The sequence below is a fragment of the Homalodisca vitripennis genome, chromosome 5 (genome assembly GCF_021130785.1).
Source record: "Homalodisca vitripennis isolate AUS2020 chromosome 5, UT_GWSS_2.1, whole genome shotgun sequence".
NCBI lineage: Eukaryota > Metazoa > Arthropoda > Insecta > Hemiptera > Cicadellidae > Homalodisca > Homalodisca vitripennis.
Genome location: NC_060211.1, coordinates 157,219,672 through 157,291,760, shown reverse-complemented (window position 1 = coordinate 157,291,760; position 72,089 = coordinate 157,219,672). Strand labels below are relative to the sequence as shown.

At 30.9% G+C, this 72,089-nt stretch overlaps 7 non-coding genes across 7 annotated transcripts; all 7 read left to right on the top strand.

The window, feature by feature from the left end:
• Window positions 1-14,647: 14,647 nt before the first annotated feature.
• Trnay-gua lies at window positions 14,648-14,739 on the top strand. The gene is given in 2 exon segments: window positions 14,648-14,684; window positions 14,704-14,739. It is a non-coding gene; the product is annotated as a tRNA-Tyr (tRNA).
• Window positions 14,740-31,807: 17,068 nt separating this feature from the next.
• Trnay-gua lies at window positions 31,808-31,899 on the top strand. The gene is given in 2 exon segments: window positions 31,808-31,844; window positions 31,864-31,899. It is a non-coding gene; the product is annotated as a tRNA-Tyr (tRNA).
• Window positions 31,900-32,521: 622 nt separating this feature from the next.
• On the top strand, window positions 32,522-32,613 carry Trnay-gua. Its single transcript is given in 2 exon segments — window positions 32,522-32,558; window positions 32,578-32,613. It is a non-coding gene; the product is annotated as a tRNA-Tyr (tRNA).
• Window positions 32,614-33,183: 570 nt separating this feature from the next.
• On the top strand, window positions 33,184-33,275 carry Trnay-gua. The gene is given in 2 exon segments: window positions 33,184-33,220; window positions 33,240-33,275. It is a non-coding gene; the product is annotated as a tRNA-Tyr (tRNA).
• A 20,596-nt stretch (window positions 33,276-53,871) lies between these two features.
• On the top strand, window positions 53,872-53,963 carry Trnay-gua. The gene is given in 2 exon segments: window positions 53,872-53,908; window positions 53,928-53,963. It is a non-coding gene; the product is annotated as a tRNA-Tyr (tRNA).
• A 624-nt stretch (window positions 53,964-54,587) lies between these two features.
• Trnay-gua lies at window positions 54,588-54,679 on the top strand. Its single transcript is given in 2 exon segments — window positions 54,588-54,624; window positions 54,644-54,679. It is a non-coding gene; the product is annotated as a tRNA-Tyr (tRNA).
• A 567-nt stretch (window positions 54,680-55,246) lies between these two features.
• Window positions 55,247-55,338, top strand: Trnay-gua. Its single transcript is given in 2 exon segments — window positions 55,247-55,283; window positions 55,303-55,338. It is a non-coding gene; the product is annotated as a tRNA-Tyr (tRNA).
• Window positions 55,339-72,089: the final 16,751 nt, after the last annotated feature.

The following is a 72,089-nucleotide window of genomic DNA, read 5'->3' as shown; positions in this document are numbered from 1 at the left end:
TTGAGTAATTTTTAAGGAGACGAAATTGATTATTTATTTGTTAAATATTTGAAAATCAATAAATAATGTTATAATTAATTATTGTTAAATAAACATATTTAACTTTTAAATTGGTTTATATGTGAATGAAGCTTTTAAAGTACCTAAAATATGGATGTGCGATTTCACAATATATATGACATGATCGCATATTTATATTTATATGATTATTTTCCACTTCATGGATTTTACTAGAAAAACTGTTTCAACAACAAAAACGTTAAATTTAATTTAGTTTTAATTTTACAAACAACATTTACACTTTTCTGTAAAATATGAATTTCTGATAAAGAAGAAAAACGCATTATTTCTATAAGTATTCTTCGTCATTAACCGATACATAGACGAGTAGTAATCGTATTTGTTTAGTTAAAATAATTCGTAATAAAAGTTAGTTTGGACAAAACCTAATTGGTATTGATAGATTTTCGTATACATTTCTTTCCCTTAAAACTGTTTAAAGAAGTATGCGAAAGTAAGAAGCTGAGACTCAGTGTAGTGTTGTGTCAAGGCAAACACGACGTCATGTCGCTGACAGGACAAAATGTGGGGTCAAATGTCAGGACAAGCTGCAATATAAAACTAAGATAGACTAGAAATCCTGCTCAATATATCGCCGCGGTTTTATATTTTAACTTCCTTCCTCAGAAGCGCTTTATATCAGCTTCCAAAAGTATGTTACGAATCTAGATTTAATATGTCGGTCTAATATTATATAAGCGTTCGTATCTGATGTACTATTTGTTAGATTAGACAAATCGTTTGTGGTAAAATTATTAAGTAAGATTGCCAATCCAAGCCTAAATGATATTACATGGAATATCATTTAACGTAATAAATATTTATTAAACAACTAGCAATTACCCGCAACGCGGCTATGCACGCGATTTCTTATTTAATAACCGGAAAAATATTCATATCCTTTACTAAAACATAATAAACATTCAAGAAACTATTGATTGCCATTGGTCGATATTTAAATCTCCTGCTAAATTAAATACTATTTTTAAATTTTGGTTTAAAAAGCAATGTTCTGAGGCCCTGAAGTCGTAAATCTTTATAATTACCACAAAAGTGCAGAAGTTTCACTGCAAAATAAAGAAATATATGAATAATAGCCAACAATTTCAGTAACACTTGGCATATTTTAAGACTTATTTAAGGAATACTCGGAATCTTAGTTGAAGTACTTGTGAAGCTATATGATTAAGTCCTACATTAATTGCAAATCGGTATTAAACATATCTTTGGCACATATTATTTCAACGTTAGTTGCTGATATCCTAAAAAAAACTTTACCTCGACCACCTCATGTTTGAGGATTTAGGGGGTTTTTGGGTTCTAATGGCGTTATCGTATTGGTCCTGATCTACAAAATATATACGTGCATAGATAGAAACAATCTTTAGTAAAAAAGCGTATAGTTAGATTTATATAACCTTCTTCAGTTGTAATTTATTTATATTGCTATTGCAGTGTTTTATGGTCTAGGAAGTTGGCTAGGAATGTTCACTTATTTCAAAAAGTGACTGCTTTAGGCAAATTCAATCTACTTCCTGTTGAACGCATTTTAGGGTGTCGGTTGTCAGTCAAGGGCACTATACACATATGAGACGAATTTCATTACTCTAGGACAGCTGATGTTTAAAACCAAACATTTAGTTCTTTTCTGGGGGTTTCTTACGCGATTAAAAAACTCCCTCATACAATTTCAACTATTATTTTTCTGTTGAGACCATATTAAACGTGTTTGTCGAATTTTATCATTGTAGGACATCGGAGAGTTATATATTTATTCCTATAATATAGTTGTTTTAGAGTTTGTAACCCAATTTCAACCACCGTGTACAAACATACTTTTGTGAAATTAACTTTGATTTTATATGTAAGTCATGAGAAATGTGACTGTCAAATTTCATCTAATGTATTTAGGACACTGTTTCCTCAACGGGTTGAAACTGAAAACTCCTGGTTTAAACCCCTATATTAGATTGATTAACAATTAAAGTAATACAATATTTAGCTTTAATGTCTTTATACTATTCAAACTTGATAGTACAACCTAGGTCTAAAGATTTATCAATGTATCATTAAGAAACAAGGAATGCAGTTTAGTCTTATATAAGAATTAAAATTAGAGTTAGCAATAAATTAAAAAACTGTTAAACTCTTTCTACTTAACAATGTAGTACCAAACTATGCTGAATGGGTTCTGTAGGAGTTCCTAAGTAAAACCAGGTCACACAGAAGAAAGAGAACTTAAAGGAATACTATTTAAATGTTAATTAGCTGAAAAAAACAATCGGAAAAAACAAAGAGCTGTGATCAGTTATTGTAACAATCCTGGCCGAAATCTCTATACCGTGTGTCTCTCATCGACTGGGCCATTCCAGGGATCATGTCGATACTGCTGGCATTTTAAATTCATTTAGACCAAAATAATCGAGTAACCTAGTGGGGTCAGATTTTAGAAATTATTTTTATAACTCAACATATAAATACACAATTTTAAATGTTTTGGGACACTTCTTTAAATTTGTCCATTTAAGATTATTCACTGACTTGCCAATGGACATTACAACTTCCCGCATGTTTCATTACACCACAAAAAAGTCCAGAAGCTCGTTTTATAAAATTAAATTGCTGTATGTTCTCTAAAACTAAATTTTGCATGTGAAAGATTTTTAAATGTTACAAATATTTACTTTGTAATAATAAAAAAATTATATTAAGGTTATCTTTTCGAAAATGTAGAAAACTAGTCATATTTAACTTTGTTATGATGGACAATTGCAGAACAAATATAAAATATACTATACTGAGAAATTTAATATAAGAGAAAATGTACGGTAATTTTAAGAATATTGTAAATTAAGAATACAAAAATGTTCTACATATGTTAAAAAGTATATCTTTGAACACTAAAAAGTAATAAAGCTTGTCACTCAATGAATAAGTGTTCAAAAAATGTTATTTTTAGTGTCATATTAATTATTTAATAAATTTTTCCTTACTTATTACATTTAAGCGTATTTATTAAAATTAGGCCTACTCACGACCACACTTGACTTTTGAAACGACGTATCAAATAAATACTTTTATGACTGAGTTCCTCTTAATTATCTTTGACAATTTAATGCTTCAAAATTGACCTTCACCTAGATTTCTTCTCTTTAGATAAAGTGTAGTAAGAGTTTCAAAACTTACTTAGTACTAGCTACTTAACTTCACTAAGTTCTAAAGATTTTGAATTTGAGGGTATAAGTGAATGTTGCTTATCCACTAATGTTATAATCGTGAGAGATCTCTCATATTAAAGATCTTATTATTACTCATCCAAACGTTTTTAGATTGTATTTAAAGTTTACACTTTATGAATTTTCAAACCACGAAAAACGAATAAGATTTAGACGTTTTTATAAATAAATCCAACATTATAAAAAACTAAAAAGTGTTTGATTGCGATCGGTATTAAACGGCCAAAACATTTTAGTGTCTTCCATATCTTAAAACTGGGCTCTCTGATAATTCGACTATTAAAAATAAGTAGTTAAGGCTATATACTTTTAGAGTTTTTATTATAGGTTAAATGAAAATAGCTGCCAGTTTCTAACATCACTTAATACGTAAACAAACAAAATATTATGTAATGTACTATAGTAATACAGTTTATGAGAAATATAAATGGTTAAGCCAACTGATGTACACTTTTCTCAACTTCTTGTTTATATTTACATACTTATTATTACCTTTCAGTTTATCAGCCTGTGAAACACATACACGAACAATGACTTACTCGATTCCAGCTCCTTCGATAGCTCAGTTGGTAGAGCGCCAATTTTGAGTTTAACTTGGTGCCACGTTGATAATAAAAAAGTGTATATTTATGGCCGTTATAATTCATTTTGTGTTCAGTATTTCTTTTCATAGTTAGTTTTGCCTTGTTTCGTTTTTAAATACATAGTTTAAGTCAGGTAGTAATTTTGTTTTGTATCCAATACTTAATATTTGCTAAAAGTGTATAGTTAAAAGTACATTAAAATTTATAATATTTACGTGTTTATTTCTTTATAAACTCGTAAATCATTTTTATATTTTAAACACTTAGAGCTGGAATTAGTATTACTGAAGAACAAGTTCGAAAGCACAGACCAGCGAACTTATATCAGTACTACAGTGTTTATAATTCTTTATTATCTATTTTAACTATCCATAATAAGACATTTTATATTTTAAATGGCTACATGCATTTTAAGTAAATAAAAAATTATAAGCAGTCTAAAATATAGAAAAAATTATAATTTCCATCCGCAAAAATTATTTATCACTCCGATATACCGAACTATTGTAATTGCTCAGCTTTTAAGGACTATGAGTTGTTTCAGGGAACACATTTCTTGCTATAGTGTCTTTTCTTAAACTATATTCTCACATATCAAAGCAACTTAACTCACAATACACTTAACTTATAAAATGATTTGCCTCTACTATTTATAGATTATGTTACTTGCATCTCTCTGTTTTTGTCATCGTTGGACACTAAAAATGTATAGGCTTACTCTCGATCATACAGTTTTTAAATTTTTAAATAATAATGTATTCGACCTTACAGATCAATTTAATTTAATATGAATTCTTTGAAAAACTGGATATACTTAAATCTTATTGAGTTTTGGTTAGTATATCAAACCACAATACATTCACAATTTTGTGTTTTTTTAAATAGCCTTATTAAAAGTTATTGAGCTTGAGTTGTCGATGAAAATGCCTTAATATACTTTTGATACTCTTCTTAAAACTATTGTAGGAGCGGCATATCGCCAGGCACTTATACCTCAAGGACCTTGTGTGCACCACGAGAGTAAATCATGAAGCCAGCCAGTTCAAAATTTCAATAGTTCTAGAAAGTACGGAAACCGATCAGGTCCTAACTGAAGAAATTCACCACCTTATTCAGACTACCTAAAATAGTGTAGCGCTCATTTGCTATTCCAGGACCATCAAAGAGTAATTAGACCCACAACCTGAGAGGACGTCGATATAGGAGCGAAGATCAGTGGCCACTCAAAGGGAATGCGACTGCAGGAATTATCTACTGATCCTCAGACCAGGATGCAGTCAGCACCTTAGAGATAGCCTTAACATATTCACACCTAGAAATAATACAGAACAGTTAATGCCTCGTCATGTTTTATACTGAGCCCAAGTTAGCCAGGGAAACAACAGTCCAAACTTTCGTTCCTAGAGATTCCCTCATGACCAAGAACCCAAAAACAGTTACACTTTTGATTGTACCATTGGAAAAAACGACGTCAAAAAGGTTGGAGTTGAATACACGATTGTTTAACATAAAAATTCTGCCCGGCTATCTGTGAAAATAATCTTACTCCTATAACGCAGAAAAACATTCTATGGATCGAATTCTATAATCGCTATGACGTTTACCTAAAAAGATGTTGGACTAATAGGCAACACCAGTTCCCTGCATAGTTTAAACCCTACGATACAAACTCCTTTGCGAATTTTTTGTTTAGAGCCATCCGTAAACCATTAACGCTCCACCAGTGTAAGGGGGTTCTTTCATCTGACTAAGAATCCTTAGAAGGTGTCACAACCCTAAAGGGTTTATCGATGGAAAATAATTGAGTTATCTGCTCAAAGATCATGTGCAAAGCACCCTCCAGACCTATAGTGCTAATTTAGCAGTACTCTCTGTTGCAGGTTAAAGCTGATCAAAAACCCATGAGTTCAAGACAGTAGACATTCCTCCAGGCCGTAGCACGAATGAATATGTACAGGAGGACAAGGTTTAGACATGAGATTAGAGCTGATTCTGTTGCACTTGATATGTCCCAGTCATAGCTAGGCAAACCATCTTTTGGATACTATAAGCCAGTAGATTACGCCATCCTGAACTTCGATTTAGACCACGACATCCTCAGACATTAGTGCAGGTCTAACCATGGAAACATAAAGACAATACAGAAGCGTCGCACAAGCCCCTAAGACTCGCTTATCTCGCTACTTCATTCCACCAAGGACAATTTCCCTCTGGCAACAACTCTTTCCAGGTGGGTGGGGTTTCCCAATTCAGACCCATATCAAAGATGACGCCCACGTACCTTATTGTACATAGATAATCTAAAAGTACTTGTTTAAAACATATGATTGTATATTATTTTTAACTGCTATAACCCAAAGTGAATAGATAAAATTAAATTGCAGTGAATTTGGTGATAAAGTTAAGCCGGACCTTTTTATATACTGACAATAACTAGTGAACCATTGTTACGCTGTTCTGTTAGATAAACGTAAAAAAACGTAATAAAATATTCAATTTTACCTAAAGTGTATACGGTATATTATTTTATATTAAATTTTAAGTATAACAATTACATGTAAATAACACAGTATTATTTAATTGTAAAATTCATGTGACGGCATTATCGCAATATTATTTTACAATAAAAATTACAAAAAATAATAAAAAACATGAAAAAATATTTAATTATGTGATATAAATCATGATTAAAAATTTCAAATTTGTTGTAAAAGTAAAGATTTGAAATCTTTAGCATATTTTTAAATCCAAATGTAAACATTATAATCAATTTATTAACTTAAAGAGGTTAGACCATGTAGCTAACGGTATTTAACTTATGTGCTGCGTGAAATTAAAAAATCATAGGAAAGTTTCAACGGGTTGTTCGTATACCTAATTTGTAAGATTAGGAAGGCTTTTATCATCCTGATATTTGGCTCTCGCACAGTCCAACAAAACTTGGCTCATACTTGGTGTAAATATCGGGCAAAAAGTAACTGTTAGATCCGGTCAGAAGGACCAAAAGGTATGTTACGAGATCCGGCTTGGCGGACCGCAATTATATTCGAAGGACCAGTAAAATGTCTAATATTTAAAAACTCATACTTCGATAGCTGAGCAGGTGGAGCCCATACGTTGATTTTCTAAGAATAACTATTAGTCGAATGGGAAAAATAAAAATACGAAATGAGATCACAAAACATAGTATTAGAAAAAAGGCACACAATTAAAGCAAAAATGCAGGTGTTAAAATGATTTTCGTTTTCTATTAAAATGTTTAAAAATGTCCAAATTAGTTGAGGATTTTTAAATCTTGGTTGAGAAGAGAATTGTCTTTAGTTGCGAAGGACCATGATAAGAATGATGAAACACTGTTACCTTGCACCGTCCATTGTCTGACACCTCGACACACATGAATTTGGGTTGATTGTAGTTCGACCTGGGTTGCTTCCAAGGAAATTTGAGCAGGGGGAGTCCTTGTTGATGGATGAAGATTCCACCTTCACTTGACACTGTTTTCGGTTCACTCACGAACGTTGAGACAAAGTTACTTTTGGCTCGTTAACAAAATAATGTCCGGCAAGGGGACTGTTAATTGCCATAGAACGGCTTACGGTTCACAAGAAACAAGACAAGGGGGCACGGCCCGAACTTGGTTAAAGCTGGTGTTAACGTACAACCTAGCGATACGGAGTCTTTAGAAGAACTGGAGAGATGCCTTGGGGAGCTTTTCTTGTCCGGCGTCCTGGACGCCTGATTGGTCGACAGAAGTCACCTCATACCACGTGACAATCGGACCACTATAGATTTGGAATGTAGGTGTGTGTGTGTGTGTGTGTGTGTGTGTGTGTGTGTGTGTGTGTGTGTGTGTGTGTGTGTGTGTGTGTGTGTGTGTGTGTACAAAGATAAGTGGAAATAGATGGCTTATAATAAAAATGGTATCGAACAATGGTGGGCAAAGAGCAGTTCTAAATAACATACAATTCTGGTTATTAGTAAAAATATTATATTAATGCGTAAAATTTGATTAATTATTATAACTAAATATGAAAACCTAACAGTAACATTTCGTTCTGATTGTGAATACATTACAACATTAAGAAACTATCAATAGTTCAATCATGTCTGAGACTAGTCTTGAACAAAGCGAATGGGGAAAGTTTATAATTATAGCGAGAACTAAGGCAAGTCAAATAACTTAATGATATATATTTAAAATTAAAATATTAAAATAATATTTTTTAATTAGATATATTTGCTGTTAATACCGCGTGAATTTTAAGACAGTTTAAATGTTCAGGTAATTCAATCTCACTACAGAAAAGCCTGTCCAGAGATTTTAAATTGAAATATAATAGCAAGAAACTAAATACTAGTTTAATATCGACAGAAGATGGCTTTAAATTTATAGATCGCAGTATTTCAAGACTATAACTGTTCGATTGATGCGAACCAACAATTCTACCTATAGCACCTGTAATGTGCGCCTTAGAATTATAATAAAGAAACACAACTTATATATTATATTATGCGAGTTTTAAATTATTTAAACATTTACTCTGTAATAATGGAACTCTAAGAATCTTTTAAAGGTTTCTGAGAAAGTGTTGAATTGCATTAAGGTAAAGCACTTAAATTATTAAGGCAATAAATAAATATAAAAGCGTACATTAGAAATTATTTGAATAAAATTACACACATATATAATTTATCATGTTTTGAAAATAGCTTTGGACGAGGTGTTCATATTATATTTATTATACTAATATATCTAATATACAGATTATTATTATGTTATCTTCAAGGGTATTTCTCAGTACACTACCCAAAACAACAATTAATGAAATTGCAGGCAAAGACATATTGGTAGACTAAGGAACATCAGATCATTAAATTGGTTTAAATATCAAACATACATGCGTTATTTAGAACGTATAAAACCCAAGATTACAAAATAAAATTTTTCCCTTTACTTTTTTAAACTACTATACTACTATACAACGTGGTTTTAGTGATTTACAGAGAAATCTCATTTATTGGAATATATTTCATTTTACAACACCATTCTTGCTAAATCTCAAAAAAAGAAAACGAAAGTTAAATTTAATAATTTTCTAAGGTAGAAATAGCAATTCATATGTACGAGCTCTATACAAGAGTGCAAACAGATATTTGCCCAACAGAACATAATTTGTATGGATCACTAAAAAGCTGTTTGAAAAAAAAAGCCCTAGTAATTGTTCAGTTACAAAGAATGTGGGAATTCAATGGAAAGCTGGATAACATACTACCTAAACATTTATAAGAACGGAATATTGTTCCTAAGGGTGGAATTTGCTGAGCTCTGGTGGAACATAACAATAACTCAGACTCATCTCTCAAGTGTAGTTATGATGTGTGTTATTGACTTTCTGTAAAAATATCACGTCTCTAACTCCAAACCGTGTTCATGAGTGTACGATTTTTAAAACTAATCACACAAATGTATTAATGCCAATCTTTCGTTTATAGTTTTGCTTATCGACGGAATATTTTAAATTGAAATATAAAATGCTAGATTGGTTGTGAAGGAAAAATACAAATTCAAGAATCATCATCTCTAAAAATTACACAGATTGTAGGTAAAATACAAATATGAAGAACATATGATAGATTGTGAATAGGAACGCCTTCTTGTCTGAATTTCACACACCATTCAAGTTTTATTTGCACTTATTATATTGTTAGTGGATATTGAAAAACACAAGGTAATGAACTTCCAGTGTGACAAATATTGAGAGTGACGGTATAGGCTGTTGATTAATATTCAACAATGGTTGAGCTGAGCTTTATACAGAGCTCGTGATAATGACTGTTGGAATCTTTTTCATTGAAATTTTCAATTATACATTGTAGCTTACGTTGTGATAAATATTACTGTTTGTATGATAGTACACATACCATAAAATACGTACAATAATTTAGATTTTACTTTATTTATTTAAATAGAAACCCGATTTCTGGAAAAAGATACTTACAGAATGTTAGTAATTAAGAATGATCATTAAACTTTTAACACCTCAATGAATATAAAGGGTAAATAATATTGTATCTGTGTAATCTTTGATATCTCAAAAACGATTTCAGAAATTTTTAAAAGGGGGATTCGATCCTATTTTTAGGGACAGTAAAATAATTACGTGTATATAATATCAAAATCCGGCTGGCATTTTCTATAACTTTGAAATATGTTACGAAGTGTAAAGTAATGTTTTAGTAAATGTATTGTGGAGTTATTTAAATGTAGAAAAGATAGATTGAGGAAAAGGTTTGTTTCAACCTTATAGTTAGTTACATACAATTTTTGGATGTAAGAAATATTATAAACTACTATTTTGTGTAAATTGACCCCATTTGAGGCCATTTCTTCCTTCTAAAGCTTTGTTATGTAATACTTAATCCTTGTTCTGATGAAATTATTTATTCCTTGAGGGTACTTTAAAAATTACTGATTGCTAAAAATAATTTCTTAAACAAAATGTCGTTTGATTACTTTATGGTTTGAAAATCTATTTTGTTCTTGTAATAATATTGAAACGTATGTTTTAAGGACATGCTCCTGAAGACGAAACATTAATGAGTTTTAATGAATAGTAACTAATGTAGTTATTATCGAGTAAATCAAGTTTAGTTGTATATAAAGCTCTCATGGACTTATTTATTATCACTATATGTACGAGTAGAGATAGGGACATGAAATCGGACAAAAGTTTTAATAGTATTCCCTTAATATTTTGGATTTTTTCACAGTATATTATTTAGGACTATGATTTTATTAGGTACTCTTATTATTCAAAAAGAGAAATAGGTATAGGTAATGTACGTAACACACCAATGTGTCTAGTATAGCCCTTAGAGTAATAATCCTAATATACTGCGATCAATAACCATATCATTATCAGCTGCTTCTGGTCATGAGGTCACAATGGACCATTAACCATTGAAGTCTGACCTTAAGCTACAGGGAAGTCTGTATTTGCAAATATAACAGGCTAGGAAAATAAGTAGTTTATAACGTTAATGAATATATTCCAAAAATATATTTAAGATATACATTTCAATAAAGTTATTTTTGGAATACGGACACATTTTGGAATATCTAATACATTTATTCATAACACTACGAACATTTCATAGTTTAGTTCTTGAATATTGCATTTCATTTTAAAATAATTATGTTGAAAATAGATGCATTCTTAGGTTGCATTATTCTGAACATTACCATAAACCCTCTTTACAACAAATTATTCAGGCCTTATTTGTTTAGATAAATACTGCAATTAAATATTTTATATCGTAATATATTAAATTTCAACTGTTAACGAGTTTCCCACATTTTCTAGAGATTTTACAAAGAGGATTTTAAAATTTGCTATAAATTAAATATACGTTATATTAACAAAACATTTCTCAGGTAAAATCTAGTAGTTGGTAAGAAAACTTAACTATATTTAACATTATATAGAGAGCTTTTTAACGTTATTGTGATGTAAATAAATCTGCTGTGAACATGTTTTGTTCCCATTTGAAACTCAATAACTGTTCTTAAATATTCCAAATAAAAAACTAAACAATGAATTAAAAATTGCATGTTGTGTACATTTTTTTATAATAATAATTAAAAAAATCTCACCACATGGGGTTACTTGTTTATTTTTTTCTAAATGAATATGAACTGTCCGCGGTATCGGCAGGGTTTCTGGAATGAAATAGCCCAGTTGAGGCGAGACGCCTGCTATATAAACTTAGGCTTGAATTGTCAAAATAACTGACGACATATCTTCCTTTTATCCATATTTTCTTGCAGCTAAATAAAATTAAATGATATTTCTGTACGTTGAAAGTTTTTGAGTATCAATAGTTCAACAGTTATAATATAGTATAATATTTGTATTATAGTATAAGATTCGCAAATGAAATCAGGTACGAAGTCGGCTTAAGTGAAGTGTCTTTCAATAATCGAATGCTACTAAGGTGTCATATAAATAACCATTACAAGTTTAAGTTGTAATGGTATGCATTGAATATATTTTGTTTTATTTATTATTTCCTCCAACGCCAGTTAACATACAAATTCAATTAAGCATCAACCTGTACTGTATCAATACGGTAATTAACATAATTTAACACAGTGAAAAAGTATCCTATATATTTGGAGTATACTATAAAAATCATAAACCCACAAAAGTTGAAATAGGGGCGCAATTATTAGAACTACTGTATTTTTGTTTTTATAACTTCCCAATGTTTAAAATAATTGAAATTTGAAAGTCGCGTGCCTCATGATTTATGTAAAAATTCTAAATAAATTTCTTAAATACCAACCATTTACAGGGCTTAAAGTGGGGTTGCAATATAGACAAGACATATATTTAGTTTTTCATTTTCCCGATGTCCTAAAATGATGACATTTTATGAACGTTTCTTATACTCTCAAAAGACGAATAAGAGTTTTTCGTAAAGATCAACTACCCATCCCGGTTGAAATTAAATTGAAACCTCCATAAACACTACATTTTGTTTTTAAACATAATATATTTTGTATTTTAAACTGTACTCGAAGTATCAAATTTGAAGCACATGTGTATTATTCCCTCGACTAACAACCGATACCTTGAAATGTTTAAACAGAAGTAGATAAAAATGGCCGGAGTTAGAAGCATTGTGACAGATTTTGAGTTTTCAGACCAATTCTTTGACCAGACAACACTACTATAGCACCGAAAATACCTTAGACCAGAAAAAGATTTTTATAATTTTTAATTTACGGTTTTTGACCAAAGAATAAATTTTTACCTATGCATTTATATATTATCTTGATTGGGTCCAAAATGCTAACGCTGACACACTCCCAAAAACACCTTTGACCAGAGTTATGAAAATATGTTTTGACATGACATGTGTTATGATTAATATACCGTAAACGAGAAATCTTCTTCAATAGCTAAGTCTGAAACAAGAACCGGTGAAGATTGTATTCACCTTTTGAACTCCTCTACAATATAACCAGTAATAATACGTACTATGAACATGTCTACTTCCAATTCAAAATTAATATACCCAGATATTTTTTAATTTACAGTGAACTTTTTTGTTTTGTTGGTACTCATAAAGAGTTCTTCAATTTCCGAGTTCAGGACCTTAAAACATTGCTCTTTCAACAGAAATTGTAGATACTAATCAATTCAGCAAGAGATCAGAATATCTTCCAATGGTAATCAATAATTTTCAAGAGTGTTTATTTTGCTATTATAAAGGATATGCCTATGATTTTATCCAATAGAAAATCGCGTGCAAAGCTGTGAGTAGCTGCTATTTATTTTATATTATTTATTACGTAAAATTATATCACGACTAATTCCTATACTTTTATTGGCGATCCATGGTTAACCACAAACTGTTTATTTAATTTAACAAACATTAAAATATATACGATTGTATATATTAGACAAAACTTTTAACCCTAAATCCGTAACATACTCTTAGTACAAAATAAATTAATATAAAACGCTGTCAGAAGAAGGAAGTTAAAACATAAGATGGTAGCGAGGAGTTGAGGAGGATTTCCAGTCCATCTTGGTTTGATATTACGACTTGATACCGCACATTTTATCCTGTCAGCGACATGACGTTATATTTGCCTCGATACAACACTACAGTAGGTTTCAGAATTTTACTTTCTTATACTTCTTTACACAGTGCTAAAGAAAGAAAATTATATGAAAATATAAACATATTAAGTAGCTTTTGTCCAAACTAATCATTAATACGAAATATTTTAAGTATACAAATACAATTAATATTCATCTATGTATAAATTCATGACCACATCCACTTTTAGTGCGTCAATTTCTTTTTGCAATGGTTATAAGCTGTAATTGCATCATTTAGGAAGCTCGTTACGATACTTGATGTGGGCTAATTTTATCTTGTAATAAAACAGGATCTTGCTAGATTATTAACGTGATATATTTATATATGGATTTTAATGTTTGAGTCTGTCTTAATAGTCTTTAAAACTCTAAGGGTAGCAAAAGTAACTTTAACTTAACTTTCCATTTTTCAGATAAAATGCGTTAGAGCTTTTATAACTTACTTGGTAATAGCCACTTAACATAACTTTATGTAAAGTCGGCTTTTAGAATTTTAAAGGGCCTTTCTTTAAATTAGCGAGTTGCCTAATTTGAAATTAATAAGCAGCAGTTACTTAAGTTAGGCTTAGTATAAAATTTTGATTTGATTTTATAACGGTTTAAAGGGATATAATGATAGTATATTGCTAAAATACTTAGAAAGTTTTGAAAATTAAAAATATATGAAGTGTACTTTTAATATAAGAGCTAGTATAATATATATTTAAAGGATGAAGTAGAATAGATCTTCATTTAAAAAAATTAATAATCCCTAGTATATAAAAATAGCGCGTTTTGATGCGATGTGTAATACGGATCTAAACACTTATTAGTTTTTTTTGATATTTTAAAAATTGGCTCTTAAAATAATCTACGATTAAAAATAAGTGTTTAAGGCTATGAAAGTTTAGAAATTTTAATTAAAGTTTTGAAATATAACCTGCTTCCAGTAAAGTTGGCTTTTAATATTTGCGATTTCCGAGTCTATCTAAACGGGTGATCCTACTGATGTCCACTTTTCTCAACTCCTTGTGCATACTTACTCACTCATATTCCTTCAATTTATCAGTCTATGTAGCATACATAAGTACAATGATTTGCTCGACACCAAACTCCTTCGATAGCTCAGTTGGTAGAGCGGTGGACTGTAGAGTGAAAGATGAAGCTGAAATACATAGGTCGCTGGTTCAAATCCGGCTCGAAGGAAATACTTTTTAACAAACCTAATTAGAAAAGTTTTAGTTGGAAATAAGTGGTATATTAAGTCAATTAATGTACATCGATTATACCTCAATGGCTTTGACATTAAAAATTAATTTTGAAGTGTCTATTTGATTGGTTATACTAATATAGGGTGGTTTCCAAGTGTTATATTCATCAAATTCAATAACTAAAACAATTCTAGCTATGTTTATTTTGTTGGGTTTCAATGAATTTTAAAGGGAATTTCCTGAAATTAGAGGTTTTAAAGTTATAGGCAGCAGCCATTTAGTTATTTTAAGCTAATTAAAAAATGCAACTTTGTTTATTCACTTGATTTTATAATTATTTAAAAGTGTTATAATAATAATATATTTTTTGAATATAATATAAATGGTTGTAAATTTAAAAAGTAAAGAACCTATTTGTGACAGTAGATATAACATATTTGTTTTTATTTATTCTTAACTTTATAAGAAAATGTATATATATAGTAAGAATTGTTATCTAGTCAACTAGAACCATTCAACAGGTTAATTAAATTCCTTCCATTTATTGGCTTGTGAAGCATCTACTCGTATATGTACACTGTATCACTCGACACCAGCTCACTAGGCAGTTCTGTTGGATGAGTGGTGTTAAAACATGTAGGACATAACTGTAAATATATCTCTTAAAGTTATGAATTAAAATGTCTTAACATTATTTTTCGATGTTTAAAGTGTGTTCGAAAATTCAACTCTGATTTGCCTATATTTGTTTCTGCCCTCATAATCACCATTTAATACAGACCTATGGTCAGTTCATAGTGATTGGTCTTTGGAGACGACCTTTTGTGACCTTAATTATTTAATTCAGTTTCATTAATACAAGTGGTTTTTGCACCCCTGGTTTTTGAAATGCAATTATCAGACAGTGAGCATTGAGTTGACACATAGAATACTTGTTGTGATTACTGACTTCTGAGCGTTACAATGTTCTGGTATCATTAGTTTATTTTAACGTAGATTATAGTTATGAGTTTGTTAACCACCCAAGGAAGAGATCAGATTTGAGATCTCGAAACGTAGACTAGTTTTAATGATTTTTGGTATTACTGTAGAATGGCAAATGTCTGAAAAAAAACTCGTTTTCTTAAAACACATTAAGAATGAAATAGATGGTTTATTTGCTTGAAGTTTTATATAATATTGTATTGTCAGAATCATATACACTTATTATATCTTTATTTGCTGAATACTTTATAATGCATAGTTAAGAAAAAATAATAAAATTTGTTACAGTAGGCTAATCAATATTATTCCTGTGCCATAAAGAAACCCATTATATTAGAAAAGGTTATAATGAGACACAACTCTTGTTAATAAATATCAATCTATCAGCTAGTCTTAGCAAGTAAATTACAATTCGTTAATAGAAGTACAGTGATGTGCAAATATTTATTTACTGAAGAGAATACAAGTTAATAGTTCATACGCACAGATTATAGTGTAATATACCTTGTCTAAACCAAGCTAGTACTAAGATAGTTTAGAAACAAGTACTAAATTTTTATTACATCAGTTTGAATTCTAATAGGTGTACACCACACCACGTGTTGCTTAACAGGATTCGTTGAAGTTCAATTCGAAATTTTAGATCTTAGCTCATTCCATTAAGGACAGACAATATTGTGGCAAAAAATGTTATTAGAACTTAACATGTTTGCTACACCTCTACAACGCACTATATGTAAACTTGATTTATTATTTTTGATGTTAAGCAATGTTGCAAACCGTTATAATAATTGATCCGCAGAAAATAAATGAAAATAAAATATTAAGAAATCCCATAACACCTAACATAGTTTAGGCAAAGCGTCCACACAGGAGCTGCACGCACTCTAGAAGATGAAAGACTGAGGATAATGCATTTTGACTCCTTCTGTGATAAGTAATCTAAAAACGGCACACAACAACGAATGGTGAGGTAATGGTGGCGGGTAATGGGCATGTACCTTCCTACGTACTGTATAAAAAAGATTGTAATCCTACAAAATAACATATTCAACAAAACACAGCTAGTAATGATATACAGTTACCACTATAAAACCACTAGACAGTAAAACAATAGCAATAGCCAAGTCTTTACTGCTCCACGATAACAACGCCGTGAACATAACAACTCTTAGGGGTCCATTGACAGCTACTTAGTGTTTATTGGCCATCAACACTTCATCGTTCGGTTTGTACAATAATCTTCAGGATTTCCACTTATGATGAAGATTAATACATCTAAAAATAATAACTTAATAAAAAACTACCTGCTAAAATTCACTTTAGCCAAGATCCATTGGACATTTTTCATTATATCGGTGCAGGAGTGTTTGTAATTCATTACTGATTATTTTAAATATCCCTTTATAAAACGTTATGTATGTTGTCATGCATTTTAAGTATCTAAGAAAACAGAGACAGACAATACGCCAAAGCAAAAAGAAGCTAAAATTTAGGAATCTATTTATCTCCGAAATAGACAGGTATTTAAATTGCTCAGTACAAACTGTGATTTAGATGCATTCCTTATTAACAAATCATCCAATAATGATATCCAGCTACTCCAAGGGGTTACTAGAAGGTGTTTTCTCCACTGCCTAACCATAAGCATAATTACATCAAATTTCACTGCCTTTCCTCGGAATATATATATATATATATATATATATATATATATATGTATGTATATTTGGTATTTGGTCTTCCGATCATATGTTTGCTTATTTAAACGCATATGTGACAGATACGGCCAAATACAAAATAATTGAATCGGAAAAAGTAAGCGCTCTGTGGTGTAATGGTAGCACATTCACCCGGCAAGTGAGAGATCCGGGTTCGACTCCCGGCGGAGCAAGTACTTTTTGTGATTCAATGTTTATTGAAATTAAATAAGGCTATTGCCATTTATACAATTTAATGTCAATGAAAGTCGTTTGACAGGTATTTGGTCTTCCGATCATATGTTAGTTTGCTTATTTAAACGTATATGTGACAGATACGGCCAAATACAAAATAATTGAATCGGAAAAAGTAAGCGCTCTGTGGTGTAATGGTAGCACATTCACCCGGCAAGTGAGAGATCCGGGTTCGACTCCTGGCGGAGCAAGTAATTTTTGTGATTCAATGTTTATTGAAAATAAATAAGGCTATTGCCATTTATACAATTAATTTAATGTATTTAATGTATTAATGTATTGAGCTATAGAAATGTTTGCATGTTACGTAGTTTCTCCTTAGCAAAGTGTTTGATTATGTTTTTATGGCTGAGCCTTTACGTAAGCTAACAACCTGTAGGATATCTCGAAAATGCCTTCATCCTTACGCTTCTAACGTAATGTAGACTTAGAGAAGAATTAGTTCGACGTGGTTTATGATTTGAGCTTTATTGTCGCCCATCATTCAGATTTTCACTCGTGGGCTACAAACATTTCTGTTCTCTCTGATTAGCTGTTTGTGTGTCTTATATATAGTATATATATATATATATATATATTATATATATATATATATAGTTTGTACAGTACATTAAATGTGGGCACTGGGAATTTGATATAACAATTTCAAGCATTTCCGTATAATTTGTCTTTAACCCAATACTTTTATATTTGTATAATTAGCCTAAGTACATACAAATATGTGTATATTTGGTTAAAATGAAAGGGATAAATATAATAAACAATTTATAATGCACTTGGTTATAGGATATATTACGTAACATTGTAACAAATTTACATACAAGCTTATGTCCATGTAGACATCGATGCGTAGACTTGAGAAATCAAGGGATTAAAGGGATCAAGGGATTAAATTTCTAATTGATCCATAGACATTAATGCATACAAATGTCAACTAAATTATGTTTTGGTAAAATTTAATGAATGGGCTCGAGCAGTCTAGACTAACAGTATTATTATCATAAAATTTAACTATATTTATAACAGTATTAAGAATATTCCATTAAACATATATTTCGCATTAGGATGGGATGATAGTGAATAAGTCGATATATTGGCTGTTAACAGTGGAGAGAGTTAGTGGCTTTTTGTTTAGTAGTAAATTTGGGGATAACTTATATATGGTGTAAATCAACTTGGTTTAAAACTTATGAAACATAATAATTAATAATAATAAGTCATTTCTAAAAGGAAACTGCACAGTTGCATATATAATTAAACAAAATTTGCACCATAATCTTTAAAATGTTATTTTTAGTTAAATTTTTCATTCCTCTTGTATTGCGATCAATGTCGCTTTAATATACAGCCAGATTTTGTTGCATGCTAAAAATAATTAATAAACAACTATAATGCTTAATTGACAGAGTTGGTTGGCTATTCTGTTAGATAAACGAACAGATTAATATTACAAGGTTTTTATCATAATAAACGTTTTAAGTTTTATTTATTATTTGTATCTTTAATTTTGAGTATAATAATTTTTTAAACTGTAAAAATTTGATGGTTCTGGATGTATTTGATTGGAATAATGTTAGTTTTCATAAATTTTACGAAACATGATTAAAAAATAAGGAAAAATATTAAATTACGTGACGAAGTAATTAAAAATTGCATAGAAAAATCCCATTATCGCAGTAAATTTAAGACGTTTCAGCTTTTAAGTGTAGTTTTTAAATTAATATTTTGAAAATTACAAACAGCTGTTTAATTTAAATTCATTAAAACTTGCAGCTAAAGAGGTTGTAGCTGACGTACGACATAAAACCCTCAAATCATGCTTAAGTCCTATCGGGTTGTTTTGTATATGTAATTTATAAGAGTAGCGAGACTTATCATCCTGATATTTGGCTCTCGTACAGTCCAACAAAACTTGGCTCATACTTGGTGTAAATCTCGGTCAAACAGTAACATTTCATTTTGACTGACTGTATTAGTAGTAAGTACACAACATTAACATTAAGATAATTTAATTTCTTTACAAATGAGCCTATCCAGAGTTGCTAAAGAGAATATAATAGAAACGAAATTTAATATCAGTTTATTGTCGACAAAAGATGGTTCTCAATATCGAGATCGTAACATTTTAACGATATAACTGTGTTTTCAGTAATCGATAAAGTGTGAAAAAAATAATTTCCTCAAAACCTGTAAGATTAGCAGCATACCTATGATAGAGACACTTAATGTGAGTTTAAAATTATTTAATTTACAAGTAAACTGTAAGAAACTTTCCAAGCCTTATACATATGATTTAAAGCTTTGAATCATGTTGTTGTGCATTGACCATGAAATAAACACGAGATCTAAGCCATTTTATATTAAGGTACACTGCCTAAGGTATTAAGGTAAGTGACTATTACAAATAATTTGAAAAGAAAATTGCACATACACTTAATTTATTATGTCTTGAACATCTTTAAAGTCGGTTATGATATTATAATTATGTACAGATTATTGGAATACTTTCTGCAAGGGTATTTCTCAGTACCCTATTAATGAAAAAAGAGATGTACAACAAAAGTCAGACTCAAACATATAAGATCATTATATTGTTCTAAATATTATCAAAAATTGCTAAAAATAGACAATACGAAAAATTTACGACAATAATTTATACCGGATTACTACTATAATACGTATTATTCTTAATATCCAGATAATCTAACTTATTAGAAAATATTTCATCTTACAGAGTACCACCATTCTTGTCAAAACCACCAAAACTAAAAGTTAAATTTAACACATCTCTAAAGTAGAAAATGCACCTTATTTGTTCTGAATATTTAAAAACAGTGAAAAAAAAATATTTGTGAAAAAACAGTTGTATAGATCACAAATAAGCTACTATTAAAAAAACAACCATGGTTTTTTTTAGTAATTTCCTTAACCTTACGTGAAAAATTGTAGTAAATTTTCTGTGACAACAAATTGAGCCCTATGAATTACCTTTAGTGAAAAGTTAATCTCAAGTCTCAAAATGAATATCTATATCTCAAGATAAACATCTTATGGTGCTATTAATTTTCTGTAAAAATACCATCAGGCTATCAGCAAATTTAGTTTTGAGTATAAGGCTTAAATTAAATTCAGGAATATAATATAGCCAATCGTATGTTTACAGTTTTGAGTACCCAAGAAAATATTTAAAAAAAAATTATGGGATCCTGAATGGGTTACGAAGGAAACAACATATTTAGGCATCATCACCTAAAATTAACGAAACTTTTGTTTAAAATGTAAATATCAAGAGAAAATGGGAAATTATGAATGTGAACAATAGTCTTGCTGTACGATATTTTCTTCCCTAAATGTTTATACGTCATTTGCGTGTTTGAATGTACTTATTTTTTTCTGATAATGCTTAGTGATAAATACAAAAAAAAAGGTAAAATACCTTTACTTGTAACCACCAACGGGACAAACATTGAGATTGACACAGTATACTGTAGACATACAACAATGGCAGGGCTGGGCTTTATAAATACCTTGTAATAATTACAGTTTGGAATGTTTCTCTGACATTTAAAATCATAGACTTGTTGTAAATTGTAGCTAATGTTGTGATAATTATAAAATGTTTATATAAAAATACACGTATCTGTTAGTGGATTCAATACTTTTTATTTTACTGAAATTGTTATATATGTAAAACGAATAGCGATTTACAGAATTTCAATAACTATGCAATAGCATTAAATTGTTAACACTACAACAAATATAAAGGGTATCAATTTTATCTATAACATCATCGATGCCTCAAAAACTTTGGGAAAGTTTAATTGGGGGAGTCTACCTCCTTTTAATCAGCAAATAAAAATACGTTGTTATAATCAGAAAACTTGGCTGCCATTTTCCAATATGGCAACCAACGTTGAAATGTTTTATTGAATATAAAGTAATTTTCTGGCAATGTTTATTGCGGCAGCTTTTATATTTATAAACGTGAGCTTGATAAAAAAAGATTTGTTGTAATTTGTGGCAACTACATTTGGATGAAAAAACATTATAAATCGCTATTTCGTGTAAATTCACCCTTTATAGCTGAAATATATGGCCTAAATTAACCTATATGTAGGTTTTATCTAACCTTTAATTATATGTAGTACTCGACTTTTGTTCTAATTAAACGTTTTTCCTAATCCTTGAGACTCGACAAAAAAAGACGAAGAATGATTGATTAAAAAATATAATTCTCTTTAAAGAAATTATGTTTGTAATTGTATATCTGTTATATTTCTGTAAGGGTGTATGAAAGATGTTAAAAAAGTTCCTGCCGAATTGTCTTAAGTCAAAACAACAATGGATTGTAAAGGGTAATGAATAGTTTTAATTACTAATGAATAAATTATATTTAATTTTCTTACTATCAAATCATTTAAGGCTAGGGGCCGGATAAAGTTTTGTATATAATAGACTTTTGCTTTTTTTACAGTATTTGGTTTACGTCAATGATTTTATTACGTACTCTCATTATTGTAAGAGATCAATAGCAATCCTAATACAATATGATCCATTACCACATCATTATCAGTTGATTCAGGTCCTTGAGGGATCCATCCCACAATGTTATCTGTCTATTTTAGCTTGACCTTAAGGTAAATAGAAGTATGTAGATACAATATGCTAGGAAAATAAGTGGTTTATAACGTAAATGAATATGAAAGTAGTTCAAAAATATATTTAAAATGTACATTTCATTAAAGTTATTTTTCTTATAAACCGAATTTCTTGTAAGATATTCACGTTAATTATTATAAAACATAATACAATATTTTGTATTTAAAATTTAGTTTTTTCGCTAAAGAATTCCAAATTGTGTTTTCATAATTTATTGGAGTAAAGTAATTTAGAAGTTGTATGCAAGCAGCTAGTTGTCACGTTAATTACAAAACTTTGCTGTATCCTGATTCAATCCTTAGATTACTTGATTATGTAACAGTGATTTAATAATACTAAACGTTTCTTAATACACGAGAAAGATATATATATATATATATATATATATATATATATATATATATATATATATATATATATATATATATATACTAGCAGACCCGACAGACGTTGTCCTGTACACACGTCTTTAATTCGAAAATTTTAAACTTTGATTAATCTGTAAAAATCTGGGCTGTTTTAATAAAAATGTCCATTAAAAAGTTATTACAATATCTAACTTCATCACATGTACATTTAATCACACTTCGACCAACCGATAGAGTGTGAGTGATGTGAAATGTAGAGGATGTTTTAAATGAAAACTTACTTAATCTGAAGGTAAAAAAGTTGAAACAAACTATTTTATAACAGGTATATTTTTTCAATTTACAACTTAATTTATCGTAATGCCATTGAATGTACAATATTTTTTGTTAATCCTTCAGGAGTATACACAAACAAATTAGATGATTTTCCGATAGGGCTGAAGTATAATAAGTGACCTCCATCACAATCGAATTATTGATATTTCTGAATAGCCTATATGACTACAGTACTATCCGAATTAGATTATAGTTATGTAAAGGCTGAAGTATAATAAGCGGCCACCATCACAATCGAATTATTGATATGTTTGAATAGTCTATCTAAACTACCGAATTTTATTATCTTTATATTTATATTTCTTGTGTGCGTGTGTATGGAGCTGAACTCCTCCTAAATGGGTGGACCATCTTGGAAAGTTTTACACTGTATCCAGCAGAATGCGCTACGATCATAGTTTCAAATGTTTTCTATTTTAATTCCAGGTTTTCCTGACAGTTTGTGCTGCTATCAAATATGTTTGTTGTTTTGTAACATCGTGTAATTATTGTGTGAGTGCTAATTGTAATATTACATTAATAGAGATTGAAGATGTTTGAAGTACATAAAAAACTATAATTATACTAAATAAGTATTCCCTATAGGTCTGAAGTACAATAAGTGGCCACCATCACAATCAAATTATTGATATATCTGAATAGCCTATCTAAACTACTAAAATGACGATCCAAATTATAGTTATTTAAAGGCTAAAGTATAATAAGCGGCCACCATCTCATTCGAATCATTGATATTTCTTAATAGCCTATCTAAACTACTAAAATAACAATCCGAATTAGATTATAGTTATTTAAAGGCTGAAGTATAATAAGCGGCCACCATCACAATCAACTTATTGATATTTCTGATTAGTGTATCTAAACTACTTAATTACATTCTAGTTTTTTAAAATTACAGTATAGTATCGAAACTGGCCAACAGAATTTAATTTATCTAATATACTAAATAATTATTCCCTATAGGTCTGAAGTACAATAAGTGGCCACCATTACAATCAAATTATTGATATATCTGAATAGCCTATCTAAACTAGTAAAATGACGATCCAAATTATAGTTATTTAAAGGCTAAAGTATAATAAGCGGCCACCATCTCATTCGAATTATTGATATTTCTGATAAGCTTATCTAAACTACTGAATTTCATTATAGTTATTTAAAATTACAGTATAGTATCAGAACTGGCCAACAGAATTTAATTTAAAACCAATTCCTACATTATGTACCGTATGACGATAACACATGGGGGTGGTGACTTCTGAGGTCGTAGTAATAAATACTAGAAATACAAAGTTTACTTATAAGTTCAGTTTAATTACGAAAACTTAAAAGCACCACTTTTAGATGGTAAAGGAAAAGTTATGTAATGCCACGTTGCTGCCAATTAGAATATAATAACTAAAAAGTATATCTTCTAGGTGGGCCTAAAATATCCAATGTTCTGTTGAATTATGAGTACAACGTTTTACTTTACAAAACAATAATATTTCACTTCCCTTCGCAATAGGTAGACTCACAACCCGGGTGTCGGCGTCTTGGCACGAGACATTGGAGCTGTAGTCTAAGAACGGTTATTTCTAGAAGAGGAGTAGAGTTGGGAAGTGGTAGCCATCTATTCGAACAACACGTGATATACATCAGCTACGTAAACTCGCCTAAAACAAATTCGCGACGGTATTAGCCATTTAATGATACAAATTACTATTTATAACAACGTGCTCGTCGCCATAAGGACGACGCCACAACATTTATCTATCTCCATCAAGCAAATAAAAGATCTTCAAGGGTAAGTTACTTTACTATTCACATCTTTACTTTACGTTACATTCATTTTATACGTTTGGCATCAAAGGGCTAATTTAATAATACGAAAAGATAAATTTTACTTACGGACAAAGCGCGCGAGGTCTGATGGGTTACGTAGTTGGGCTGCTACAAAGGGTTAGAAGAAAAAAATTCATACGCGTGCCAATTCGGTAGTTACTCCGCCCAATAATTTAGTTCCGGAACATTGGATGTAAAATAATATTATATTATACTGGCTGATTAGGTTGCGAAATTTACATTGTATGAAATTTAATTAACTAATTTACGGTTCAATTATTAACAATAGTTATTGACACATGTGATTCTCTATTAATTTAATATTACAATTAGCACTCACACAATAATTACACGATGATACAAAACAACACACAAATTTGATAGCCGCACAAACTGTCGGGAAAACCTGGAATTAAAATAGAAAAACATTTGAAACTGCGATCGTAGCGCATTCTGCTGGATCCAATTTAAAACATACCAAGATAAAAAATTTATTTATAAACAATACATTAACTGATCAATCGCTGCACACTTAATATTTACGAATTTCAGTTAAAAGTGTATTTGACTAAAACTTCCTATTTTATATCTGGATAACCTCTATTGATATTCCTGATTAGCCTATCTAAACTACTGTACCGAATTTCATTGTAGTTATTTAAAATTCCAGTATAGTATCAGAACTGGACAACTGAATTTAATTTAAAACCAATTATTTCCTACACTATTAACAATAGTTATTCACACATGTGATTTGTATGCTACTTAATTTGAACTTATCTGACCAATTTTGACTGCAGATTAAAAATATAAATTACAACAAATTATTTTAAATCCATTAGTTTAAAACTTGATTATCTAAAATTTTAACAATAGTTATTCACACATAGAAACACAACCTTTTAATGTGTATGCTACTTAGGTTATCTGAGGTAATGCGACCAATAATCTCTATTAATGTACTATTACAATTTTAGCACTCACACAATAATTACACGATGTTTTATTTTTTATTTTCTTCTTTTTGCCTGTAGGCAGGCCTTTATAAACTTATAACGCGGCCACGTATTACACTTTTTTTTAACTTCATTCTATTATATTTTAATGTTATTTGCCGTATTTACTTTTGAAACATGAACCTTACAAAACAACACACACACATTGATAGCAGCACAAACTGTCGGGAAATTAAAATAGAGAAACATTTGAAACTGAGATCGTAGCGCATTCTTCCAAGATCAACACTTAATATTTACTAAGAATTTCAATTAAAAGCTAAAACTTCCAATTTTATATCTGGATAATCTATCCTCCAAAGTGAGTACAGAATATATTGAAATAAGAAGTAGTGTTATTTTTATATGTTTATGCTTACTCTATGCTTTCAAGAGTAAAATTGATTAAACGTATGGCTGTGTTGTAATATTATATTGTTTACATAGAACAATTGGTGAAAATTTAACTTTGCAATCTGCATTAGACTACTGATCAAGCACTTTATAATAACGTAATCTAAATGTAAACAAATGTTTCTGCCTCTTTGATGAACTTCAGCTGAAAATATTCACAGCTGTTAAGTATCAGTTCACTTTGTATTACGTGTCGTAGCGCAGTCTGTCATATCCAATATAAAACACTCCAACATCAACAACAATTTATAATTAAAAATTTAATTAAATTTGACCGAATAAATAACTATAATGAAATTCAGTAGTTTGGATAGGCTATTCAGAAATATCAATAATTCGATTGTGATGGTGGCTGCTTATTATAATTCAGCCTTTAAATAACTATAATCCAATTCGGATAGTAGTTTGGATAGGCTATTCCGAAATATCAATAATTCGATTGTGATGGAGGCCACTTATTATACTTCAGCCCTATCGGAAAACCATCTAATTTGTTTATGTACACTCCTGAAGGATTAACAAAAAAATATTGTACATTCAATAGCATTACGATAAATTAAGTTGTAAATTAAAAAATATACTTGTTATAAAATTAGTAATTTAAAATTACAGTATAATATCGGAACTGGCCGACAGAATTTAATTTAAAACCAATTCCTGCACTATTAACAATAAGTAGTTATTCACACATGTGATTTGTATGCTACTTAATTTGAACTTATGTGACCAATTCTGACTGCAGATTAAAATATGTAAATTACAACAAATTATTTTAAATCCAATTAGTTTAAAACTTGATTATCTAAACTGTTAACAATATTCACACATAGAAACACAACCTTTTGATTTGTATGCTACTTAGGTTATTTGAGGTATGCGACCAATATACTCAATTCAATAAATTTGCAAGATGAGTTCAATAACTTTAATAAATAACTATAGTTTTTTATGCACTTCAAACATCTTCAATCTCTATTCATGTATTATAACAATTAGCACTCATACAATAATTACACGATGTTATGTTACAAAACAACACACAAATTTGATAGCAGCACAAACTGTTGGGAAAACCTGGAATTAAAATAAAAAAACATTATGGCTGTGTTGTAATATTATAATGTTTACGTAGAACAATAAATTGGTGAAACTCCATCTTTGCAATCTGCATTACACTACTGATCAAGCACTTTACAAATTTAAAATATGAACTTTCTAAATTTTAAATGTGAACAAATGTTTCTGCCTCTTTGATGAACTTCAGCTGAAAGTATTAACAGCTGTTAAGTATCAGTTCACTTTGTATTACGTGTCGTTCGTAGCGCAGTCTGGCGGATCCAATGTAAAACACTCCAACATCAACAACAATTTATTATTAAACAATTAATTAAATAACCTATTTAAATTGGACCGAATTGTGAATCTAAACCATTCTCGGATCCACCTGAAGACACACAAAAAGTTTCATTTAAATCGGTCCACCCGTTTAGGAGGAGTTCAGCCTCATACACACGCACACAAAAAAATATATATATAAAGATATATATATATAATTAGGCCTACTATTTAGAAATTTAGGATTATTATATCTGAATTTTATTTCTATGTTAATTTTGAAATAGTCATATTCAAAAATGTTTTATAAGTAGTTATACTCTATATTAGCAATAGTTAATAACATATATAATTAATATGGAGTTTATTGGAAAGATATATACTTAATAAAGAAGCGAAAATACAAAGAATTGCTACTATCAATTTAGTATTACCTATATAAAAAAATCATACGCATGTAGTAAAAAATTATATTTCTAAAGTAATGCAAATTAAAATTAAAATTTAATTTTATGAATGGATTTGTGATTGCTTCTAACACAATTTTAAATTCAATCCCCGTTTGAAAAGTGGACCTTTTAATGCGTAGTTGATAACTAATTAACATAATCTCTTATGTAAACTAATAAAATTTATGAAATTGTGTTACATTTAATTTAGCTACAAAAAATTTTCAGCAAATAAATTATAGTATGTTAAATTTAATTTTTCCACAGTATACTTTAGTGATAAATATGACTTTCTGGGAAAAAAACGCGTTGTTTCTAAAATTGTATGATGAAATTTATCCATTCGTATACTTAATTAAATTTTCTTATTAAAATTATTAGTAATATGAAATAAATTTGAGCAAAAGTTTTTTGATATGGTTAAATTTTAATTTATTTTTCTTTCATTTAACACGGTGTAAAGAACTATAAGAAAGTAGAAAACTGGAACTCGATGTAGTGTTGTATCAAGGCAAACATAACGCCATGTCGCTGACAGGACAAAATGTGGGGTCAAATATCAGGACAAGCTTCAATATCAAACAAAGATGGACTGAAAATCCTGCTCAATACTTCCATGCCGTTTTATATTTTAAGTTTCTTCTGCTGACAGCGTTTTATATTAACTTCCAAAAGTATGTTACAAATTTAAAATAGTATATTTGCCTAATATACGCATTCGTATAGAATTTAACTTTTGTTAGATTAGCTGAATCGTTTATGGATAAATTCATAACCGAGGATCATCAATTAAAACCCCCGTAAGTAGTTGCAATATCATTTAAACTAATTTATATTTATTAAACAACTAGCAGCTACTCGCGGCTTTTGCACATGATTTCTTATTGAATAAGAGGTACGTCATAGGCATATAATTTATAATGGCATAATACAAGTTATTGATTGTCAGGATAATATTCAAATCTCTTGCTTAATTAAAGAAGATGTAAAATTTAAGTTTAAGAAGCAACTTTTAAGGCACGTGATTTGCACAGAATTACTTATTAAATAAGAGGTACGTCATAGGCATATAATTGCATTATAAAAAATATTGGATGTAATAGGATAATATTCAAATCTCTTGCTCAATTAAAGAATATATAGAATTCAAGTTTAAGAAGCAATGTTTTGAGGCTCTGAAGTCAGAGATTGAAAAAATCTACATGAGTACACAGAGAAATACACGAATTTCAATAGAAAATTAAAAGCATATGATGATTAAATAGCACTCTAGTACTCTTAGTGAAATCACTCTTGCTGATATATAATAGCCTATAGGCCTATATTGTTTTTGAATCGAGAGTATACATGTTTATGGTAACTATTATTTCAGTGTTTGTTGCAGATTGCATCAAAGGTAATCAACATTTCCACAGGATCTTGTTTCAGGTGTTTTTGGCGTCAAGTCGTGTTCACATTGTGGTCCCAAACTAGAAAATAAATAAATAAATAAATAAATTTATATATATATATATATATATATATATATATATATATATATATATAAATAGGTTGAATAAGTTTTCTTCAGTCAAAAAGCGTATACTTATTTTGAAAATAATATCCTTCCGGTAGAAGGTATTTCCAGCGCTATATTAACATATTTCTGGTCAAGGAAGTTAGTCTGGAAAATATATTTCGGTCATAAAGCGACTTCAGGCTATTGCAAACTACTTCCTGTTGAAGGGGTTTAGAGTAGTGGTTATCAGTCGAGTATTTTTATCAGAAATAATGAGATCATAACGAATGTGTCTATTAAATTTCATCATTATAGGACATCAAGTAGTCGAATAATAAAATAGAATTCTTGTTAAATTTCGACACAATTCCAACCCATGTAAATATTTGTTAAAAAAAATTCATTTAAATTTTCTACGTAAGTCAGGTGGCGCGTGTGTGTCAAGTTTCATGTATTTAGGACATTGGGATGTTAAACGTATTGTACTTCTAGTGTTCTAGTGTAACCACATAATACAGTGAACACCAATTAAAGTAATAAAAAATTCACCATTGTTGAATTTATACAATTTATTGAAAGTTGAACATATAAGATAGCTCTAAAGATTTCTCAATGTGCAATTAAATTGCTAGGAATGCAATTTACTCGTATAAAGCAATTTAGAGTAGAGTTGGAAATAAATTTAACAAATGTTAAACTATTTATACGTAACAGCGTAGTATGTATAATCACATTAAACTACACTTAGACTTGAAGAATTTTCTAACTAAAACTATATCACACGTAGAAGAGAAAACCTAAAGGAATATCATTTAAATGTCACTTAGCCGAAAGAAAAACTCAGATAAGCGAAGAGCTGTCGTCAGTTGTTGTGACAATTCTGGCCCAAGTCTGTATAACGGAGATATCGCCTCAGTTGGGCTTTTCCATTCCAAAGATCCTCGCAGATTCCACTCGTAGTTACAAGAAAACAAACAACTAAACTCATGCGATGAGATCTTAGCAATTAATCTTATCACACAATATATCTAATATGCAATTTTCATTGTATTGAGGCAATTATGTAAGTTCTTTTATTCAAGACTAGTGAATGCATAGCCAATGGGAATCAAAAATATTTCACCGAATTTCTTTACATCACACTAACGATAAAAATCTCTTTACATAATGTTAAGTAGCTATATTTTCTCTTACCAACCACTATCCTTTAAGTGAGAAACGTTTTTTAAATTTATATTTAATTTATAATAAATTATAAAATCCCATTTAGATTATCTTTTAAAAATTAAGAAAACTCACTCAAAAATTTGTAGAATATATTCTGTGGAACATACTGCAGTACTTATCGAAAACATGTGAACTGAGAAATGTCTTTGCTAATGTTAAAAATATTGCAAAAAAATTAGAATGTATACATTTTACACATATACTAACATCAAATGCTATATATAATGAATAAACCCTATAAACCTATTTGAAAACACTCAGTTCACCCATAATAGATTCAAACAATCAACTGCCTTTTTGTATGATTGTCTGTCTGTCTATAAATCCGCAGGACATGTAAATAATAAATCAGCTATAGATTTTGAGTTTTGAATACAAGCCTTGAATAACACACAATCATGCTATTTTTTAATCGGCCTACTGAATAACAATTTTTATTTTTTATTGCGTATTAGTTGTCTTTGAAAATGTGAGGTTAACAAAAGAAACATTTACACAACTTTCTTCTGTTAAGATAAAGCGTAGTAGAGCCGTCACAAATTACTTGCTAATAGCATCCTAAGTTCACTTAGTATAAAGTTGGCTGTGGAACTTTAAAGGGCATTCTTCACAATAGTAATTTAACTAAGTCAAATGTAATAAAGAAGCAGCCATTTTGTTAATTTAGGATAATTAAAACAATTGTAGTATCCTAGTTTACTCTTTTGATTTTGTAATTAAAAAAAATGATGTAATATTAATATTATTATTGAAAACGTTTGAACATTTTACAACTAAACAAAGGAAATTTAATCCCAAATGGGTAAGGCAGCTGATGTACACTTTTCTCAACTATATATATATATATATATATATATATATATATATATATATATATATATATATACAGGGTGTATATATATATATATATACAGGGTGTATATATATATATATATATATATATACTTACTTTCTCGAATTCCTTCAATTAAGTTGCCTGAGTATCATACATATGTACAATGTTTCACTTAACAGCAGCTCCTTCGATAGCTCAGTTGGTAGAGCGGTGGACTGTAGAGTGAAAGGCAAGGCTGAAATCCATAGGTCGCTGGTTCAAATCCGGCTCGAAGGAATAAATTTTTTGTAGTTACATGCTAGTTTACAATTAAAAAGTATGTGATTCGTCAATTTAAATTATACTAAGTTTAAGTTTAATACGTTTTACAGCTAGTTTAACTTCTAAAATACATTTTAAGTGTTTATTTTATCAGATATATAATTATAGAGTGGTTTGCATATCTAGTTTTAAGTACATATAATGGCAAAAAAATATTATTATATTAGCTATGGTAATTTGGTTGTTTTTCCAATGAATCCATATGATATTTCTTTACACTAGTGTGTGAACTAATTTGATAGTAATATGAAGCATCCATTTGTTTAAGATAACTAAACAAATTGGATGAATACTTGTTTATTCTTCTAGTGTTTATAAGTACGTAAAAGTGATTTTTATAAATATATTCCTGAAAAATATTAATACTATCTGTAAATGTATAAATTAAAAACAATAATTTTAATGTTGGAAGTAACTTAATACTTGTGTGATGTTATATCTCCTGATTTTTATAGGATAGGCTACTGTATTTATGGATATCTAACCAATTAGAATATTTATGCAGGCTACCTAATGTTCCCTCCATATATTAGCCAGTGAATAATATATAACAATAATAACTCACTCTATACCAGCTCCTTCGATAGCTCAGTTGGTAGAGCGGTGGACTGTAGAGTGAAAGTTGACGCTGAAATCCATAGGTCGCTGGTTAAAATCCGGCTCGAAGGAAATATTTTTGAAACTTATTTGTTAATTTTTATCAGGCAAGTAGGTTATTAATTAGGTTAATTAATGTAGATCTTATTTTAATGGCAGAATGTTTAAGTTCCAAATACATTTTAAATATCCATTTTACCAGTTATATCAGTAAAGGATGGGTTACTAATATTGTTTCATCACATGGAATAGCTTAACAATATTGTGAACTAGAGCTTTATTGTAAAATAAAACAGTAACTTGCTATGTATGTACAGGATTTTGAATATTGCTCCTACATGTCAAATGCAGTGTCAAATAAATTTCAAACCACTCAAAGCCTGATAAAATCGTCGGCTTTGAACGGCTTACTGTGAAAATAAGAAATAACAACAACTCAATTTTGTGTTAATAATATATTAATGTAACAGTGTTATTTAGTGCAGGATAATTGATGAAAAATAATTATAAATATATATAAGTGGGCATAGAAATAATCCACTTAATTAAATAAATGAAACAGTTTCAAGCACAAAATATTTACTAAACAATTAGCCTGTGAAGAATATATAACTAACTATAACGACTCATTCGACACCAGCTCCTTCGATAGCTCAATTGGTAGAGCGGTGGACTGTAGAGTGAAAGTAAAAGCTGAAATCCATAGGTCGCTGGTTCAAATCCGGTTCGAAGGAAATATTTTTCAAACTTATTTGCTAATTTTTATTTACTAAAAAAAGTTTGCACTCCATTTTTACTCTAGTTAATAACCTCGACGAAGTGTGTATAGTGCCAAAATCTTTGTTTGTTTCTGGAGGTTGCTTATGACACAAATAAATAGCAATTTACTATTAATGTATTTATGTAACTTTTAACAATATACTACAAATCGTAAGGAATAAATCGTGAATTGAAGGCAAAACTGCTAGTTTCACAATAAAAATCTCTTATTTAACATTTGGCAAATGGAAATCTTTTACATAATTACGCAAAAAGTTATTCTTTATTTACATTTCTTCTTTATATAAGTTAGTTAAAAAAATTAGGAATTTAGGTACAATAATATAAAATCGACTTAGTGGTCGAATTATATATTTTAATAACCAAAAATGATAAATAATATTTATGGATTTCTAAAATAAAATTGGTCGGTAAATTTATTAAGTCAAAGTTAGCGATTAGGGAGGAAAAATGGACCAATCAAATTATCACCCAGAACACCAAGCCATACATTGACTGAAAATGTATGTTGAAAATGCCTCGTCGCAGTTTCATGTGGGTTGTCGTACGCCCAAGTAGAACACGTGTTATATGGAATGGGTACAACTGTACTTCATGAAGTGTCCGCCATACGCTTGACTGGCAAATATTTAACTGATGTGATAATCGTCTGGTGCTTGTGGTTGTTGATAATTCTACAGCATTTATTATTGCTTGTTCATTATTATAGTTCCTTGCGCTACGTTGACGACCAGTATCTATTCGCTTCGGTTTAAAGCTACCAGTTTCTCTAAGTCGTCTCTCCACAGCTTCAAATGTTTTGCGATCAGGTGTTCTTCGATGTGGAAAAGTATCACGATATTCCTGAACTGCAGCTAAACCATTCTTGTTAACTTTGCCGTAAATCAGTATCATGTCCGTATACTCTTCAAACGAATACATACCATTTACATTATCTGCCATTATTTACTAAGATAATTACATACACTTTTATAAAAATATTTAATAAAATATTTTAAAAATAAATATTTAATAAAATATTTTATACACTTGTATAAAATATTTCCAAATAATCACAGGATCTCACAAAATACAATCTTCACACGCCACAATACAAAAGCCTCCATAAAGGTTATACAAATATTACTTCATGAACTTAATTGTTGATCAGCTGATATTGCCAACCTTTGCAAAGAAAATATGACGATAAAAAGTGTTGAATAAATGATCAGCTGTTACTCACAACCTAAACATTAGGTAATATTTTATGCAGATAAGAATATGCATTTTTGTGCGTCTGTTTTATTTTTAAATAAAGCTAAATTTCAATACCTATTATTATTTTTTTTTCCTAAGTAATTCACATGAATCTTTTCAGAATTAAATGTTCTACAAATATGTTTAAGAAAAAAATTACCTTTATTTAACATTTATGGAAGTAATATTACGTTAAACACAAAAATGTGTTATTTCTTTGCACCAATTCTTGTGTTTTTACGTAAGATATCTCTGAAAGTATTGCACTTACAGCTCTGGGACGAATTTTAATAAATTTGTCAGATATAAAACATAAAAAACAATCGTATTTGTATCTTTGTAACTACCTTTACCATTTTTATACGGCCTGACTTCACCAAGGGTTCTGAAATCCGGGCGAAATCTTTCGCTAGGCGTAACTCGCTAACGAAGCGTTCCCGGGCATATGGTTATATGAACTTTTTTACTTGTTTTTAGCTATAGAATAAGCTCCAGAGAGATTGCCGTTTAGTTTTGAATCACCCTGTATATATATAAATATATATAATATATTAGGTTTTTAATTATTGGTGAATGAGATACAACATTTTTGGTTTTAACTTTGATTTTAATTTGATTATTTGAAACTTTAGGTTGATAAAGTTAATCTATTATTACTGTATTTGCTGTACAAACCATACCATTCATGTGCAATATATGTTCTATCTATCAACTACATTCAATATCTTCGTTAGTTGGTTTACAGGGGAAATAACTCCTGTCTAAATTACTGAATCCAAAAGCAAACACAGAAATGTGTCTAGTGTAGCCCTCAGAGTAATAATATTGATACATATTGACCAATTAATCTCATCATTATCAACAGCTTGGGGTCGTCGAGGGGCCTGTCCTTAACCGCAATGGGACCAGACTACTGCTTGACCTCAAACTTCATGTCCTTCAGTAATATTGTATGTAGATGGATCAGGCTAGGATAGTAGGTAAGTTTAAGCTCAAAGACGTTTTTCACTATGTGTTGATTTTTGCTTGTTTAATTTTATGGCACATGTAATCTTACCACCTAAAGAGGAAATAAATTCCTCCTCGAATGAGAAACCGTATTGTTTAATTTTTGAAACATATAGTGATAGAACATTTTTTAATATTTTTAAATAAATAAATACCAAACTTCACCTCATCACCTCATCGAAGAGTAATCAAGCGCTTCACGCCTGAATATTGAGATAGCTTGTTAATAGTAGGAGTTACTAATATAACGTCGTTAATACGATGTAACATTTACAGTCCACTGACGATAGCTTTTAAATTATATAAAAAAAACTCCAAACGAAATGCATATTACGAAAATTATTACCTTAAAACACAATAAAGTAACTTTAGAAAATAGAAGATACACATTTTAGTCAGAGGCTCCTTTCTTCTTTGTATACTTTAAAATATGTTCTATATTATAAATAGAATTTGGCTCTACTTAGTCTTGTCTAATATGTTATGGAAGCCAGCAGAGACAATTAATCATCGTGATTGATATACTCTATGTGTCATATTATATAAAATAACTTTATGTTTGTATAAACTTGCTTTTCATGCTTGAACATATAATTAAAACAACTCTTTATGCCACAGCTAACACTTTAGGTAGTGGGAATTTTTAGCAGTTATTACTAAGAGATCATAAAATAAAATTTCCAAAAAATAGATCTAATAAAATAAAGCTTTTTTCTAATAAATGTTTGATCTATTTTTACCCTGCTATCAGTAAATGTGGATAATCATTTTAGAGATATTGTAGGCTGTAGGATACACATAAGAGTGCCTGGTTTTACAATTGTATATGTTCAAAATAGTTTTGCTGTATTTTAAAATATTCCCTAATGTACTTCTTTAAACATATTTAAACCGTTTTGTGTTATTTAACCAACAGTAGATTAGCTGTTAAGCAGATGAATAGTGTATGAGTTGAGACGATCAAGAACAGTTTAGTGTAATCTAATATCGTTAACGTACATGAGGTACTCTACTCGTAATCGTGCTCAGCCGACCGATAACAGTTTAGTGTAATCTAATATCGTTGACGTACATGAGGTAATCTACTCGTAATCGTGCTCAGCCGACCGATAACAGTTTAGTGTAATCTAATATCGTTGACGTACATGAGGCACTCTACTCGTAATCGTGCTCAGCCGGCCGATAACAGTTTAGTGTAATCTAATATCGTTGACTTACATGAGGTACTCTACTCGTAATCGTGCTCAGCCGACCGATAACAGTTTAGTGTAATCTAATATCGTTGACGTACATGAGGTACTCTACTGGTAATCGTGCTCAGCCGACCAATAACAGTTTAGTGTAATCTAATATCGTTGACGTACATGAGGTACTCTACTGGTAATCGTGCTCAGCCGACCAATAACAGTTTAGTGTAATCTAATATCGTTGACGTACATGAGGTACTCTACTCGTAATCGTGCTCAGCCGAATAATAACAGTTTATTCAGTCAGCCGCTCTTCTTATATGGTTGAGAGGGTCAACCAGTTTCTTTTTTTAATCTAGTAATACCTAAATTAACAGAATGGTTCAATACTGGCAACGGGATTTATTTTTTAGCTGCCGGTACAATTAATATGCTTAACCCTCTTTAACTTTTGGATTATTCTCTATCTGAATTGATCGTTTTTTTATTTTAATTTTAACTAAAATAAAATAAGAAATTTTATACATTAATCACCGGACAGGGCTTTCTTTGATAGGCGTTTAGATGCCCGTTCGCCTGTATTTCTGCTAATCAGTCCCTCCGTATATGTGATAACTTTTGATACATAGGTCCTAGAGACATTTGGTGCATGTGTACCTTTTGTAATAATAGAGAAAAATATTATTTTGTGGTCAAACGTGAAAGAGTAGTCCATTTCAAGATAATAAAGGATAGGATAGGATAGGATACAAGGTCCAAGGTCCAACAAATATAGAATACGCATTGAAAGACTCCATGCCAATGGTGATGTAACAAGGAGGTGTTTGTCAAAGGAGTTATAAGATGCAATGACCACCAGCGCACATCAAACTGATATAATCGAGATCGAGTATTACGAACCTGGCCAAGAAATGTGATCTCTCAGTTCATCACCTGATCGCCCGTCGAACACCTCCACTCCCTCTTCCACCATCATCTTCGGCGCTGGTTTCATCGCGTTATTGTAAAGCATTGACTACTAATACTCCTTCTCAGACAATTTGTATCATCTCTTTTGTTGTAAAAGTTAACATTATCTCAGCATAATAGATGTCTTCTTTTTCGAACTAACAGTTAATAAAAAATTGTCTTAGACAGGCCTAAGGCTTGTGACTGAGTTGGATATAATAAACGAGAAAAATTATTACGTACTTTTGGGATACTAAATTCAACCTTAAATGTATTGTTGAATTAAATTATTTCAATTGCAACATTCCGCAAAAATATACCATCAGCGGTATATTATTGGATAAGCTAGTTTTGTTATTTATTTTTAAATTACTTAAATGTTAAAACTAATTGTTAAATAAATATTATTCTGCATATAAATTGCCCAATACTCATATGTACCTATCCATGGAATATCTTTAGTTAGAAAACTCATATCACAATATTTAACTGTGTTTTAATATTATTTATGGAAAATTAAATTTTTATTTTCTTTCTAATATTATTATCTAGAGAAGTTCTATGTATATTAATATTTGTATAATACGAATATCAGCTGTAAAAATATTTGCAATGCAAGCCGGGCGCTATCGATTTGAAAAACTTTATATGATAAGAAATATTGACTTCACCAACTGTGCATCGTCATTGAAACACAAACGCACTCGTGTCTGCGAAATAAAACACACACATATTGTGAATTCTTTTCACATCAGCAAGAGCACATACGATACCCAAGCGGAAAGGATTCTATTGCATTTTCTGAGCCAACAAATTCTGGAATTGAATACAAATTGGCTTTTTTCAAAGACTATTTACTTTGAAATGTACCAAAATGTTTCTAAAAGCTGACTGCAGTTTGTACTGGACATGCTACAACTATGAATCACTTGATCCTCACAGTTATATGCATTGGATTGACTTGTATTCAGAACAAGTTTATATTATAAACATGTAAATATTATTGGTTGTCATAAATAGGTATATAAATGTACTTTATAATAATGTAAGAAAATTTTAAATTTATGTCCCACGATCGGACTCAAAATTAGAAAAGTAGTCAGCAAAAAACAGCATAATATATTTGAATTATAATAATAAGTAGTAGTGGCCTATTTATACAACCTTATATCACTTAAACATATATATGTATAATTTTATCAAGTTTATAACATATTGTAAATAAAATTAAATTGCATAATGTGTTGCTAAACGCATATCTTGAGAAGGGCTAGTCCAAGTTGACCAACACCTGTTGTAAAATATTGGTTTAAAATTCGAAAAATGTTTATCTGTAGAGAGAATTTGAAAAGTTACCTCGAATGTTTTGGAATTCGGAAGAGAAATGCTAATGTTTATGTTTAGTGATCTAAATTAACAGCTGTTGACACTTTCAACTTATGTTCAACAAAGTGGTTGAAGCATCTTTTCACGATTAATTGTAATACAATATTATTGATTGATCAGTTGCGCAATCTAAATATCAAAGACAAAGGTAATGTAAATTTACTACTCCAGATTGCGGCAGACAATTAAAAACATCTATTGCACTGTAAATACTATTGAAACACAGTTATAAAACCAACCTCAATGAACAAATGTGTGAAAGTTTTGGTGAATTTCTTTGATATTATGATATAGCATTTTATCGGCAACCGAGGTTCCTGATTTCAAACGTTCGCTTCTCGAACAGTTCGAATGAGATGTGAAGGGTATGCTATCTTATACGAGTTCAAATCTTACAAGGTAAAAAGAAACAGGCTAGGAATTTTGAAAACCAAATAGGAGATGCTACAGTGACAAATTTCAGTAGACTATCTTTTGATAATAACAACTATTATAGCTGAACTAAAACATACACAAAGTAGCCACACTTTGTAAAATGTACCATATACACTTAACACCGTCGACTTGTTTTATAGAAGCTCTGTTGTAGTTTAGAAATTTTTTCCACCACCTTCATAACTGTAGCAATGAAAAGGTTGCTCACTTTGTAGAATCATTAAAGGCATCGAACTAAAGGATAGAAAATGGAGTGAATGTTTATTTATCTTGCAAGATAAAAAACCCTACTCTGTTATATTCTCAGTTAAACCATTAGTAAACTCTAGAGAAGCTAAGTGTGAAGACCAGAATATTATGGTTATTCTACTAATGTTAATTAATAAAACTTGGTTTGATAAAATATAATTATAATTAGGATTCAAAATAAAATAAGTAAATTACTCAACCAAAGATTTTCAACCAAATCTTCCTAAGCACTTAAACTGAAAAGGCCCTTCAACTACAAATTGAATTGACCTACTCTTACAAATTGCACAGAACAACTCGCTGTGGCCTCTATATGAATTATGGGATTCTGTCATCATAAATTAAATGTACTTTCTCATAATTGTAACACTTTTGGGGTGAATCAGATGTTAATTTTTGTCTTTTTCTTCGAATAAGTATTATTTTAAGCGTACTGCTATTATTAACAACATTACCGTAACAATAAAATTATACTACAGCAACTAAAACAAAAACGTATTACCATTTTGTTAAATGTTGTTTAATTTTTGTGTTTTAATTTTTAAAGCTTGTTTAAAATTTGATTTGAACTTTATAAAAAACATTTTTTTGTTATCTCAGCAAAACTATTAGCGCTGTGAAAATGATTAATTTTCGTATATTTATTCCGTTTTAGTAACTATTATAAAATATGACAGTATAAAGGATATAAATATCAGAAAACACTACTGAATCCACCAGATTATGCAATTAAATCGTAACGTAGCACAATATCAGTGTGAATTGATATCACAAACATTTCAGTAGCAGTGGCTTAGACGGCACACCGAGCTGGGTTGAATAGTACCTCCCTAGTGACCCCTTCACATCATTCATGCTGACGTAGCAGAGCCTATAAGCGCACACAATGGTCCAAATGAACAGCTCACATTCAGCCAAAAGGTTATTATGGCAAAGCCACGAGTGGATGCCAAACTATTATACAGGACGCAGTCCTAATGCTGTGCCGTTCCAAGACATGAATAAACGCGCGCTCACCCTTATAATCGCTGATATTTTATAGCTTTTTTGTGTAGTTACTAAAACATCCAAGTAACAGAAAACCTGTGAGGTATAAATATTTAAAAATCATAAACAAGTTTTACTAAACAGCAATTGAGTTTGTGACAGACAACTAATAACAGATTATTCGCGTGCTTATAATCAATTAGCTGTGATAAATACGTGATGAGTGTACGCCAGGCCGGGTGTATAGTGTGACGTAGCTAAAGATGATGGACAGGAGTTCTCAAATATTGTATTATAGTCTTGCTTAAGGTAATTGGGAATACCGTTACTTATTGGTGAGAGATTTTACTGTTGATAATAATCAACATTCTAAGTGTTAATGTGAGAACTCATTACAGTTTATAATAATCCAAACGTATCTCTAGTCGTTTCAGCGTAAAAATCAATATTTGTGTAAAGAAAATTAAATGATCACGAACTACCTAATCGTATTACTTAAACTTTTTAATACTTATGGCAGGATTAAGTTTTATGTAGATAACATAAGAATAAAGGCAAATAAAGATATTGGAAACCAAAACACATTTTATCATCAATGTTTAACTCAGCCAATATAAGATGTAGTATTCTCGAATCCCTTAGAATTTTATTTTATTAGAAAGGTTTCCCGATTTTGTAACGGCCGTTTAGATCACGGCCGGTCCCATATTTGGTTGCTCTGTAACTAGTAAGACGTAATGGTTACAAACCAGGAAGTACAAAGTAGCGACTATTAGTGGAAGAAAAAGTATAATGTAATTCTCCTAAAATCTATTTAAATCCCACATATTTTATAAGAACAATGCATTTAATAGTCGTTTATTAAAAGGTTTTCTACGTGATTACAAAACGAGAAGTAAAATAATGCTTATTGTTAGTGGTCACTTTAGCTGTATATACATCCAAGATAGGAGTACAATTCACCGCGTAAGTGGCTTCGATAAAGTTTCATGAAAAAATCATCATGTAATTCTATAGCTAATTACTTTAGGCTACATATGTTACCATGCTACGTATTAAAACATCAATTTATCATATGATTGTACTCAGTTTATTTACAAAGTTGTTCACCCTGATATTTTCTAGTTGCTATCATGATTGAGACCAATGTCAACATTTTCACTAACGTTGAGCCAAAATTCCTTGGAATGAAGGTACTATCATAAAATTGATGTTGATTATGTAGAAAAGAAGCCTCGTGTAAAATATCGTCATATCAGATTTTTTTGAGATTCTTGCGGACACTCAGACAGACATTCATATCTTTTCAGCTTCTTGAGTGTAAGGCTTCGCTAATGCTCTGCTAATACAAAAATATGAGACCGAATAAATAAATCTCTGAGTTCCGATTATAATAAAGCACTTTGAAGGTTATTACTTAGTCTATTATTTAGATGAAAATACAATTTATTATGCTATCTCACCAAAGTGTTGCACATCATAAGTACAGAATATGTAATATTCAGCATTTGTTTAAAAAATGAAATATAACGTGATTACAAGCCAAAGAAAATAATAAAATGATTTTCCGCTATGCATTTTAGCTAACATAATAGACGGTGTCGAATAAAACTCTCCAATAGCAGAACTAAGCTTTGTACTGAAATTGACAACTCAGACAGCAATTTTATTTCCGTTATTGAATTCTTTGATGTTGTAGTGCATCTGAAAATATATGAAAGTTCATCTAAATTTTTTCAATTTATAGTATACTTATATAGCATTATAATTTTAAAGATTAAATAATTCACTCTTTGCATTTTATCGTAGAATCGACAAAAATAATCAAATTTAATTCATCACCCTCAATCACTTCAATAAAACCAAATTCAAGTGATATGAGGAAAATATTCTTATAAATAATTTAAAAAGCTGGTTTTTCAAATCACGCAGTACGTACAGTATAATCGGGTGCAATTGATCAGTTTGAAAATATATGCTTTTTTATTGGATGATCATAGGTGAAAAAAATGAATCAAGGGAAAATGTAATTAACTTAAATTTCTGCCTGTCTGTGGGTCCCAGTGGTATGTAGAAAACGAACTTCGTATAGAATTGAAGCTTTCCTTCATTTAAGGCAACATTGAGTTCGATAGTATTTGGTTGTACGTTAGTGAACATTGGTATATTGAGTGTTCATTATCGCAGAAGTATTACCGCGTAAATAAATTGAGAATGGTCATATGTCGCTTTAAAATGTGTGACACAGTGACACATGTAGCTATAAACTTGAAATTTTGCTTCCATCCTCAGTTCAGACTGTAATGCAGCACATCGTGGGAGGCTCTAAAATTGCTGACAAGACGAAGAGGAGTCTAACTAAAAGTACGAAATCCTTTCTACGTCCTAGGATATTTTATTGAGTTATAACACGTACTGCGTAGTTTTAAATAAAATCCAATGCGTGGATAATAGTAACGGTCTTACGTCTAATAATGAAAATATTGCAGTTTTTTAAAGAATAAAAACACATCTTTATTACAGTATCAGAGTATATTTAAAGCGAGTTTTTGATCATAGAGCAAACTAAACCAACTAGTTATACCCTGTTTTATTTATAGGTCCAAAGAAAAAACATCTGTCCAAGAAGTGTTCTTAGCCGTAGAGAAATATTAGGAAATATAACCATCAAAGTTAAAATATTTTTAAATATAAATTCCTCATGAGTGGGGCGAATTCCTTATCCATCATATAAATTTTAATACTTACATATTTTAAAAACAATTGGGCGGACATGCAGTTAGTACAAATACAAACCTGCTTACACAAGTACTACAAATTATATCCTTTACCAAATTTGAGATATTGGTGAGTTAGCTCAATGATTCAGTCTTCTTTCAATTTTTAATGAGAATACTGAACCATCCATACCTATAACTTGTCTAAATTTAAACAGTTAACTGTTCTAAAATTCAAAGGGGAAGGGGAGAATAAAAAAGAAAAAAACAATGAGTATACATATTTTCAAAACCTACTAGATGCGTTTATTTTATACGTTTCTATATTTATTTCTGTTTAGATTAATTATGCTGGTTGGAAAAATAAAAACATAGTTCAGAAGTCAAGGTTTTTGTATTTTAACCAAAACTTCAAACAATAATCAGGTAATCTGTAATAATCAGATAATCAGTACCATCTTTATAGGAACAACTGATTTTGACTCGTAATAATGATAGATTGATGCAATTATTTATAAAGTTGAAGCTTGAAGGAAAAGCAGGATCATTTAAAATTATTAGTTTCAGAACAGAGTGTATTCAGCTAATACTTCTTCGGATAAGCTAGGGCACACAAAGAGAGTTTCCTGGATCAAAGTGAGATTTAACTGTTAATATATTATACAGAATTTAGTCCGAAATAAAACATATACAAGCCCGGTAACACATTCGGTGATGCATATGAGCAGTAAGTAAGATATGTGATGTGAATATGTGTTCTGCGGAGAGAGATTTGTTCAGTCACAGACTGTACCTGCTCTACGTGTCAGATATCTTGTCGAATATTTGTGTTATCCAAGATAGAAAGAGTTTAATGCAAATGGGTTATACCTAGTTACACAAACTATAAAATATCACTGAAGGAAGAAATAGTTTAAACCACACTTTGCTTTGGAATAAACCTTCACCAATGTGAACCAATGTAATGCAACCAATGTAATGTAAACCAATGTTACTTTTATAAAGGATACTTTGACTGATAAAACATGCATAACTCTAAACCTCTCCCTCTTAGCTTCAAAATTATTCATCATCAACTCTGGGCTTAAGCTATGAAATTGCCATCAATATCTTTGAACCGATCTGTCTACTTACACAAGGCCCAGTTCGTTTTTCATTTAATTACTTTCATTTTAGGGCTTCACCTTAACTTGGACTATGTGGCCAATTTGTGGTGTATCGGTGGTAGCCACAGTCGGGCTTCCAATGAAACCTCTCATTGAGGTAATTTTATTGCTTCCAATTAAATCTTTTAGGGCTAAAAAAAGATACTACTAGTGTGTTCGATATTTTTTGTGATAGTATATTAATATGTGCCCAATGTACACTTATATATGAGATTAGATAAATTACAGATGTCATTTTCAATTTAATATAAGTTCTAAACATTATTAACATATTTCTAATGATTATTTGCATCCTATAACGCCTGCCTAATTTTTTTTAACTCCAGCTTTCTGTTTTTTGTTCTTTATACTATAGGATTACATCTCTTGTATTTAAAATAGCGTGAAGTCTGGATTTTATTTAATGATCTATTTATAACATTAATATATTACTATTGTTTCCAACCGTTATATTTACAAAATTTATAACATAAGGATTCAACCTATTCTCTTCATTAGGCTCAAAAATAGTTAATCCATTACAGGAGAAATAAAACAATTAATACATTTTCTTTCTCTTGTTTTTATTTTTCTGTCCTTTCTTTTACAGTGGGCCATTTATTTTTCCACTTGAACAAGAACATAGATTTATATTCTCGAAACGTGGTAACATGTATGTATACATCTTGTAACATAAAACTATGTAAAATGTTCAAAATTCTATTATCCATTAAAATAATCCATCGCCAACAACAAGCTTTAAACAAAGAACTATGGGGTTTTTTCCAAAGAATTCTTCATTTAAAATCTTCAGAAAGGTGTGTTGAAAATTATTTTCACTCTGGAGCTCTAGCCTTTTAGCTACCAGTTGTGTTTGTTATTGATCGTGGGTTATTACATAGCCATTGGTTATTCATGTCAAAATTGGATAGTATCCAACCTATAATAATAGATCCAATCAAGCTACCTGATTCATAGCATAGCCCCTCTAGTCTCATTTAATTTAAATGAATCCTTAATCGTAGGGATTAATCTATAAGACAAGTATATCTAGCTTTGCTTTATGAGGTCGAATCATGGCATCGTAATTATAAAGTTATTTTCGTCGTAGACCTCTTTGGATCTGAATCAGGTGGATAAAGAGAATATAGAATAATTGTGATATTTAAAATATTTTATAAACACCTTGTATATGTTACTACTGATAAGGCAGCTATGGTAGGAAGGCTTGATTAAAATTTTAATGTTGAGTGTGGCTCATTTCACCTTCCTTTTATTGCAGCATCTAGAATTTTGAAGCTTTCTTCGAGTTGACTCACAGAAACTGGAGTCATGTTCGTCTGAATAGTTTGAAATAAAGCCTGGAAGGAAGGATCTCCAGGAGTCATGACTACTTGTAAAAAGGGACTCCTAAAGATTTTACAATATAAGGCAGTTCATAATATTGATAGTTCATCTCTGCAGTAAACTATATAAACGTGTCCTAGTCTGCCAGTGGAATATTAACACTGGAGTGGTAAATACTGTCTGAAATCTAAATAAACAGCATCCACTTTTTCATTGATTATGAAAGCATTCATTACGTAGGACTGGTGTATATTCCCGGAGTAAAGCCATGCTGAAGAGATTTAAATTTTTGTGGATAATCAAATCGCAATCAACAGAATATGGAACAGTTCTGCTGACGTAACAGCTGAGCCTTAAGCCATGCTGAGACGGCCTGTACATTTGTTCTGCCTTTGATGTCTGCTGAGTCTGGACATGATTGCTACATGTTGCAGGGTTTCACTCTCAGCGGTTAGGCTATATAAACAACCACTTCCTCTTTGTCTTAATTAATGCCAGTTTACTATAAAATTTAGCCTATATATATTGTTGTTTGTTTCAGGTAAGTGAAGTTTGAAACGATACCGAACTGTGTAAGTATGTATCAGTACTTTTTCTATACTAAAATGTTTTTCCTCATATCGAAAAGTTAAAACATTCCAAGATTCCAGGTACCACAATCGTAATAAGTTAAACAGAATTGTGTTTCAAGCTGCTTATTATTGTATGTGTGGACACGCAAATAGAGTAAAGCATACACAACATTAAATAGACTAAGAAGCATGAACCTAAATAATTTAATGCCAAACAAAAACTGTGCTAGACAACAATTTGACACGTAAGTCCAAACACGGCAAAAAACAAATTGGAACAAAACAAGGAATAAATAAGTAAATGGATTATAGAATGGATACTATAATGTAGGTTAGTAGTCATAAAATAAATGTATCTTCAGACATCATACTTACCAAGTGCAGTGTCATTTCGTTTAATTGGTAATAAACGATACGAGAAAGTCATGCATACACCTATCTAAAATTCAATTTTGGAAATTTCCTTTACTATAATTGAAATTATATGTGTTAAACGTAGTGTCGGTAAAAATTTCAAAGAATAAAAAGTTAAACTATAGAGCAATAGGTTTTTGGGTATTGGTAACAAAGATTGATAATTTAATCAAGTGATAAAGTAAGGTTAGTAACATAAATATTAATTTAGTAACCCTATTTCTAGTTGATTTATCAATAAATAGTTTAGAGACCAGTGTTTTGAAACTTTATTAATAAATGCCTTTATATACTTTATATAAAAAATAGAATTAAGGACTGTCATCGAACTCTACAATTTAACACAGTGTGAAAGATTTCAACGACTAGAGGTTTTATAACATTTGCTTATTATCTGTATTATTTACTATTGTTATATTATTTAGAAGAACTTCAATGAAACTAGTTTTAGGAAGAAGGCAGTTAAAGTTATGGGCAATCGAATTAATAAATCACTTTACTATGTCGTATTTAACATGTATTTAACTTTCCTGAAAGGTGTGTATATTGAAGTAACACGAAGATTTTGTTAAATAACTTTTAACATCGTATTCTCAAAGTTTATGAAACATGCACAACTAATTAATCTACATAGTCTCTTATAAAAGATCTGCTGTGAAACTAGGTTGCGACGGCAAGGGGGAATATAAACGTCTTGAAACCCTCTTCAGTTAAAAGAAAAACTGAGTAAAACGGAGGGCAATCATGAGTTTCCGTGATGAATCTGTCCCCAGACTCTATATCGGACATCTCTTCTAGACTAGAACTTGACACCACATAGGGCCTTCGGTTACCGGTGGTCGTTATATTAATTCTGAAGAAGTTAAAACAGTTAGCAATCGATGTTATATTGAGACTAACCTTCTTTGTTCAAATTAATGTTTAGGATTAGAAACTTAGCATATAAAGATGTTAATAAAAAATATGTATGTACACATATATAATACATTCTGATAAATAAAAATTTGTGTATCAAACAACATAATTTTCAATAACTCAATAAGATAGAGAAATTTACAAAAAGCAATGAATTTATCGTCAGACACGTTAACTTTGGTTGGAGTTATCACGAAATGGGAGCTATAAAACTGTATAAAACATTAAGTGATAATTTCTTAAAGTTAAAACCTTTTTACCAGACACATAAATAAATGTTAAATCAATGTCAGCTAATTAAATAAACACCTTTAAAATGGCGACTTTCTGTCTACTTGTCTAACGGCGCTTTAAACCGTTCTTTATAAATTATGTCTGGTCGGTTTCAGTCTGAAGGTAGGAAAAAAAATAATCCGAGAAAATTAATGTTTTCATCTCAACCAAAATTATCACAGCTACCGATTTATTTTGTGTTAGGAAATATTTTTCTACTTGTTTATAGAAATACAATGTTGTATGCCTATACAGTGCTAATACTCTCTTGCGTCCTATGTTATCATTTTAATATTTCCTTTAACAGATAAATTTCGAGCAATATATATTTGTTTGGAAACTTAGTTTTATTCATGTTTAAAATAAAGCACTGAAAATAAACTTCGTAAGATATATATTATCTTCTCTCTTATTAAAAACTGAAGGGTGCCAAAGAAGGAGTTGACTATAGCAGGTTGTGTGGAAAACACCGTATCAGTGTCACTTCAGTAGTTCACAAGGTCACTTTTACAGTTTGCAGTGTTTCATTGTAGAAATTACAGGATTTCATTATAATAGTTTAAAATTTTACATTAATTTTGAACTCTTCATTCCCTTACTAATAACTTATAAATTTAAAAAATCAAATGGCCACATCCAGGTTGATTACACACAACTGTCTGCGTCTTTCCTTGTAATTTTTGGAAAGTTATAACAACATTCTTTTAAACAATAAATATTCATTCTTTTGGTAATTTTAGGCTATATATTTTGTTAAAAATGAATTAAACCACTGGTTTCAAATTCCAAATTCTATCTAAGTAAAATACACTGAACACGTACAGAAATGTTATCTAATAAAAAGATAACAAGATAGGTCTGAAAAATAAATGAGAAAAGGATTGATATTACCTTTCTGCATCTACATTGACAGATTTAGGACCTGGAAGTACGTGGCAAATTACGCAGGTCATGGCAGGTCAATCTGTTAACTATCGTTAGTTAAAATTTTGTGTTAATCTCATTAGTAATATATTTTTTTATTTCCCACTGGTAGCAAAATATTAGAACGGTACTAAGGAAATTAGTAAGTGTATAATGAACTAAAAATACAAGGAATTGCCTGTTTTGGCTGTAATATTATTCAGTGTACTGGCATAAATTCATAATTACGTTTTATGGCGTTTTCATAATTAATTTTCATTTATTTCACATGGAAACATCGTTATCCAGTTGCGTTTATATGCTTAGTGTAGGTTTCATCTCAGCTCTCTGTTCAGGTAGTAAGAGGTTCCAATTGTTCCGGGAAGTTCACTCACTCATTTTTATTCCAGTTACAGAAATAACACGCAGTGACATTGTGTCAGATGGATACATCTTTATCTAGTGTACAAAGAATGCGTCTGCGTGATTGGTGTAGCTCTCCTCTCAGCTTGAGAGCGGTACAGTTATTCCAGGAAGTTGAGTTGTTATTACAGTTAAAGAACTAACACACAGTGCCATTGTTTCACATGGATAAATTGATTTATATTTTACTGTAAAAGCGTTTTACATAATTGCTTTGTCTCAATCTTTTTATTCTGTATGTGAGCTCTCCAGTTATTTAGGTAAATTGACCCACCCACTGTTTTCTCATTCAGAGAACAGTTTGGGAGAAATGCAGTTTCAATCATCTTAATCCTGCAGGATATCCCCAGCGTAAAATATTAATAAATATAGTTTGCAACTTTCCGAAATATAAACGAAATAAAAAAAATCAATGCTTTGACAAAAACATCTTTCTGTGTTTAACTTTAAAAAATTTTTTTACGATTATTATTTTGATAACATTTTGAGCATTACTTGCAACCTAAAATTAAAAGCTTTAAACTTAGCGGGTTGTTGCATAGCGTTTAATTAAATGTTTTTAGTATGGACGACACGCATGAAGTATCTGTCACATAAATAAATGCAAAGTTCCATGAGAAGATTTCAGGCGTTGCACTTGTGAGTGGATTTGTCAGTCGAATGGCCTCAGGACAAATACCGGCATTAAGTATAAAATTTTTGGCGTGCCTTTTTTCAAGAAGTACCATATTTATTTACAACGAAAATGTAGGAAAAGGGATATTTTTACAAGGAAACACATCAGTCTGATTAATGCAATACGAGTTTAGGATGATGATGAGGAGACGATGATGAATAGAATATGGACACATACATAAAATTTACGTACCTCACTGTTTTATCCATCCATAATATTAAACCGTAATTTTAGCACACTAGTATAAAAGTTCATTTGGTTTGTAAGATATTTTAATGGACCGGTAGCAAGATTAAAAGCTATAAATCTTAGCGTTTAATCAAATGTTTCTTAATTGGCGTTGAAATTAGTATTATTATTTACGTATTTTTCTACTTTTCTATTTCTAGTAATATGGTAAGTTATAGATAGTTTTGAGCAACATTTTAAATATTTGAAAACACATTACCGATTATAAAGTTGTACAAGTATATCGAATTTGCGTTAATAATATTCCTTTTTTGCTTCTGAACACTTTTTTGTTTCTGAATTAACAAAATAGTATTTAGTTACTTTATGAGTAAAATAAAAAAAAGAAAATTCCATGATAACTTCTACCCAAGTGATCGTATTGGAAGAGAAGGTTTATAACTAACCTGTGTGTTTAACTAGCAGTATCCTTATATTTGGTCGACTTTAACCATAATAGTTAAGCCAGGATCTCGATAACTATTACCGCGGTACTGATAAATTAAAAAATAGTTCGCTGTACAGAATTAATTAATAGCTTTAGCAATAAAAATAACTGCTTATGTTACTAAAGGATTTATAGGACCAAGAACAAGATAAAAAAATTTATTGGAACTGAATTGGATTCGATGTGAGTTACGCCTTCAATTAAATCCCGGTGCAGATAAAATAATCTTGAAGGATAAAACAATTTTACACAGCTGACCAGGGGCAAAGGAAAGACTGTAAATACCATCTAAGATTGGGTAAACCTGCTGGAAAAGGATGTGATGGCTGATCAACAACTGAGTACAAAAAAAAACTTCGCCACTAGAGTTGAACTATTTATCTAGTTTGTAACCCAGTACCTCTATCCTATATTCCTTTTTATAGTATTAGAGATCACAAAATTGTAGTCCTGCCTTGGTTCGAGTACCATTCAGTCCTTTTCTCTTTTGCCTGTACTGAATCATAGCATTGAAAATTTGTTTTTATCATAAGTTACAATAATACAAAAGAGACTTTATAAAATTCATCGAAACAGTTTCCTAAGATCTAGGTGAATTCTTGTAAATAACTAACCAGTCTGAACAGTAATATATTAAAACATAGTTTTTCTCTAATTTTGACAGTTTGAAAGGTCCCGAGACAAAGGCTATTGTTACTGCCAGAGAGATTTATGGCTTTATTACTGAACTGCTTCTTCAAAAATCTGAAAGGTTGATTGTTATGAATTTGTAAAGGAGTACATATAGAGAAACCCAGTTCGAAATGAAACTTTAGAGCTTTAATAACACCTCCTCACAACCCAGTGGACAAGCAAATTATTATTGTTAATTTTGTTAGTGAAAAGTAGTGATTATAATACTAAAAAAAAACAGTTTTAATATTAATTATTTATTGGTAGCTTTTAAGCAGTTTTACAATTTTATTAAGTAATTTGTATTTATAGAAAGGAACTTTCTTCAGTAGGGTGAAAATTAGACAAATCTCTCCATAGAGATCTCACTAACAGATGTCATGTTTTCATTCTCTCCATTAGCTACACCTGCAGTATAAAAAAAACGTAATTATGTAAAACATTTAATTTTGGTTCTAAAATAAAATATTCAATTTGGAAGTTTCGTAAAAATAAACATGTGGATGTGGGTATAATAATAAACCGTCACTTAATGGATTACCTGATTTTAAAATTGCACAGGCAGATATTAATATACCATGATCATATGCTTTATGGATAATTTAAAAAAATTTGTAAAATTTGTAATAATACACAATGGAATGTTTTAAACATTGAACCAAACCGTACCTCTAATAGTTATTTTTATTGGTAAAACGTTCTAAATTACCTAATATTCAAACGAATGGCTTCCGACTAACCTAAAGATGAATATAAAATGACAAGTGTAAATTGAACCTCATAGGCTGAATCTTCGTGAAGTTAAAAATTATTTAATGTAATACAAGATGCCATAATGCATAAACATAAACTGTCGTCAAATCGTTTATCTTCAGTGCAAATACAAAATTAATATTGTTTATTACAAATTCTTAGAAAAGGTTGAATTATAAATAGAATTGCCTATAATTTTACTTTATAAAGCCTATAAAACCTAAAGGAATATCATTTAAATGTCACTTAGCCGACAGAAAAACTCAGATAAGCGAAGAGCTGTCTTCAGTTATTGTGACAATTCTGGTCCAATTCTGTATAACGGAGATATGGCCTCAGTTGGGCTTTTCCGTTCCAAAAATACTCGCAGTTTACATTTATTTACAAGAAAACAAACAACTAAACTCATGTGATGAGATCTTAGCAATTAATCTTATAACACAATATATCTAATATGCAATTTTCATTGCATTGAGTCAATTATGTAAGTTCTTTTATTCAAGACTAGTAAATGCATAGCCAATGGGAATCAAAAATATTTCACCGAATTTCTTTACATCACAGTAACAATAAAAATCTCTTTACATAATGTTCAGTAGCTATATTTTCTCTTACCAACCACTATCCTTTAAGTGAAAAACGTTTTGTAAATTTATATTTAATTTATAATAAATTATAAAATCCCATTTAGATTATCTTTTAAAAATTATGAAAACTCACTCAAAAATTTGTAGAAAATATTCTGGTGGAACATACTGCAGTAATTATCGAAAACATGTGAACTGAGAAATGTCTTCGCTAATGTTAAAAATATTGCAATAATATTAGAATGTATACATTTTACACACGTGCTAACATCAAATTCTATATATAATGTCTAAACCCTATAAACCTATTTGAAAACACTCAGTTCGCCCGTAATAGATTCAAACAATCAACTGCCTTTATGTATGATTGTCTGTCTGTCTATAAATCCGCAGGACATGTAAATAATAAAATCAGCTATAGATTTTGAGTTTTGAATACAGCCTTGAATAACACACAATCATGCTATTTTGTAATCGGCTTACTGAATAACAAATTTTATGTTTTATTGCGTCTTAATTGTCTTTGAAAATGTGAGGTTAACAAAAGAAACATTTACACAACTTTCTTCTGTTTAAGATAAGACGTAGTAGAGCCGTCCCAAATTACTTGCTAATAGCATCCTAAGTTCACTTAGTATAAAGTTGGCTGTAGGAACTTTAAAGGGCATTCTTCACAATAGTAATTTAACTAAGTCAAATGTAATAAAGAAGCAGCCATTTTGTTAATTTAGGATAATTAAAACAATTGTAGTATCCTAGTTTACTCTTTTGATTTTGTAATTTAAAAAAATGATGTAATATTAATATATTATTGAAAACGTTTGAACATTTTACAACTAAACAAAGGAAATTTAATCCCAAATGGGTAAGGCAGCTGATGTACACTTTTCTCAACTATTTATATATATATATATATATATATATATTATATATATATATATATATATATATATATATATATATTTACTTACTTTCTCGAATTCCTTCAATTAAGTTGCCTGAGTATCATACATATGTACAATGTTTCACTTAACAGCAGCTCCTTCGATAGCTCAGTTGGTAGAGCGGTGGACTGTAGAGTGAAAGGCAAGGCTGAAATCCATAGGTCGCTGGTTCAAATCCGGCTCGAAGGAATAAATTTTTTGTAGTTACATGCTAGTTTACAATTAAAAAGTATGTGATTCGTCAATGTAAATTATACTAAGTTTAAGTTTAATGCGTATTACAGCTAGTTTAACTTCTAAAATACATTTTAAGTGTTTATTTTATCAGATTTTATATAATTATAGAGTGGTTTGCATATCTAGTTTTAAGCAAATTTAATGACTAAAAAAATATTATTATATTAGCTATGGTAATTTGGTTGTTTTTCCAATGAATCTATATGATATTTCTTTACACTAGTGTGTAAACTAATTTGATAGTAATAAGAAGCATCCATTTGTTTAAGATAACTAAACAAATTGGATGAATACTTGTTTATTCTTCTAGTTTTTATGATTACGTAAAAGTGATTGTTATAAATATATTTCTAAAAAAAAAATTAATACTGACTGTAAATATATAAATTAAAACAATAATTTTAATGTTGGAAGTAACTTAATACTTGTGTGATGTTATATCTCCTGAATTTTTTTTAAGGCATTGTATTTATGGATATCTAACCAATTAGAATATTTATGCAGGCTACCTAATGTTCCTTCTATATATTAGTCTGTGAAGAATATATAACAACAATAACTCACTCTATACCAGCTCCTTCGATAGCTCAGTTGGTAGAGCGGTGGACTGTAGAGTGAAAGTTGACGCTGAAATCCATAGGTCGCTGGTTCAAATCCGGCTCGAAGGAAGTATTTTTGAAACTTATTTGTTAATTTTTTATCAGGCAAGTAGGTGATTTATTAGGTTAATTAATGTAGATCTTATTTTAATGGCAGAATGTTTAAGTTCCAAATACATTTCAAATATCAATTTTACCAGTTATATCAGTAAAGGATGGGTTACTAATATTGTTTCATCACATGGAATAGCTTAACAATATTGTGAACTAGAGCTTTATTGTAAAATAAAACAGTAACTTGCTATGTGTGTACAGGATTTTGAATATTGCTCCTACATGTCAAATGCAGTGTCAAATAAATTTCAAACCACTCAAAGCCTGATAAATCCGTCGGCTTTGAACGGCTTACTGTGAAAATAAGAAATAACAAGAACTCCATTTTGAGTTAATAATATATTAATATAACAGTGTTATTTAGTGCAGGATAATTGATGGAAAATAATTATAAATATATATAAGTGGGCATAGAAATAATCCACTTAATTAAATAAATGAATCAGTTTCAAGCACAAAATATTTACTAAACAATTAGCCTGTGAAGAATATATAACTATAACGACTCATTCGACACCAGCTCCTTCGATAGCTCAATTGGTAGAGCGGTGGACTGTAGAGTGAAAGTAAAAGCTGAAATCCATAGGTCGCTGGTTAAAATCCGGCTCGAAGGAAATATTTTTCAAACTTATTTGCTAATTTTTATTAGCTAAAAAATGTTTGCACTCTATATTTTAATTCCTTATTAATTTAAAACACTTTGGGTACTGTTTTGAAAGAGTAAAGTTAGGAAACCTCTGATTGTTTTAGCTAGTTTTTAAATATCTAATATAAATTCCTCTAGTTAATAACCTCAACGAATTGTGTATAGTGCCAAAGTCTTTGTTTTTTTTACGGAGGTTGCTTATGACACAAATAAATAGCAATTTACTATTAATGTATTTATGTAACTTTTAACAATATACTACAAATCGTAAGGAATAGATCGTGAATTGAATCCAATACTGCTAGTTTCAAAATAAAAATCTTTTATTCAACATTTGGCAAATGCAAATATTTTACATAATTACGCAAAAAGTTATTCTTTATTTACATTTCTTCTTTATATAAGTTAGTTCAAAAAAATTAGGAATTTAGTTACAATAATAGAAAATCGACTTAGTTGTCGAATTATATATTTTAATAACCAAAAATTATAAATAATATTTATGGATTTCTAAAATAAAATTGGTCGGTAAATTAATTAAGTCAAAGTTATAAAATCGTTAAGACAGACAAAAAATAATAAAATCAACGGTATGTAGGTTTATCCAAATTTATGAGAGATTAACGATCCTAGTGACATTTATAATACGAGTAACAAAAATACGGAACTTTTAAAACCATCTGAGAAATTTTTGCCCAATATTTTAACACTGCAGAATTATGTAGAGACATTAATGAAGTTTATTAGGGAATTTCGTTACATACTGATTGGGTATGCTTAGGATTTGATAAACAAATCTACATTCTTTATTATTTCTTTGTCATTTTAAATAATAGAGCCAGTGTAACATTTTAGGTAAATAATTTATTACAATGTTAACTAAAATTTGTTAAGTAATAAATGTACTTACACGAATACTGACTTTCCGGCTGTGACATTCTTGTTGTAAGATTGCTACAAGACCCCTGGTCAGTTAACAGTAGTTGGGTTTCAATGCAGATCTATTGTAACCCTATATTATGAAATTCAACTTGAACTAATGTTGTGGCAATAAGTTGATGTGGCAAGCAATAAGCTTGGCTGTGTACATTTCTTGTGATAATTGCAGTTTGAAATGACCCTCTGACATTTTCAATAAATGTTTTGGATTGTTAGACCGTAATAAATGTGAATGTAGTTGCACCATAATACTTATTGCTGTTTTAGGAATCATTATTTATTTTGATTTATGTACGAGTATACTGTAATGTGTCAGAAAGCAAACATAATCATCAAAAGTCGTTATTTATAAAAAGCAAATAATTGTTCACTTTCAAAAAACCAATTCCCCGCTCTCTTATCCTTTAGAAGACAATAATACAGTATGTTATTATATATCATCAATATTTGTATTATACTAACAATTTTATTCCAGCAACTTTTTGGTTTATTAGAAACAGATTTGCAATACTCACCAGTTTTGTATAGTTTATAATAAGACGAAGGGTAGATTTTAAACAAGATTATCATGCTTATTATTAATTTTATTTTTAAAGGATGAATTTGTATTTAATTTTTACTATGCTCTGGAAAATACAGCTGCAAGACTTGATGAGGAGGAAAGTACATTCTTAAAAGACTAAAAAAATAGCTTGAAAAATGAAGATCAAGATTACTTATTCTTGTCATGTTAAACTTTTGAGCTTTACTCAAGTAACCGTATGAAACATCAATACTATTAATTCCCTCAAACAATAATAAATATTTGCAATTGCAATAAAATAATCTTGTAGTGTAGTATATATAAACTGAAAATTAGTATTGCCTTACAAAAAGGCGAGCAGAAAAGAAGTAAAGCAAGTTATTTTACTTATTCAAAATTTGTAAGGATTAATAATTTTTAAGATGAGGAGGAAGTTTTTTGTATTTTGGGTAAACATAACTTAACCTGTGTGCATCGGGAAGCAACCACATCCGGTTCCGGTTGTCGGGAGTGAGGCAAGCTTTTCGGCTCAGTCCGATTCTACCTAATACTGTTAACAATGCAAATGTACGGTTTCAGACAAATTAGTCTCGCCCAACTAAGGAGACACTGACTGACTCCTTAGTATTTTTAAGCCTACGCCTCCTAGATTGCATCTAGATTTTCTAGTTCAGTATCAAATGGTGAGCATTTTGGATAGATCTAAGTGTCGTTTATTTAGACTAAACTATAACACTCAATGATATCAATAATATTTTATATATTAATTTAATTAATTTTGGAGGGAATTAAATCTCGTACAATTTTCATGGATTACATGCTGACCGATTACAAGATAAATATTATTTATTTGAATTACTTATATTTATTTCTTTTCATATAGCTTTTTAACTATTAATTAAAAAAAACAACTTTTTAATATTGTTTTTAGTCTTCCGTAGTTATCAGTATTTAGTTAAAATGGAATTGAAATATGGAGAAGGAATTTTTGAATTTAAACTCAGTAATAAAAAAGACAGTCACTGTCGAATACTAAATTTTGACATAAAGTAGTGAGAAACCACATTAAAGGTAAGCCCTCAAAGATGAAAAATAGTAGTCTAGAGTTGATTTATATCGACAGCGGATTTGGCGCTGTTATACTAAAATCACCATTTCTAATAGTTTTCATTGTAGTTTCTACAATAAACTGGATTAGGGTTATCCCAGAGATCTTGGGTTTCCTCTCTTTTCACTCTATAAGAAAATAAACACTCTAGTAAGTACTCAAAATGTTCGATTTTCTAATAGTGATTCATAAAAGGTGTATAGCATAAAAATGGCGTTTATATTCTTTATATTAACCTTATTTCCATATCTGGCATTTTGTATTTAATGCAGTATATGAAGACCTCTTAATTGATATTAAACTAGGTTTGCATCTAAGACAATCTTCATCGGCTTTTTCCAATGCAGTCGTGTGAAGGTTATTGAATAAAATTATAAATAACATAACTGCATAACAGTGTGCAATGGTTAAAGACTTTTTTGCTACGGTTTAAAAGCATTAAGAGGTTTCTGTATTTTACGAACAATGAGTATAGATTTTTTCATAAAATTAAAGCTGGTATAAACTATCCAGGATGCGATGTTCCTACGTGAGATAATGTGTGTTGCAACGTTATAATGAAGTATAGACCACTTCCTTTGACGGTTAAGGATGAAGTTTAACTGTTAGTTCCCTCCATTTACCTATTATAGAGACTAAATGAACCGTTTCTATACCTTATAGATTTCTTGTATTAATGCTTTTTTATTATTGCTTTTAGTGTTACATGATACGTGTATTAACATAAATTACTGCACTGTATTTGAAGTTTTTAATAACTCAAAATAAAATAAAAACCAATACTAAAATATATTTGTATTAATATTTAACAATAACAATCGAGTTTAAATGTATTGTGTTACTTATAAGGTGCAAATCAAGTATTACAACTAGGTTAATTTATTTTTTGAGTTATAAAAGTAACAGATCCTATTAAGCCAGCATAATTTCACTTTTGGCTTTTTATACCTTTCAGTGAACCTCACTAGGTACAAAAATAAATATAAGTTTCGCTCATATCTGGGCAACCAAATGGATTACTGGAGTGGTAAATCACTATCCGCAAAAATTATCTAGGTACAAGATAATTCCCTATCCTCAGCCCAGAACATCTTGTCACTCCGGAGGCAAGTGTAACGGTCATTTTAGCACTAAGTGTAATGGGATATTTAAAAAATTCTCCAGGATTTTTAAAATCCAAGTGGTGAAATCCAAAAGATCTAAAGGTTCAAAATTACACAGAAATTTTCCTGAAACCTAACAGTTACTCTGCACATTCACAACATTAAACAGGCAACTTCGTACTTTAATATATAATATGTTTTGGGCTCAAATTTCCAGGGAGGATTATTATTTAATTATACTTGAAATATTAAAATATAATTATGGAATAACACGATGACGTAAAATTGACAGCAATCGGAGAGTATTACATACGCACTAGTAACTTGTGTGGAGAATTTAGAGATCCATCATACACTGAAAACTAGTTCATCAGTTTGAGCCTGAAGTTTTGAAGGGCGTTGTTGGTGCGGGAGGGGGGTTGAGATTGTCAGGTCCCGCTGATGAAACATCAAACAAAAGAACAATTTGATGATCGTCTGCGTTTCCTGTCCAGCCCACGGTCTACTGAAAAATACTTGAAATAAGTCCTCGTCTGAGTCCAACAAAGGGGCCTAGTCATGGGCCAGTTATCTTAAAAAGAGTTTATCCTGCGGCACAGTAACATACAATTTTGATGGTCGGTCGGGTGGTCCATATTGTAGGTTTATATTTCTTAGAATATTTTTTTTTATAAAACCAAACTAATTAAAATATGAATTCTTATTTGGTTATATCATGTTTTGCTGATTTTGTGACAAGTTAACCAAGTTACTCTGATTGAATTTATTTTATACTTTTTCTTTCTTATTTAACTATTGATTATTCAATGATAAATTAATCATGGTTAGCATATCCATTATTGTGGATAAAATACATGCAGTAACTTATAATATTTTATGAAATTATTCTGTTTTAATCTATGTTTCTATTTCTATTCATCAGTGAGTTGAATCCAACTATTCATCACCGTTTTTTTGGGTAACGTACTTTGCTTTTCTGCAAATTTTTAAATTTACGCCATTTTTTAATTTCATTTGTAAAATTTAGATTATGGTTCGGTTAGAATATTTCTTAACACATCTATTCGTCATTTCATTTCCTTTGAAAACTTATATAACCTACATATCTGTAGTGACCTTTGTTAGATGTTTATTGTTATCATTCAATGTAAATTTGCCTTCTATATTGCCAAGAAATATATCAGTCAAATAATCCAGAGAGTGTAAATTCTATTATCCATGTTTGATTCTAAATATAAAACCATAGGGTAGTTTTTTTACAATATAATTTTATGACTGCTTTCGTGAGTTCAATTATTTCTTAGCCCTTTTCATATTTATTTTAAGTACAGTTACTCCAAATTAGGTCAGAATCAGTAAAAAACCATAATTATAGGTAAGTATTTATGTCTAGATCACACATACGTAAATCTTATGTGCGAGCTTTTGAAACGAAATTTTATTCGACCTACGCCAAAAAGGCAAACTACGATTTTCAGTTTCATATAGCTTGCTTAAATATTTGGAGAGTTATCGTGTTAAAAAAATTGTAATTAATGTTTTTCTGTTATTTATTATTATGCTTGAGTGTTATAGGCGTATATGCGCCAAATAGTTCAAAGGTTTATATAAAGTAAACAAATCAGAGCGTGATCTGTCAAGTATAGCAGCAGGTACAGTCTGTGACTGAGGAAACACTCACGATAGAAGTAATATGCATAGCACATCCCTTACTGCACCTCGTAACTCGCACCCAATATACAAATATTACTGGAATACAGATCCTGATTAGTGTGTTTCAAACCAGACACAAATGACATTTATTTGGCTAGATCTTGTTTTGATCCAGAGAATATTTGATTGTGCAACTTCTCCAATATTACAAGCACTAGAAATATTTGATATACTTGATATAGAATCTGTTGTATTTATGAATATGTGGGCAAAAGGAGATTTTACGATGTCCTCTTCCTTGAATCTTTACAATATTAAGTGCCATTAACGAATTACATTCATTACACCAATTTAAAGCAAAGGGCTTTAACATTCATTTACTTAAATTGGATAAAATATGACAATGAAATATGATATAGATCAGAGATATAGAAGTTGAAATGTTTGTATTCCTTTCAATGAGTAATGATAGAAGGACTGTAGCAGCTTAGAAATCTCTGAAAAAGAAAGTGTAAGGTGAATCGAGATGTCCGATATAGAGACCCGAGCTAGAATTGTCCCGACAACCCTCGGTAGATTTCTGTTTCCCGAGTTATCCTTTTAACAAAGTAACTCTAGAGATAATAAGATTTCTTTATTTTCATTTTATTTTTACGGAACTTAGTTTTCTGAGAAATTGTTGACAACACTTTGAAAAATGTTCTCTTGAATTCTCTTAAACGTTCTTAATGGCTTGAGATTGTATTAACAGTTTTTCAACCTAGCGTGAACAGGAAAAGCCTAATAATAATGTTTCATCCATAATAACAATATCATAAAAATATTTTAAATTATATTAATATATATTAGTCATAATAAATATAATCAATTATAATTATAATATAAAAATAAAAATACATAATTATAAGTATAACAATCTTAGTTATAATAGCTCTAAGTTAATTTTATTTTTGAGTAATTGCCAAATTACTTCTTAAGTACTAGCCCTATCCTTAGAGTAGCTTAAGAAGGAATTGCAAGTGATGGATCAATGTAACTTTTTGTTATTTTTCGCGTTTGGCCACGGTACTTTCAAATTCAGCCCATCTCCAATGTAATTAATATATTAATTATGAGTATTGTCTGTTGTAGTTTATTGTTATTTCATTATATATTTTCAGGAATGGACATCTGACCTTCTTCAGGGGTAAACCCTTAAAACACAAGGAACACAAGAGACAAGTGTCCTACGACTTAAAATTCATTAACTGTGAACAATTATAGTTTTAACGATCACACAAAAATCTAATTATCTGAAACATTAACACGTTTAAAGGACCACTTTTTGCTGTAAAAGTGTCCCTTCCTTTTAATTTCAATCACGAATATTGGCCGGTAGATTTCTCGCCCCTCAGTAAAAAATATAAAAACTAATATCGATTGGAGGCTTTATTGTTCCTTATAATAGTAAAGATCGTCTCGTTTCCTTTCCCTTGGAAAACTTAATCCTGAAAATGTTTTGGAAAACCTTGTCTCTTCCTTGGTATAGCAATCACGAAAATTGATTGGTGTTTTCCATGCCCTGTATTGATATTACACTCAAAAACTTGATCAGTGGTTTTCATTCTCCTGCACTAATATTACTCATAAAAATTTATTAGCGGTTTCCATGCACCTACATCGTCTTTACAATCACGAAAATGATGAATGATGAATGAATTGATAGTTTCCTTGAATCTTCCTTGTAATTGAAAATAACTTATTAGTGATTTTCTTGTCACTTTCTTAGAAATTAAATCACAAGAATAGGTATGTGATTTCCTTTTTGAAAAGATATATCCTTAGAAAATCTAAAGACTCAGACCGTTTGCCCGTTGTCGTGGATAGATAATCTTGTGCATCCCGATTTTCTTGCAAATCTTCACGTATGCTTGTCTATAATTTCCTGTATATAATATAATTTTGAATATTTTATATTGAAATTGAAATTTGTTATGTGTATTGTAATTTTAAAATAAATGAATAAATACATTTTTAATAAAACAAATAAAGCACGTGTATATATTTTTGGGGATATTACAAAAGTAGAATTGTTTTTATACTAATACTCTGTTTTTCAACCAATTATGGAATACTATTAAAAAAGTCCATACATATATGTTTAATGCTGTAATGGAAATAAAAGTTAATCAACCAATGTTTTTTATATTTTTTATTGCTTGAAATGTAAATAGAGTGCATATAAAAACCATTCACGACTTCTCTAAAATATACCACATGCGTGGAATAAGTAATTTTGAAAATTTGGAGTTATATAGAATAAATACAAAACAGCATTTGAATATGCAATAAACCACTAGATGCAATTTATGATGGTAGTTATATTCAAATCATTCTTAAATTAAAGCGATTTTTAAAATAATAATACGTTCTTATTAACTTCATAATATATTCGCTTTGGAAATGCATGGTACAAGTAAACTTGTAAAGTAATATCGCGACATAATATTGCCTCACATTTGGGTATCTGATGTTCCCCGAGTTCCACATAGATGTTAAACGAGAATACATTTACCGACCAAACCTTTCCCTGGAGCTCAGTTGAAGGCTTTATCAAACAATGCTAAACTGTCGTATTTGTAGATTGCGTCTAACAGAAATAAAAAAGCTGAGAGGTTTGTAACAACTACGTTTCTTTGATTAGTTAACCTATGTAAGAAAATGCTTTATAATTTGTACTTGCACATCTTTGAGTGTGATAAAGAAGTCATTTTTATCAAAAGTATAAAAATTAATTTCATTGGTGTGGAGAGAGATGCTATAAAATTTTCAAAATAATACAAAAATGGATATATGTATTGGTGTGTGCGTGTATATAAATCTAAGAAACCTACCCATTAAAGAACAAAACTCCAGCATAAGATACCTGACCCTCGATGTCTAGGAATACGGCGATCATTGCTGTGACTGGTTGGAAACATGTGATCCGCATTCACTTTCTGGGGGCTCCGAGAATTTTTCTGTATATACTCTTATTTTAAAATTTTAATAAAAGTTAAGCTCAAAGTTATTACAGCTGCCAACCATTTATTTACCGTTATTATAGAATTGGGAATTGTGGCCTGTAGGCTATCAGGACCTCCAAACAGCAAAGTCGTGTCATCTGCGTATAGGAAAGGCTTTAGCAAAGGAAGGCCCAAACTATAACATTTATATAAATTATAAATAATAAAAGTACAAGAATACTCTCCTTGTAATTCCTTCTCTCCTTCATTTGAAAATGTACAATGTACTTATTTTTAATGTTTGTAATATATCATTTTTAATTAAGAGGTACATAAGGTTTGCATTGCATAAACATACAAAAAGAGAAGAATGCTGATAACAGATATATTAATTTACAGTTAAGATTATTCTTCTCTTAAAGGGTACTATGTTTACATATTTTTGAAACTAATATAGATATTACAGTGAAATAGTAATAACAAATATTATAACTGCAAAGCCAAAAGTAACAACCTTTTATAACCCTATTGAGCCGGTTCAATACCTATATTTCCCCGGCTCATGTGTGTTTAATATAGTGTATGTGTGTGTGGTTTATTGGCACTGACCTTTTGAAGGCGTTTGGCCTTTCCGGTAGAGTGGCGTCAAGACTCCGAGCCGTGGTGTACTGGTTAGGAGTAGCTCCAGTTTAAAATTTTGTTTAATTAAGTGTTTTGTTAGTTTTGCTGAGCTGTTTTCCTTCTGACATGTGCGGCTAAGTTTACGGCCCCTCACTGATGAGGTCCAAGAGATGAGTTGTTTTCTCCTGTCATCTCTCCATCATGCGTGGTCGCAGAGAACCTTCGCTTTTGCGCTCTGCTGAAGGACGGCCACCATGATGGACATTTCTTCTAGTCAACATCTGTGATACCCTGCTCATATTCTTTATTTATTTGTTATTGTTATTGTTGCCATTTATATAGTTTATATTTTGTTATTTAATTTTAAGTTAGTTTTAGATATTATTTAGTTATTTCGTGGATTTCATTAGGAGCCCGCCCTTAGCCGAAGGATACCGGGTGGAATTGGCATTTCTTGTTTCAAATTATGGCGTTTCTAATTTTTGTATGCAGGTGCACCTGACAAGGATTGTTTGAGGCATATACTACTGCAGGCACTTTTTATTTTTTTATTTATTTTTTTTTTATTTATAGTATATATATATATATATATATATATATATATATATATATATATATTTATATTGACTGGATAGGTCTATGTTATGTCTTAGGGAATGAACCTGAGTATACTGACCACGGTGTTCTTTATTTTACCTAGTTAGTTTTGATCCGGCATCCCGTTCGCCACCATGGGCGCGCGCTTCCCTGATGGTTTGCTGTGGGTGTGCGAGCGGCGATGTACCGGTTTCAATGGTAGCAGAGCGTGGTTAGCTGCTCTCTCAGCTGTCTCTCAGTTCTGGTTTTGTTTGTTGGTGTAGGTTAGTGTTAGGTAGGGGGAGGTTAGAGTACACAACTTTTTTTTCATTAGGAGCTCGCCCTAGCACAGGATACCGGGTGGAATTGGTTTAGTGTCTTGCTTCCTGCAGACTTACCCTTTGCAGGGAGCAAGGGACTCTAAATTGCTTAACCGCTAAATTTATCTAACTGTACTCTACTTCTCCCCTATCAATGTGTTGTTTTGTTATATTTATTGCTTCTGTGTTTGTAGGTTGTGGTTAGTGTATATTTGCAGGGTATCCTTCTATTAGGTAGCAGGTATTAAGTTCTTCACTTGGACCTCGTCAGTGTAAGCCCTTTGTGAGTTGAGTCCACTTAGGTTACTAAGTAATTGTTGCGTACGCTTTGTTGTTTTATTGTTGTGTTTATTTTGTCTTAATTGTTTGGTATGGCGTTTTCCCTGGTGCCTGAACATCTACGCAAGCCCGAGTTGGTTTTTGAGGTCCTGGCGAGAGGACAGAAGCCCGAGGGAGATGTGAGGGCATTAAGAGCTCAATTACGGGCTTGTATAGCGTTGGACCGCAGCTGGAATGCAGAGTTCCAAATTAATACAGAATTTGAGTTTTGTAAAACCCGAATGGAGGAATTAGAAAACGATATTAATTTTGAGTCCCTTCCCATGTCCGGGTCAGCAAAGGCTAGATTGGCATCTCAGCTTTTACATTGGCGTGACAGAATAGTTTTACTTATGTCAGCTCCTAGTTTAGACTCTGATATTAAAAGTTGGGCTTTTTCGGCCAGTAACAAATTAAAACAAGCCTTAGATGGTTTGAGTGAGGTGCGCTCGGTGAAAGAGAAGGGGGTACTATTTACCGCTGTCACTCCAACGGAGGTTCCCACTACCATTACTTTTGCTAACCATCCACCGGCTCTTTCTTTCGAGCCTCCCAGAGTTACTATGTCTCCGATGGGTAGTGGCCCTCCTGAAGCGGCTGGTGAGGCATCATCTATAGTTGTGCCTTCCTTTTCTAGCTTTGGCAAACTGCCCCATCCTTTGGGGAGTGTTTTACAACACTTCCCCAGAGTTGATGGGCTTGACACTAATTTACTTATCCATTTCCTTCTGGAAGTTTTTAAGCTAAGAGTATTTCCTGGTATGACAGATGCCATGCTTATGCAGATTTTAGCGCAGTTTTTCCTTAAGGCCGCTTTTTGATCGCCTTCTAGACTGCCTTAAGTGAGGTGCCACCTTTGACCAGTTCCACGCCGAGATCTTGGAGTTCTTTGTACCTGCTCGGGTTAGGGAGCGCTTGCGGGTGGAACGCGTTTACCGTCCTCAGGCACCAGACGAGACGTTGAGCCATTTTGTTGGGGAGATACGGGATGTAGCCCGGGTGTTGCGCTTGAGCTTGAGCGAAACGGAGTTGGTGAGCCTTATTTTGGAGGGCATTAAACCTGAAGAACGCTCCCGTTTGATTTTTTGTAGCCGTCCCGCATCTTTTGCGGATTTGGACCGCCTCTCCATCATCTCTAGAGGGGTTCAGGATGCGGATGATCAAAGGGAGGCCATGTCGAGGCATCTTCCTCACTTGCCTCCGGGGCCGGTCCATGCTCCGGTGCAGTCTGAGCCAGCAGCTGCTCCTTCCCGTAGGCAGCCTCCTACCTGTTATGGCTGCAAGCAAGTGGGACATATTAGACCGTTTTGTCCACTTAATAAAAAAAAACTAGTAAGCTTGCGGACGAGTAAGCCCGACTCGTGCCGTAAAGGTAATTTTGAGGGCAAATATGTACCTAATTTTGATGGTAAAAGGGTAGCTGGTTTAATACAGAACAGAAAGAAAACAGAAAGAAATAGACTTGGGGACAGTTATCATCGTTGGCCGAGAGGAGAGGTTGCTGCTGTGGCTGCGCAGGGAGTAAGGGCTGCCCGCTCAACCTGCCCACAACTGGATGTGCTTGTGGGGAATGTGGTGCAGAAGGCCCTGGTTGATTCTGGGTCAGCACGCAGCCTGATTTCTTTGTCGTTTTTTGAAGATCTAAAATCCTCTGGGCTAATACGGCAGGTTGAGCCTAGTTCACTTATCTGCTGGACTGCTTCACGCACACCTTTACCTATTATCTGTAGTGCCCAGATTCACATCAAAATTAATTATTTCTCTTGGGATTGGAGCTTTTTGGTGGCTAAGGACCTGACTTTTCCTTTCATCTTGGGAGCAGATTTTATCGGAAAAACTGGCATGATTTTGGATTTGGCCTCTAGTCATGTTTTCTTTGCTTTCGCCAGGCGGGTGCTCGTTCCCTTTTCAGATGTCGAGTCTCGTGGGACTGCTGCCTTAGAGATGGAAGATAAGAGCTTGACTCCTCCTGACCAACTAGGACATCTTACGCCGAAAGAGGCTGAGGACATAAGGCAGATTTGTTCCAGTTTTCCTGAAGTCCTAACTGACAAACTGGGCACGACCAATCTCTTGGAATACGAGATTCGTCTTACAGACACCCGTCCTGTACGTTCCCATCCATATAAGCTTGCTCCTCCCAAGATGGAATTTCTGAGAAATATGATTGATGATTTACTTAAGAGTGGGGTAATCGAGCCGTCTTGCTCAAATTTTTCCAGTCCAGCGTTTCTAGTGCCGAAACCTAATGGGAAGTCCAGATTGGTCCTGGATTATCGAAAGCTCAATGCTCAGATAGAAATTGACTCCGTGCCTATCCCCGATTTGCATTCTGCTTTCGACTGGTTTGGTAAGTCCAAGTATTTCTCCATTTTTGATCTTAATCAGGCATACCATCAGATTCCTCTAAAACACGAGTCTCGACCTCTCACTGCCTTTTGTGTGCCTTGGAATTTGTACCAGTTCACCCGAGTGCCAATGGGCTTGGCTGTGGGGGCCCAAACACTCACCAGACTCCTGGATTCTATCTTTCATGATGTCAAATTTAAGTTCGTGTTCAACTATATGGATGACCTGCTTGTGTACAGTGAGAGTTATGAGGAGCACTTGACTCATCTAGAGGAAGTTCTAACTAGGCTGCGAGAGTCTGGCCTTACCGTCAATCCTGAAAAGTTGAGTTTTGCTCAGCCTGAAATATCGTTTCTGGGTCATCTTGTCTCTTCTCGAGGTGTTTGTATTGATCCAGAGAGAACCCAGGCAATCAGGGAGTTCCCTCCTCCTAAGGATGCAAAGGGGATTGCCCGTTTTGTGGGAATGATAAATTTTTATCGTCGTTTCATCCCCAATGTTGCTGAAGTGGCGGCCCCTCTGAACTCTCTTAGGAAAAAGGGTGCCAAGTTTGATTGGGGTGAAGCGCAACAGACTGCTTTTGAGCAGCTGAAAGAGGCAGTGATGCAGCCTCCATTCTTGGCTATGCCTGATTTCGGTCGTAAGTTCGTCTTGCAAACTGATGCTTCCTCCTTAGCCGTTGCTGCTGTTTTATCGCAAGAAGTAGATGGTATCCGGCAGCCCATAGCTTATGCTTCACGCACGTTAACCCCTTGTGAGAAGAAGAGTTGTTCTGTTTATGAGCTGGAATGGTTGGAATGTATGAGCAGGTGTGCGAGCGGCGATGTACCGGTTTCACTATTTAAAATATAAATAGCTATTATATTATATAATAAAGCTATTGGAAAATAACATATCTCTTCTTCACTAACAAATATTTTTTTAAATCTAAAATATTTTCCGAGTTCTGAAGACTAATAATCTGTGTGTCTCACAGTGTTGCTTATACTTCAAATCCATTTTTGAAGATGAGTAGCACGACTCGTACAGTTATAACATGTTAATAATATAATATTCTATTTGACAATTCACATACATTTTTAATTATGTTTTGTAAACTTATACGATATAATGTGTATTAAATATCAACATCCTAAATTCAAGTTAATTATAGGTTTAAACCGGATTGTATTAAAAGTAATATACTAAAGAACAATCATAATTTAGAAATTTCAAATAAAAATTCGAGTGTATAGAATGTTAAAATAATGCATCACAACTGTTTTAGGATTTGAATTTATTCTCTTATTCTGGTGCCAAAGATATGCTCTACCATCTCTATTGTATCAGACAGGTGTGTGTACAGTGCGCATGTTTTGTGCAATGACATGATTTGTGCTTATGCTGACCGTTCTGGATATACATGTATATGCTTGCATTTTATGACATATGACACTTACGAGTATATTTATATTCTTTATTAGTTAAAGTTTTTAACAATTTTATAATTATAGACTCCAATGTAATGTTCATTATTGTAAGAAACCAGTGGCAAATTTCCAAACCCTTTACACCCTTTAACATAAATTTTTTGTCAATAATAACTATGTGCATAGCCTATTATAGATTTTCGGTTGATTATAACATATAAAACAGTAGATTGTTATATATGTATTGCAATGACGCTTTAAATGCAATTTATATAGCCTCGCCGTAATGCAGTGACACATGCAAAATAAAATGTACGAAACTAAATGTATGTAAAGCCCTGACTAAAGGCCTCATCAATTCTCCTAATTTTTCGTGTATATGGAGGGTTATCATTTTCAACAATCATCAATTTTTAATGTCCTAAAGTCAACAGTTGCAGCATAACTTTATGTACCGGGTTTGCACATGTAATTCAATTACTCAGTATAGAATGATATCATAACTATAAATAATGGGAAATGAAACTAATAAATATTAATAAACTCAAAAATGAACCAGGTGTGGGAGTTAGTTAAGCTAACTCTGCATATTATATAAAGATTTTTCTATTCCGGCCACAGTACCATAGTAATGCCGAATTTGTTAAATAATACCTCAAACTCTGTAATCTAAGCAAGCGCCATCTACTTCTTCATTGAATATGAAAGCATTCATTATATATGATTGGTGTAGAACCATGTTGAAGAGATGACAAGTCGTGGACAATCAAACCGCAATCAGCAGAATATGAAAACTGTTTTGCTGACGTATCATATAATTCGTAAGCTGCGTTGAACCCGCTTGTAAATATGCTGTCTTTGATTTCTGCTGAGTCTAGTTGTGGTTGTTACAAGGTTTTACTCTTGGTGGTTAGGCATAGTAAAACAATTTTACTGCATCTTGATTAATGCCAGTTTAGTATCAAATGTAATCTAAATATATTATTTGTTTGTTTCAGGTGTTAAGTTAAAAAAAATATCGATAATTTAAAAAGACTTCAAGAATCAAGATCTTACAACCGTAATAAGTTAAAAAGAATATGGTTGCAAGAAATAGTAATTGCGCATTAATTTGTGTGTGGACTCTAAAAATAGAGCATACGTAACATTAAATACACTAAAAAATATTAGTCTAAATAAGTTAATGTAAAATTAAAATTTATCAGTCAAAATTGTGATACGGGAATCAAAGCATTAGTGAAAAACAAAACTTAAACTAAAGTATGCCAATATACGTTTTATACAAGAAGACATCATTTTAGGTATTACATTTTTATAATTATAAAGACGGATAATTTAATTTAGAGTAAAGATATTGTGTGTGAATGAACACAATGGAAAATTCAAAAATAATTGTTCTACAAGATCTCCCATAAGATGACTGCAGTAAACCTAGTTCGCACGCACTAGGGGGAATATAAAAGAGTCTTGAAAACTTGTAAGATAAGACATAAAGTCAGTACGGAGGGCAATCGTGAGTTTTCGTGACGAATCTGTCCCCAGACTCTGTATCGGACATCTCTCGACTGTACTTTCCGTCCCATAGAGCCTCGGTTACCGCTGGTCTTTACATTCATTTAGAAGAAACAAACATGTAAGTAATCAATGTTGTAGTGTCAGTGATTTTAAATTGTTTAAAATACAATTTTTACATTATTGAAAACAAATTGTTTTATTATATATGTATATCTAAAACATAAAAAATGTATACGTTAATACAGATTAAAAGAGATATAAATGTAAAAATAAAAATAGGTTTAACATAAAAACATTTAAGAAATACTTTATATTGCCAAAGTATATCACGTTCTTAAAAATAGATTTCACAATTTGTATCTATATACAATGATCATACATTTTAAAATTTAAAATACATATTATCTAATATCTTATTGTTAAATAGTGTATTCATATCTACATAGTCATATTACAACTTTAGGTAATAGAGTCTATAGTTACATAATGGTATAAAATATAATGCATTATCTAGTAATTATAAATATATTGACATTTAAGTCAAACATTGTAAATTTTATATTGGTCAATAAAAGAATACATTACATACTGCTTAAAACTTCCTTATACCATTGGTAGCTTTTAATAATGCAGGTTACAGAGGAAGAGCAAACTGTAGTGGCAGATGTCACAGCTTTCCTACTGAGCAATACATTCAGGGTATATCTCGCTGGTTTCCCCTTACTTCTAACAGATTGTGTGTTTTTCTCTAATCGAAATTCCCTGTCTCTCGGTGAGTCACACACGTTTATTTTCAAAGTCAAATATGAAGAACCTGGAAATACCTATTTAATTTCAATAGAGTTTCCTTACAGTATGTCGAGGTTAATTTGTCTAGTTTTAAACGTACTTTTTTAAAAATTACTTAGAGCTACAAAAGTTTTAACATATTTTATCATTATGTCATAATTTGGACTAATTTTGAATTTATAACATACATGTTTATAGCGATAAAAAGTTTTGCTCGCTTTATTAAGATGTTTAGGTACAATTTTAATGTATGTATCTTGTGTAATATTTTGTGAAAGTCTTCTTTATTTTAACAAGAAAGTAAAACTTAAAAAAAAGAGTTGTAATTATTTACTGAGTTTTGATAATGGCCAGCTTCATTAAGAGGTTTCAAAATCAATTTCTTTGGCTTGCACCTCATCCTTAAACTTTATCTTCGCCACCTTTAGAGCGTAGTTTTATTTCTGTTTGAGACCTTATTTTGGTTAAAAAAATAGGCCTTTTATTGAAGATCTAGGCTTAGATGTAGATAG